Genomic DNA, 69,635 nt, shown 5'->3' with positions numbered 1-69,635 from the left:
GTCCTTGTGCATGTGAGTGTCCTTGTGCATGTGAGTGTCCTTGTGCATGTGAGTGTCCTTGTGCGTGTCAGTGTCCTTGTGCATGTGAGTGTCCTTGTGCATGTGAGTGTCCTTGTGCATGTGAGTGTCCTTGTGCATGTGAGTGTCCTTGTGCATGTGCATGTGAGTGTCCTTGTGCATGAGAGTGTGAGTGTCCTTGTGCGTGTCAGTGTCCTTGTGCATGTGAGTGTCCTTGTGCATGTGAGTGTCCTTGTGCATGTGAGTGTCCTTGTGCATGTGAGTGTCCTTGTGCATGTGAGTGTCCTTGTGCATGTGCATGTGAGTGTCCTTGTGCATGTGAGTGTCCTTGTGCATGTGAGTGTCCTTGTGCATGTGCATGTGAGTGTCCTTGTGCATGTGAGTGTCCTTGTGCGTGTGAGTGTCCTTGTGCATGTGAGTGTCCTTGTGCATGTGAGTGTCCTTGTGCGTGTGAGTGTCCTTGTGCATGTGAGTGTCCTTGTGCGTGTGAGTGTCCTTTTGCATGTCAGTGTCCTTGTGCATGTGAGTGTCCTTGTGCATGTGAGTGTCCTTGTGCATGTGAGTGTCCTTGTGCGTGTCAGTGTCCTTGTGCATGTGAGTGTCCTTGTGCATGTGAGTGTCCTTGTGCATGTGAGTGTCCTTGTGCATGTGCATGTGAGTGTCCTTGTGCATGTGAGTGTCCTTGTGCGTGTGAGTGTCCTTGTGCATGTGAGTGTGAGTGTCCATGTGCATGTGAGTGTCCTTGTGCATGTGAGTGTCCTTGTGCGTGTGAGTGTCCTTGTGCGTGTCAGTGTCCTTGTGCATGTGAGTGTCCTTGTGCATGTGAGTGTCCTTGTGCATGTGAGTGTCCTTGTGCATGTGAGTGTCCTTGTGCGTGTGAGTGTCCTTGTGCGTGTGAGTGTCCTTGTGCGTGTCAGTGTCCTTGTGCATGTGAGTGTCCTTGTGCGTGTGAGTGTCCTTGTGCGTGTCAGTGTCCTTGTGCATGTGAGTGTCCTTGTGCATGTGAGTGTCCTTGTGCATGTGAGTGTCCTTGTGCATGTGAGTGTCCTTGTGCGTGTGAGTGTCCTTGTGCGTGTGAGTGTCCTTGTGCGTGTCAGTGTCCTTGTGCATGTGAGTGTCCTTGTGCGTGTGAGTGTCCTTGTGCGTGTGAGTGTCCTTGTGCGACTGACCCTGCTGGATAAGCGAGCAGTCCGGTCCTCGGGTCACATGACAGAGCTCTGTTTCCTGCTGCTGTGATGCCCAGAACCTTCTCCAGAGTCACCTGGAAAACACAAACATACAGCAGTGACCTCTGACCCCAGCAGTGACCTCTGACCCCAGCAGTGACCTCTGACCACAGCAGTGACCTCTGACCACAGCAGTGACCTCTGACCACAGGAGCGACCTCTGACCCCAGCAGTGACCTCTGACCACAGCAGTGACCTCTGACCACAGGAGCGACCTCTGACCACAGCAGTGACCTCTGACCGCAGCAGTGACCTCTGACCACAGCAGTGACCTCTGACCACAGGAGTGACCTCTGACCACAGGAGCGACCTCTGACCGCAGCAATGACCTCTGACCACAGGAGCGACCTCTGACCGCAGCAGTGACCTCTGACCGCAGCAGTGACCTCTGACCACAGCAGTGACCTCTGACCACAGGAGCGACCTCTGACCACAGCAGTGACCTCTGACCGCAGCAGTGACCTCTGACCACAGGAGTGACCTCTGACCCCAGGAGTGACCTCTGACCACAGGAGCGACCTCTGACCGCAGCAGTGACCTCTGACCACAGGAGCGACCTCTGACCACAGGAGCGACCTCTGACCACAGCAGTGACCTCTGACCACAGCAGTGACCTCTGACCACAGGAGCGACCTCTGACCACAGCAGTGACCTCTGACCACAGGAGCGACCTCTGACCACAGCAGTGACCTCTGACCGCAGCAGTGACCTCTGACCACAGCAGTGACCTCTGACCGCAGGAGCGACCTCTGACCACAGCAGTGACCTCTGACCGCAGCAGTGACCTCTGACCGCAGCAGTGACCTCTGACCCCAGGAGTGACCTCTGACCACAGGAGCGACCTCTGACCGCAGCAATGACCTCTGACCACAGGAGCGACCTCTGACCACAGCAGTGACCTCTGACCGCAGCAGTGACCTCTGACCGCAGCAGTGACCTCTGACCACAGGAGTGACCTCTGACCACAGGAGCGACCTCTGACCACAGGAGCGACCTCTGACCACAGGAGCGACCTCTGACCCCAGGAGCGACCTCTGACCACAGGAGCGACCTCTGACCACAGGAGCGACCTCTGACCCCAGGAGCGACCTCTGACCCCAGGAGCGACCTCTGACCACAGGAGTGACCTCTGACCCGAGGAGCGACCTCTGACCCCAGCAGTGACCTCTGACCACAGCAGTGACCTCTGACCCCAGCAGTGACCTCTGACCCCAGCAGTGACCTCTGACCACAGGAGTGACCTTTATTGCCTGTTAACTTTAATATTTCTATTTATTGAATCATTCTAAATATTGAGAATTATAAATTAAATTAATAATTTAAAAAAAAAATTGGTTCAATATCGATTTACTTTCTCGTCTCGTCTCTCTCGTCTAAACAGACTCTAAACAGACTCTAAAAAGACTCTAAAAGACTCTAAAAAGACTCTAAACAGACTCTAAACAGACTCTAAACAGACTCTAAAAAGACTCTAAACAGACTCTAAACAGACTCTAAAAAGACTCTAAAAAGACTCTAAACAGACTCTAAACAGACTCTAAAAAGACTCTAAAAAGACTCTAAAAAGACTCTAAAAAGACTCTAAACAGACTCTAAAAAGACTCTAAACAGACTCTAAACAGACTCTAAACAGACTCTAAACAGACTCTAAACAGACTCTAAAAAGACTCTAAACAGACTCTAAACAGACTCTAAACAGACTCTAAACAGACTCTAAAAAGACTCTAAACAGACTCTAAAAAGACTCTAAACAGACTCTAAACAGACTCTAAAAAGACTCTAAACAGACTCTAAAAAGACTCTAAACAGACTCTAAACAGACTCTAAACAGACTCTAAAAAGACTCTAAACAGACTCTAAAAAGACTCTAAACAGACTCTAAACAGACTCTAAAAAGACTCTAAACAGACTCTAAACAGACTCTAAAAAGACTCTAAAAAGACTCTAAACAGACTCTAAACAGACTCTAAAAAGACTCTAAACAGACTCTAAAAAGACTAAACAGACTCTAAACAGACTCTAAACAGACTCTAAAAAGACTCTAAAAAGACTCTAAACAGACTCTAAACAGACTCTAAACAGACTCTAAAAAGACTCTAAACAGACTCTAAACAGACTCTAAACAGACTCTAAAAAGACTCTAAAAAGACTCTAAAAAGACTCTAAACAGACTCTAAACAGACTCTAAACAGACTCTAAAAAGACTCTAAAAAGACTCTAAACAGACTCTAAACAGACTCTAAACAGACTCTAAAAAGACTAAACAGACTCTAAAAGACTCTAAAAAGACTCTAAACAAACTCTAAACAGACTCTAAAAAGACTCTAAACAGACTCTAAACAGACTCTAAAAAGACTCTAAACAGACTCTAAACAGACTCTAAAAAGACTCTAAACAGACTCTAAACAGACTCTAAACAGACTCTAAAAAGACTCTAAACAGACTCTAAACAGACTCTAAAAAGACTCTAAACAGACTCTAAACAGACTCTAAACAGACTCTAAAAAGACTCTAAACAGACTCTAAACAGACTCTAAACAGACTCTAAACAGACTCTAAAAAGACTCTAAACAGACTCTAAACAGACTCTAAAAAGACTCTAAACAGACTCTAAACAGACTCTAAACAGACTCTAAACAGACTCTAAAAAGACTCTAAACAGACTCTAAACAGACTCTAAACAGACTCTAAACAGACTCTAAAAAGACTCTAAAAGACTCTAAAAAGACTCTAAACAGACTCTAAACAGACTCTAAACAGACTCTAAAAAGACTCTAAACAGACTCTAAACAGACTCTAAAAAGACTCTAAAAAGACTCTAAACAGACTCTAAACAGACTCTAAAAAGACTCTAAAAAGACTCTAAAAAGACTCTAAAAAGACTCTAAACAGACTCTAAAAAGACTCTAAACAGACTCTAAACAGACTCTAAACAGACTCTAAACAGACTCTAAAAAGACTCTAAACAGACTCTAAACAGACTCTAAACAGACTCGTGTCCCGGAGCCGTTCGACTGGTTTAGTTTATCATCAGTGCAAACTTCAGGACGCTCCAAAACAAACACCAACACAGAGCCACGTACGCTCTACACCAGGGGCCAGGGGCCCGGGGGCCCTGAGCTGGACCAGGATCAGGGGCCAGGGGGGCCAGACCAGGGGCCGGACCTGGGGCCGGACCTGGGGCCAGGGACTGTGATGTCTGACATGTTTGGACTTTTATTGATTCAAATATTCAACCGTTTCAGTCTTTTCATAATGAATCCTGAGTTTGTCACAATTTTATGTCAAATTCTGAGACAGAACCGGGTCTGGACCGGGAGCCTGATCCAGTCCCGGGTCTCGGTCTCCAGGCCACTGACCACAGCGGGTCCGTGCACCGGGCGCGTGCATAAACCGTAAATAACCCGTACCTTGGTTCCGAGCTGCTCCGGGAGCCTCGCGCTGCGTCGCTTCAGTTTGATGGAGTTGGACCTGAGCAGGCTCCGGATCCGGCTGCGGATGGTCCCGTCTGAGGACATGTGTGCGGTGTGTCCCGGTGTGTCCCGGTGTGTCCCGGTGCGAGAGCCCGGGGGACCTGCACCTGAGAGCGGCTTGGGTCTGCAGCTCTGCCCGGGCTCAGCGCGCTGTGCTCGGTCACTCTCCGGGGCTGTGTCGGTGCAGCTTCGGGGCTGAGTCCATGATGCTGTGGCCGGGCCTCGGAGCGCCTGTCCCGGCTCTGTCCCGGCTCTGGTCCGGCTCTAGTCCGGGTCTGGTCCGGCTCTAGTCCGGGTCTGGTCCGGCTCTAGTCCGGGTCTGGTCCGGGTCTGGTCCGGCTCTAGTCCGGGTCTGGTCCGGGTCTGGCCCGGGTCTGGTCCGGGTCTGGCCCTGCCGTTGTCCTGGATTTAGTCTGGACTCGCGCAAATCGGCGTCAACACAGCAACAGCTGACGCACACTTCCGCCCAACCCTTTCAATGTAAAACACCACTGATCCTGCGTGACCAGCTCTGAGGTCCAGCCCTGAGGTCCAGCTCTGAGGTCCAGCTCTGAGGTCCAGCCCTGAGGTCCAGCTCTGAGGTCCAGCTCTGAGGTCCAGCCCTGAGGTCCAGCTCTGAGGTCCAGCTCTGAGGTCCAGCTCTGAGGTCCAGCCCTGAGGTCCAGCTCTGAGGTCCAGCCCTGAGGTCCAGCTCTGAGGTCCAGCTCTGAGGTCCAGCTCTGAGGTCCAGCTCTGAGGTCCAGCCCTGAGGTCCAGCTCTGAGGTTCATGAAATGGAGATGAGAGGGTTAGAAACGATTGTATTTATTCAAAGTTTATAAAGGACGGAACATTCAATAAAGCAGTACAAATACTACTGAAGAGACTGTACTGCAGTACAAATACTACTGGAGAGACTGTACTGCAGTACAAATACTACTGAAGAGACTGTACTGCAGTACAAATACTACTGGAGAGACTGTACTGCAGTACAAATACTACTGGAGAGACTGTTAGAATGACAAACATGATAAATGTGGCTGAGCTGTGCTTTTATTGTGAAAGAGCGTGTCCTCTGTATCCGGTCCCGCTCGTGAACACCGCCCCCTTCAGGCGCGCGCTGCAGCTGCACGAGCCTTTCACACGATCAGCGTTTTTCACACAAAGAGAAGATGTTGTTGTTGTTGTTGTTGTTGTTGTTGTTGTTTTATGGCGGTTGGCATCCAATTGTTGCATTACCGCCAGACTTTATTCCTCAGACTGTCGTAGTCCACACACGTTCCTGAACATGACACGTGACGTAAACATCCACACACATGGTCAAGTGGGCGGGGCGTACCCATGGGCGGGGCGTACCCGGGGGATAAAAGTAGGTCAAGCATTTTTAGAGAGAAATTAAATCTCTGCAGAGAAATAGAAACACAAAGTATTTATAAAAGTGTAGCATGAATCAGTTTACGACACAATAAACATACAAAGGGTTTTATTTGGATTCTCGAGTAAATGAGGAAAATAAAAATATGTTTGCATGTTCTCCCCGTGTTACCGTGGGTTCTCTCCGGGTTCTCCGGCTCCTCCCACCGTCCAAAGACTCTAAATTGTGAATGAATGTGAGAGTGAACTGTCTGTAGTGTCTATGTCTCTGTGTTGGCCACTGTCCAGGGTGTACCCCGCCTAAGGCCCAAAGTCACTGGGATAGGCTCCAGTCACCCGCGACCCCGAAAGGGAACAAGCGGTAGAAAATGGATGGATGGAATTTGATTATTAATTAAAAAACATGTTTTACAATCAACAAACATCATTGTAAGTCGTGTTTCTCTCACACATGAAAGAACGAGACAGAGGAACTCGTCATTCTCCTGACGCTCGGGGTCGAGTTCGGGTCGGGTTCGGGTCGGGTCGAGTTGGGGTTCTTAGACATGAGAATGAGACAAACTTTCAGTCAAAGAAACTTTATTACATCACTTTTACACATTTACAAAGTTTTACCAAAAATACAAAAATCTGTATAAAACTGAAGCAGTGTTTTACTCTGAAATACGAGAGGCTTTTACTCTGAAACAGCCACATTAGAGTTCCTATTCCTGTGTCTCACAGGTCAAAGGTCGTTCATATGCATTTAAATATTATAAACTTTATTTCTCAGTAAACGTTTTGCTGTAGTGTTCCACTTTTTTACATTGAACACTTGTTTTTCGGAGGCAAAATTTAACGGAAGAAAAGTGCAAATCTCAGCGCGGCCTACAGTCCTCAGGCGGCGTCTCTACAGCGCCGCCTACAGTCCTCAGGCGGCGTCTCTACAGCGTCGCCTACAGTCCTCAGGCGGCGTCTCTACAGCGCGGCCTACAGTCCTCAGGCGGCGTCTCTACAGCGCCGCCTACAGTCCTCAGGCGGCGTCTCTACAGCGTCGCCTACAGTCCTCAGGCGGCGTCTCTACAGCGCGGCCTACAGTCCTCAGGCGGTGTCTCTACAGCGCGGCCTACAGTCCTCAGGCGGTGTCTCTACAGCGCCGCCTACAGTCCTCAGGCGGTGTCTCTACAGCGCCGCCTACAGTCCTCAGGCGGCGTCTCTACAGCGCGGCCTACAGTCCTCAGGCGGCGTCTCTACAGCGCGGCCTACAGTCCTCAGGCGGCGTCTCTACAGCGCCGCCTACAGTCCTCAGGCGGCGTCTCTACAGCGCCGCCTACAGTCCTCAGGCGGCGTCTCTACAGCGCGGCCTACAGTCCTCAGGCGACGTCTCTACAGCGCCGCCTACAGTCCTCAGGCGGCGTCTCTACAGCGCGGCCTACAGTCCTCAGGCGACGTCTCTACAGCGCCGCCTACAGTCCTCAGGCGGCGTCTCTACAGCGCCGCCTACAGTCCTCAGGCGGCGTCTCTACAGCGCGGCCTACAGTCCTCAGGCGACGTCTCTACAGCGCCGCCTACAGTCCTCAGGCGGCGTCTCTACAGCGCCGCCTACAGTCCTCAGGCGACGTCTCTACAGCGCCGCCTACAGTCCTCAGGCGGCGTCTCTACAGCGCCTACAGTCCTCAGGCGGTGTCTCTACAGCGCCGCCTACAGTCCTCAGGCGACGTCTCTACAGCGCCTACAGTCCTCAGGCGGTGTCTCTACAGCGCCGCCTACAGTCCTCAGGCGGCGTCTCTACAGCGCGGCCTACAGTCCTCAGGCGGTGTCTCTACAGCGCGGCCTACAGTCCTCAGGCGGTGTCTCTACAGCGCGGCCTACAGTCCTCAGGCGGCGTCTCTACAGCGCCGCCTACAGTCCTCAGGCGGCGTCTCTACAGCGCGGCCTACAGTCCTCAGGCGGCGTCTCTACAGCGCCGCCTACAGTCCTCAGGCGGCGTCTCTACAGCGCGGCCTACAGTCCTCAGGCGACGTCTCTACAGCGCCGCCTACAGTCCTCAGGCGGCGTCTCTACAGCGCCGCCTACAGTCCTCAGGCGACGTCTCTACAGCGCCGCCTACAGTCCTCAGGCGGCGTCTCTACAGCGCCTACAGTCCTCAGGCGGTGTCTCTACAGCGCCGCCTACAGTCCTCAGGCGACGTCTCTACAGCGCCTACAGTCCTCAGGCGGTGTCTCTACAGCGCCGCCTACAGTCCTCAGGCGGTGTCTCTACAGCGCCGCCTACAGTCCTCAGGCGACGTCTCTACAGCGCCGCCTACAGTCCTCAGGCGGCGTCTCTACAGCGCGGCCTACAGTCCTCAGGCGGTGTCTCTACAGCGCGGCCTACAGTCCTCAGGCGGCGTCTCTACAGCGCGGCCTACAGTCCTCAGGCGACGTCTCTACAGCGCCGCCTACAGTCCTCAGGCGGCGTCTCTACAGCGCGGCCTACAGTCCTCAGGCGACGTCTCTACAGTGCCGCCTACAGTCCTCAGGCGGCGTCTCTACAGCGCCGCCTACAGTCCTCAGGCGACGTCTCTACAGCGCCGCCTACAGTCCTCAGGCGGCGTCTCTACAGCGCCTACAGTCCTCAGGCGGTGTCTCTACAGCGCCGCCTACAGTCCTCAGGCGACGTCTCTACAGCGCCTACAGTCCTCAGGCGGTGTCTCTACAGCGCCGCCTACAGTCCTCAGGCGACGTCTCTACAGCGCCGCCTACAGTCCTCAGGCGGCGTCTCTACAGCGCGGCCTACAGTCCTCAGGCGACGTCTCTACAGCGCCGCCTACAGTCCTCAGGCGGCGTCTCTACAGCGCCGCCTACAGTCCTCAGGCGGCGTCTCTACAGCGCGGCCTACAGTCCTCAGGCGGCGTCTCTACAGCGCCGCCTACAGTCCTCAGGCGGCGTCTCTACAGCGCGGCCTACAGTCCTCAGGCGGCGTCTCTACAGCGCGGCCTACAGTCCTCAGGCGGCGTCTCTACAGTCCTCAGGCGGCGTCTCTACAGCGCCGCCCACAGTCCTCAGGCGGCGTCTACAGCGCCGCCTACAGTCCTCAGGCGGCGTCTCTACAGCGCGGCCTACAGTCCTCAGGCGGCGTCTACAGCGCGGCCTACAGTCCTCAGGCGGCGTCTCTACAGCGCGGCCTACAGTCCTCAGGCGACGTCTCTACAGCGCCGCCTACAGTCCTCAGGCGGCGTCTCTACAGCGCCGCCTACAGTCCTCAGGCGGCGTCTCTACAGCGCGGCCTACAGTCCTCAGGCGGCGTCTCCAGCGCGGCCTACAGTCCTCAGGCGGCGTCTCTACAGCGCGGCCTACAGTCCTCAGGCGGCGTCTCCAGCGCGGCCTACAGTCCTCAGGCGGCGTCTCTACAGCGCCGCCTACAGTCCTCAGGCGACGTCTCTACAGCGCCGCCTACAGTCCTCAGGCGACGTCTCTACAGCGCCGCCTACAGTCCTCAGGCGGCGTCTCTACAGCGCCGCCTACAGTCCTCAGGCGGCGTCTCTACAGCGCCGCCTACAGTCCTCAGGCGACGTCTCTACAGCGTCGCCTACAGTCCTCAGGCGGCGTCTCTACAGCGCGGCCTACAGTCCTCAGGCGGCGTCTACAGCGTGGCCTACAGTCCTCAGGCGGCGTCTCTACAGCGCCGCCTACAGTCCTCAGGCGACGTCTCTACAGCGCCGCCTACAGTCCTCAGGCGGCGTATCCAGCGCGGCCTACAGTCCTCAGGCGGCGTCTCCAGCGCGGCCTACAGTCCTCAGGCGGCGTCTCTACAGCGCCGCCTACAGTCCTCAGGCGACGTCTCTACAGCGCCGCCTACAGTCCTCAGGCGGCGTCTCTACAGCGCGGCCTACAGTCCTCAGGCGACGTCTCTACAGCGCCGCCTACAGTCCTCAGGCGGCGTCTACAGCGCCGCCTACAGTCCTCAGGCGACGTCTACAGCGCCGCCTACAGTCCTCAGGCGACGCTGTCGTCGTCTCATATTGTACAAACCAATCAGAGCCGGCGCAGCTTTGGCATTGGCCTCCAGGTCCCGCCCCCTGAGCTCTGGTTGGCCGTCTCTCTGCTCATCACGCTGCTATTGGACAGTTTCACCAGTGGGGGCGGGGCCAATACTATACCTGGGCTCTGATTGGACGAAGCTATTGAGTTCTGGTTCAAAAATGCAATTTCATTGAGCAGCGACGCCAGGGAGGGCTCTGATTGGACGGGAGCGGAGGAGGAGGGCTGTGATTGGTGCGCTGTAGAAGAGGGAGGCGGGATTTGTGCAGCAGCAGAACGAGGAGAAAATGGAGCGTCTGTTTTTATTGGAGCAGGGGCTGATGGGAGATGTAGTTTTTGAGCATGAGAAGTGGGAGGAGCCTGTGGTACTGTGGGCGGGGCAGAGGCAGCAGCAGGGGGTGATGGGAGCTGTAGTTTGGCAGGGGGGAGGGGCGTGGCAGGGGGGCGGGGCATGGAGGCGTTCTGAGGAGAAACCAGGCGCAGCAGGTTCAGGTTTCCACCTGAAAAACACAGAAGCTCAAACGAGGGAAAGTTCTGGTGGTTTTGTCGGAGCAAAATTCTGACCTGTGGAGCCGGGGAGCGAGGCGCTGCAGGTGAACAGGTCACATGGGCTGAGGCGGGGCCCGGAGGACGGCTGCTGATTGGACGACAGGTTCAGGGCCACCGTCGCCACGGCTAGGACAGGAAGTGCAGAGTCAATCAAACTACATGTTGAATGAGCTCAATGTGAATACGTCAAAGAGTCAAAGAACACGCGTTAGATCTATGAAGTCTACGAAGTGTTAGATCTATGACGTCTACGAAGTGTTAGATCTATGACGTCTACGAAGTGTTAGATCTATGAAGTCTACGAAGTGTTAGATCTATGACGTCTACGAAGTGTTAGATCTATGAAGTCTACGAAGTGTTAGATCTATGACGTCTACGAAGTGTTAGATCTATGACGTCTACGAAGTGTTAGATCTATGACGTCTACGAAGTGTTAGATCTATGACGTCTACGAAGTGTTAGATCTATGACGTCTACGAAGTGTTAGATCTATGACGTCTACGAAGTGTTAGATCTATGACGTCTACGAAGTGTTAGATCTATGACGTCTACGAAGTGTTAGATCTATGACGTCTACGAAGTGTTAGATCTATGAAGTCTACGAAGTGTTAGATCTATGAAGTCTACGAAGCGTTAGATCTATGAAGTCTACGAAGCGTTAGATCTATGAAGTCTACGAAGTGTTAGATCTATGACGTCTACGAAGTGTTAGATCTATGACGTCTACGAAGTGTTAGATCTATGACGTCTACGAAGTGTTAGATCTATGACGTCTACGAAGTGTTAGATCTATGAAGTCTACGAAGTGTTAGATCTATGACGTCTACGAAGTGTTAGATCTATGACGTCTACGAAGTGTTAGATCTATGACGTCTACGAAGTGTTAGATCTATGAAGTCTACGAAGTGTTAGATCTATGAAGTCTACGAAGCGTTAGATCTATGAAGTCTACGAAGTGTTAGATCTATGAAGTCTACGAAGCGTTAGATCTATGAAGTCTACGAAGTGTTAGATCTATGACGTCTACGAAGTGTTAGATCTATGACGTCTACGAAGTGTTAGATCTATGACGTCTACGAAGTGTTAGATCTACGAAGTGTTAGATCTATGACGTCTACGAAGTGTTAGATCTATGAAGTCTACGAAGTGTTAGATCTATGACGTCTACGAAGTGTTAGATCTATGAAGTCTACGAAGTGTTAGATCTATGAAGTCTACGAAGTGTTAGATCTATGAAGTCTACGAAGTGTTAGATCTATGAAGTCTACGAAGTGTTAGATCTATGACGTCTACGAAGCGTTAGATCTATGACGTCTACGAAGTGTTAGATCTATGAAGTCTACGAAGTGTTAGATCTATGACGTCTACGAAGTGTTAGATCTATGACGTCTACGAAGCGTTAGATCTATGAAGTCTACGAAGTGTTAGATCTATGACGTCTACGAAGTGTTAGATCTATGAAGTGTTAGATACCATGACTCAAACCTGACGTTACCTGGAGACGGCAGAACCGGTCGCAGCGTCACCACATGAGACGGGCGTGGCTGGAACACTGGAGACGCCGACGAAGACGACGTCATCACAAACCCAGAAGGATAAAGAGTGTGAAGAGGAGGAGCTGCAGGAGGAGCTACAGGAGGAGCTACAGGAGGAGCTACAGGAGGAGCTGCAGGAGCTACAGGAGGAGCTGCAGGAGGAGCTACAGGAGGAGCTGCAGGAGGAGCTACAGGAGGAGCTGCAGGAGGAGCTGCAGGAGGAGCTACAGGAGGAGCTGCAGGAGGAGCTGCAGGAGGAGCAGCAGGAGGAGCTGCAGGAGGAGCTACAGGAGGAGCTGCAGGAGGAGCTGCAGGAGGAGCTACAGGAGGAGCTGCAGGAGGAGCTGCAGGAGGAGCTGCAGGAGGAGCAGCAGGAGGAGCTACAGGAGGAGCTACAGGAGGAGCTGCAGGAGGAGCTGCAGGAGGAGCTGCAGGAGGAGCTGCAGGAGGAGCTGCAGGAGGAGCTACAGGAGGAGCTGCAGGAGGACCTGCAGGAGGAGCTGCAGGAGGAGCAGCAGGAGGAGCTGCAGGAGGAGCTACAGGAGGAGCTGCAGGAGGAGCTGCAGGAGGAGCTACAGGAGGAGCTACAGGAGGAGCTGCAGGAGGAGCTACAGGAGGAGCTGCAGGAGGAGCTACAGGAGGAGCTACAGGAGGAGCTACAGGAGGAGCTGCAGGAGGAGCTACAGGAGGAGCTGCAGGAGGAGCTGCAGGAGGAGCTGCAGGAGGAGCTACAGGAGGAGCTGCAGGAGGAGCTACAGGAGGAGCTGCAGGAGGAGCTACAGGAGGAGCTGCAGGAGGAGCTACAGGAGGAGCTGCAGGAGGAGCTACAGGAGGAGCTACAGGAGGAGCTGCAGGAGGAGCTACAGGAGGAGCTACAGGAGGAGCTGCAGGAGGAGCTACAGGAGGAGCTGCAGGAGGAGCTACAGGAGGAGCTGCAGGAGGAGCTACAGGAGGAGCTGCAGGAGGAGCTACAGGAGGAGCTACAGGAGGAGCTGCAGGAGGAGCTACAGGAGGAGCTGCAGGAGGAGCTACAGGAGGAGCTGCAGGAGGAGCTACAGGAGGAGCTACAGGAGGAGCTACAGGAGGAGCTACAGGAGGAGCTACAGGAGGAGCTGCAGGAGGAGCTGCAGGAGGAGCTACAGGAGGAGCTGCAGGAGGACCTGCAGGAGGAGCTACAGGAGGAGCTACAGGAGGAGCTGCAGGAGGAGCTACAGGAGGAGCTGCAGGAGGAGCTACAGGAGGAGCTACAGGAGGAGCTGCAGGAGGAGCTGCAGGAGGAGCTACAGGAGGAGCTGCAGGAGGAGCTGCAGGAGGAGCTGCAGGAGGAGCTACAGGAGGAGCTGCAGGAGGAGCTGCAGGAGGAGCTACAGGAGGAGCTGCAGGAGGAGCTGCAGGAGGAGCTACAGGAGGAGCTACAGGAGGAGCTGCAGGAGGAGCTGCAGGAGGAGCTACAGGAGGAGCTACAGGAGGAGCTGCAGGAGGAGCTACAGGAGGAGCTGCAGGAGGAGCTGCAGGAGGAGCTACAGGAGGAGCTACAGGAGGAGCTGCAGGAGGAGCTGCAGGAGGAGCTACAGGAGGAGCTACAGGAGGAGCTGCAGGAGGAGCTGCAGGAGGAGCTACAGGAGGAGCTACAGGAGGAGCTGCAGGAGGAGCTGCAGGAGGAGCTACAGGAGGAGCTACAGGAGGAGCTGCAGGAGGAGCTGCAGGAGGAGCTGCAGGAGGAGCTGCAGGAGGAGCAGCAGGAGGAGCTGCAGGAGGAGCTACAGGAGGAGCTGCAGGAGGAGCTGCAGGAGGAGCTACAGGAGGAGCTACAGGAGGAGCTGCAGGAGGAGCTACAGGAGGAGCTGCAGGAGGAGCTGCAGGAGGAGCTGCAGGAGGAGCTGAGGAGAACATCAGGGTCATGTGAGGTCACAGTCACTCACAGGAGGTGAACGTGTTTGTCACATTTAAATGTTTCAGATACAACACAGACCTACACGGCCCTGAGTGAAAAAGGACAGTGGGCAGCGTTTGTGACACTTACACCGTCTGTGGAGGAGCTTTGGCCTCACCTTTGTAGAACTGTTGAACTGGAGGGTTTGAAGGTCACAGCAGGGTTCAAAGGTCAGGACTTTGACTCGCCCCCTCTCTAAAGTCTTCATGTTGTTCTGCATTCAGAGGTGGACCTGCTGCAGGCCTGGGCGTGGCCTGGGCGTGGCAGTATCAGGCCTGGGCGTGGCAGTATCAGGCCTGGGCGTGGCCTGGGCGTGGCAGTATCAGGCCTGGGCGTGGCCTGGGCGTGGCAGTATCAGGCCTGGGCGTGGCCTGGGCGTGGCAGTATCAGGCCTGGGCGTGGCCTGGGCGTGGCAGTATCAGGCCTGGGCGTGGCTGCATGTTGTGTTTCCTTTTGTCTTGGACTATTATTTACATTTGATCTGAAACATTTTCGTGACAAACACTTTCACACTGTAGATCTGACCTTTGAAGAGCTGACCTTTGAAGAGCTGACCTTTGAAGATCTGACCTTTGAAGATCTGACCTTTGAAGAGCTGACCTTTGAAGAGCTGACCTTTGAAGATCTGACCTTTGAAGAGCTGACCTTTTTAGATCTGACCTTTGAAGATCTGACCTGAACTTTGAAGATCCGACCTTTGAAGATCTGACCTTTGAAGAGCTGACCTTTGAAGATCTGACCTGACCTTTGAAGATCTGACCTTTTTAGATCTGACCTTTGAAGATCTGACCTTTGAAGATCTGACCTGAACTTTGAAGATCTGACCTTTGAAGAGCTGACCTTTGAAGATCTGACCTGACCTTTGAAGATCTGACCTTTGAACCAGGTCTAAACCAGGACTTACCCTCTCTCTGGGCGGAGCCTGTGGTCCTGCTCCGTGATAGGATGTTTGGGACGGTCCTCTGCCGCAGTGTGGAATTCTGGGTAAAGACGAGATTGATGGGCGAAGATGAGGCATTCGGGAAGTCAGACTGAGAGGCGGGGCTTTGAGGGGGAGGGGCTTTGGTGGGGGATGATGACACAGCATGAGGAGGCGGGGCTTTGGAGGGCGATGAGGTCGTCGCTGGCGTGGGATTGGTGGATCTGAGTCGCTGTGAGTTTTGTTCTTCAGACGACGAATCTGAGCTGAAAAACAACCAAACTTTATTTATAAAGCTCTTTACAACACTTAGTGTCGGTGTCCTGCAGGCGGGCGTGTCCTGCAGGCGGGCGCGTCCTGCAGGCGGGCGCGTCCTGCAGGCGGGCGCGTCCTGCAGGCGGGCGCGTCCTGCAGGCGGGCGCGTCGTCCTGCAGGCGGGCGCGTCGTCCTGCAGGCGGGCGCGTCGTCCTGCAGGCGGGCGCGTCGTCCTGCAGGCGGGCGCGTCGTCCTGCAGGCGGGCGCGTCCTGCAGGCGGGCGCGTCCTGCAGGACGCGTCCTGCAGGCGGGCGCGTCCTGCAGGCGGGCGCGTCCTGCAGGCGGGCGCGTCCTGCAGGCGGGCGCGTCCTGCAGGTGGGTGCGTCCTGGCGGGCGTGTCCTGCAGGTGGGCGCGTCCTGCAGGCGGGCGCGTCCTGCAGGTGGGTGCGTCCTGGCGGGCGTGTCCTGCAGGTGGGTGTGTCCTGCAGGTGGGTGCGTCCTGCAGGCGGGCGTGTCCTGCAGGTGGGTGCGTCCTGCAGGCGGGCGTGTCCTGCAGGTGGGTGCGTCCTGCAGGCGGGCGTGTCCTGCAGGTGGGCGCGTACTGCAGGCGGGCGCGTACTGCAGGCGGGCGTGTCCTGCAGGCGGGCGCGTCCTGCAGGTGGGTGTGTCCTGCAGGTGGGTGTGTCCTGCAGGTGGGTGTGTCCTGCAGGTGGGTGTGTCCTGCAGGCGGGTGTGTCCTGCAGACGGGCGTGTCCTGCAGGCGGGCGCGTCCTGCACGCGGGTGTGTCCTGCAGGTGGGTGTGTCCTGCAGGTGGGCGCGTCCTGCAGGTGGGCGTGTCCTGCAGGTGGGCGTGTCCTGCAGGCGGGCGTGTCCTGCAGGCGGGTGTGTCCTGCAGACGGGCGTGTCCTGCAGGCGGGCGCGTCCTGCAGGCGGGTGTGTCCTGCAGGTGGGTGTGTCCTGCAGGTGGGCGCGTCCTGCAGGTGGGCGTGTCCTGCAGGTGGGCGTGTCCTGCAGGCGGGCGTGTCCTGCAGGTGGGCGTGTCCTGCAGGCGGGCGTGTCTCACCTCAGGTCGATGTCTGTGATGAGGTTCTTCATTTGATGTTGCAGCTGTTTTACGTTCATTCCTTCTTTGATCTAAAACGACCAATCACAGCAAGTTAAACAGGTCCTGGTCTCCACAGTAACGGTGCAGCACACTCACCTGATTGGCTCTCGTGTGAGGCGGTCCCGCCCCCTGGCTCTGCAGGTCGATGACCTCCATGACATCATCTTCTCGAGGAACCATCTTTTCTTTTCTGCGACGGGATTCTCTGAGCACGGCCTGGACCGACGGGTCGTCTGCAGGACGGAGTTAAACTCTATGTTTAAGAGTTTAACTCTATTTAAGAGTTTAACTCTATGTTTAAGAGTTTAACTCTATTTAAGAGTTTAACTCTATGTTTAAGAGTTTAACTATATTTAAGAGTTTAACTCTATGTTTAAGAGTTTAACTCTATGTTTAAGAGTTTAACTCTGTTTAAGAGTTTAACTCTATGTTTAAGAGTTTAACTCTATTTAAGAGTTTAACTCTATGTTTAAGAGTTTAACTATATTTAAGAGTTTAACTCTATGTTTAAGAGTTTAACTCTATGTTTAAGAGTTTAACTCTATTTAAGAGTTTAACTCTATGTTTAAGAGTTTAACTCTATTTAAGAGTTTAACTCTATGTTTAAGAGTTTAACTATATTTAAGAGTTTAACTCTATGTTTAAGAGTTTAACTCTATGTTTAAGAGTTTAACTCTGTTTAAGAGTTTAACTCTATGTTTAAGAGTTTAACTCTATTTAAGAGTTTAACTCTATGTTTAAGAGTTTAACTATATTTAAGAGTTTAACTCTATGTTTAAGAGTTTAACTCTATGTTTAAGAGTTTAACTCTATTTAAGAGTTTAACTCTATGTTTAAGAGTTTAACTCTATTTAAGAGTTTAACTCTATGTTTAAGAGTTTAACTATATTTAAGAGTTTAACTCTATGTTTAAGAGTTTAACTCTATGTTTAAGAGTTTAACTCTATTTAAGAGTTTAACTCTATGTTTAAGAGTTTAACTCTATTTAAGAGTTTAACTCTATATTTAAGAGTTTAACTCTATGTTTAAGAGTTTAACTATATTTAAGAGTTTAACTCTATGTTTAAGAGTTTAACTCTATTTAAGAGTTTAACTCTATGTTTAAGAGTTTAACTCTATTTAAGAGTTTAACTCTATATTTAAGAGTTTAACTCTATGTTTAAGAGTTTAACTATATTTAAGAGTTTAACTCTATGTTTAAGAGTTTAACTCTATGTTTAAGAGTTTAACTCTATTTAAGAGTTTAACTCTATGTTTAAGAGTTTAACTCTATGTTTAAGGGTTTAACTATATTTAAGAGTTTAACTCTATGTTTAAGAGTTTAACTATATTTAAGAGTTTAACTCTATGTTTAAGAGTTTAACTCTGTTTAAGAGTTTAACTATATTTAAGAGTTTAACTCTATGTTTAAGAGTTTAACTCTATGTTTAAGAGTTTAACTCTATGTTTAAGAGTTTAACTATATTTAAGAGTTTAACTCTATGTTTAAGGGTTTAACTATATTTAAGAGTTAAACTCTATGTTTAAGAGTTTAACTATATTTAAGAGTTTAACTCTATGTTTAAGAGTTTAACTCTATGTTTAAGGGTTTAACTCTATGTTTAAGAGTTTAACTCTATGTTTAAGGGTTTAACTCTAAGTTTAAGAGTTTAACTCTATGTTTAAGGGTTTAACTCTATGTTTAAGGGTTTAACTCTATGTTTAAGGGTTTAACTCTAAGTTTAAGGGTTTAACTCTATGTTTAAGGGTTTAACTCTATGTTTAAGAGTTTAACTCTAAGTTTAAGGGTTTAACTATATTTAAGAGTTTAACTCTAAGTTTAAGGGTTTAACTCTAAGTTTAAGGGTTTAACTCTAAGTTTAAGGGTTTAACTCTATGTTTAAGAGTTTAACTCTAAGTTTAAGGGTTTAACTCTATGTTTAAGGGTTTAACTCTAAGTTTAAGGGTTTAACTCTATGTTTAAGGGTTTAACTCTATGTTTAAGGGTTTAACTCTAAGTTTAAGGGTTTAACTCTATGTTTAAGGGTTTAACTCTATGTTTAAGGGTTTAACTCTATGTTTAAGAGTTTAAGGAAGCAACCAGTGTCTGAACAGTAGGGGGCGTGTCTGACCTGAGTGTGGGAGGAGTCGGTTCAGGAGTTTGTCTCTGGAGCCTTTGAGTCGGAGTTTAACGCTCTGAAGACGCTTTTCAGTCGTCCTCAGCTCCTGGATCAGCACCCGAGCCTGAAAGAGACCAAAGCGGGTCTAAAGCGGGTCTAAAGAGGGACTAAAGAGGGACTAAAGAGGGTCTAAAGAGGGACTAAAGAGGGTCTAAAGAGGGTCTAAAGAGGGACTAAAGAGGGTCTAAAGAGGAACTAAAGAGGGACTAAAGCGGGACTAAAGAGGGACTAAAGAGGGACTAAAGAGGGACTAAAGAGGGTCTAAAGAGGGACTAAAGAGGGTCTAAAGAGGGACTAAAGAGGGACTAAAGAGGGTCTAAAGAGGGACTAAAGAGGGTCTAAAGAGGGTCTAAAGAGGGACTAAAGAGGGTCTAAAGAGGAACTAAAGAGGGACTAAAGCGGGACTAAAGAGGGACTAAAGAGGGACTAAAGAGGGACTAAAGAGGGTCTAAAGAGGGACTAAAGTGGGACTAAAGAGGGACTAAAGCGGGTCTAAAGAGGGACTAAAGAGGGACTAAAGAGGGACTAAAGAGGGTCTAAAGAGGGTCTAAAGAGGGACTAAAGAGGGTCTAAAGAGGGTCTAAAGAGGGACTAAAGAGGGTCTAAAGAGGGACTAAAGAGGGTCTAAAGAGGGTCTAAAGAGGGTCTAAAGAGGAACTAAAGAGGGACTAAAGCGGGACTAAAGAGGGACTAAAGAGGGACTAAAGAGGGACTAAAGAGGGTCTAAAGAGGGACTAAAGTGGGACTAAAGAGGGACTAAAGCGGGACTAAAGCGGGACTAAAGAGGGACTAAAGCGGGACTAAAGCGGGTCTAAAGAGGAACTAAAGAGGAACTAAAGAGGGACTAAAGCGGGTCTAAAGAGGGACTAAAGAGGGACTAAAGCGGGACTAAAGAGGGACTAAAGAGGGACTAAAGAGGGACTAAAGAGGGACTAAAGCGGGACTAAAGAGGGACTAAAGAGGGACTAAAGCGGGAATAAAGAGGGACTAAAGAGGGTCTAAAGAGGGACTAAAGAGGGACTAAAGAGGGACTAAAGCGGGACTAAAGAGGGACTAAAGAGGGACTAAAGAGGGACTAAAGCGGGACTAAAGAGGGACTAAAGAGGGACTAAAGAGGGACTAAAGCGGGACTAAAGCGGGACTAAAGAGGGTCTAAAGAGGGACTAAAGAGGGACTAAAGAGGGACTAAAGCGGGACTAAAGAGGGACTAAAGAGGGACTAAAGCGGGTCTAAAGAGGAACTAAAGAGGAACTAAAGAGGGACTAAAGCGGGTCTAAAGAGGGACTAAAGAGGGACTAAAGCGGGACTAAAGCGGGTCTAAAGAGGAACTAAAGAGGAACTAAAGAGGGACTAAAGCGGGTCTAAAGAGGGACTAAAGAGGGACTAAAGCGGGACTAAAGCGGGACTAAAGAGGGACTAAAGAGGGACTAAAGAGGGTCTAAAGAGGGACTAAAGAGGGACTAAAGCGGGACTAAAGAGGGACTAAAGAGGGACTAAAGAGGGACTAAAGCGGGACTAAAGCGGGTCTAAAGAGGAACTAAAGAGGGACTAAAGAGGGACTAAAGCGGGTCTAAAGAGGGACTAAAGAGGGACTAAAGCGGGACTAAAGAGGGACTAAAGAGGGACTAAAGCGGGACTAAAGAGGGACTAAAGAGGGACTAAAGCGGGACTAAAGAGGGACTAAAGCGGGACTAAAGCGGGTCTAAAGAGGAACTAAAGAGGAACTAAAGAGGGACTAAAGCGGGTCTAAAGAGGGACTAAAGAGGGACTAAAGCGGGACTAAAGAGGGACTAAAGAGGGACTAAAGAGGGACTAAAGAGGGACTAAAGCGGGACTAAAGCGGGTCTAAAGAGGAACTAAAGAGGAACTAAAGAGGGACTAAAGAGGGACTAAAGAGGGACTAAAGCGGGACTAAAGAGGGACTAAAGAGGGACTAAAGCGGGACTAAAGCGGGTCTAAAGAGGAACTAAAGAGGAACTAAAGAGGGACTAAAGAGGGATTAAAGAGGGACTAAAGCGGGACTAAAGCGGGTCTAAAGAGGAACTAAAGAGGAACTAAAGAGGGACTAAAGCGGGACTAAAGCGGGACTAAAGCGGGACTAAAGAGGGACTAAAGAGGGACTAAAGAGGGACTAAAGCGGGTCTAAAGAGGAACTAAAGAGGAACTAAAGAGGGACTAAAGCGGGACTAAAGAGGGACTAAAGCGGGACTAAAGAGGGACTAAAGAGGGACTAAAGCGGGACTAAAGAGGGACTAAAGAGGGACTAAAGAGGAACTAAAGAGGGACTAAAGAGGGATTAAAGAGGGACTAAAGCGGGACTAAAGCGGGACTAAAGCGGGTCTAAAGAGGAACTAAAGAGGAACTAAAGAGGGACTAAAGAGGGATTAAAGAGGGACTAAAGCGGGACTAAAGCGGGTCTAAAGAGGAACTAAAGAGGGACTAAAGCGGGACTAAAGCGGGACTAAAGAGGGACTAAAGCGGGACTAAAGAGGGACTAAAGCGGGACTAAAGCGGGTCTAAAGAGGAACTAAAGAGGAACTAAAGAGGGACTAAAGCGGGACTAAAGAGGGACTAAAGCGGGACTAAAGAGGGACTAAAGAGGGACTAAAGAGGGACTAAAGAGGGACTAAAGAGGAACTAAAGAGGAACTAAAGAGGGACTAAAGAGGGACTAAAGAGGGACTAAAGAGGAACTAAAGAGGGACTAAAGAGGGATTAAAGAGGGACTAAAGAGGGACTAAAGAGGGACTAAAGCGGGACTAAAGAGGAACTAAAGAGGGACTAAAGAGGGACTAAAGAGGGATTAAAGAGGGACTAAAGCGGGACTAAAGAGGGACTAAAGCGGGACTAAAGCGGGACTAAAGAGGGACTAAAGCGGGACTAATGCGGGACTAAAGCGGGACTAAAGAGGGACTAAAGAGGGACTAAAGCGGGTCTAAAGAGGAACTAAAGAGGGACTAAAGCGGGACTAAAGAGGGACTAAAGAGGGACTAAAGCGGGACTAAAGAGGGATTAAAGAGGGACTAAAGCGGGATTAAAGAGGGACTAAAGAGGGACTAAAGAGGGACTAAAGCGGGTCTAAAGAGGGATTAAAGAGGGACTAAAGCGGGACTAAAGAGGGACTAAAGCGGGACTAAAGCGGGTCTAAAGAGGAACTAAAGAGGGACTAAAGCGGGACTAAAGAGGGACTAAAGCGGGTCTAAAGAGGAACTAAAGAGGAACTAAAGAGGGACTAAAGCGGGTCTAAAGAGGAACTAAAGAGGAACTAAAGAGGGACTAAAGCGGGACTAAAGAGGGACTAAAGCGGGACTAAAGAGGGACTAAAGCGGGACTAAAGAGGGACTAAAGAGGGACTAAAGAGGGACTAAAGCGGGACTAAAGCGGGTCTAAAGAGGAACTAAAGAGGGACTAAAGCGGGACTAAAGCGGGACTAAAGAGGGACTAAAGCGGGACTAAAGCGGGTCTAAAGAGGAACTAAAGAGGAACTAAAGAGGGACTAAAGCGGGACTAAAGCGTGACTAAAGAGGGATTAAAGAGGGACTAAAGCGGGTCTAAAGAGGAACTAAAGAGGGACTAAAGCGGGACTAAAGCGGGTCTAAAGAGGAACTAAAGAGGAACTAAAGCGGGACTAAAGCGGGACTAAAGCGGGACTAAAGAGGGACTAAAGCGGGACTAAAGAGGAACTAAAGAGGAACTAAAGAGGGACTAAAGAGGGATTAAAGAGGGATTAAAGAGGGACTAAAGCGGGACTAAAGAGGAACTAAAGAGGGACTAAAGAGGGACTAAAGCGGGACTAAAGCGGGACTAAAGAGGGACTAAAGCGGGACTAAAGCGGGTCTAAAGAGGAACTAAAGAGGAACTAAAGAGGGACTAAAGAGGGACTAAAGAGGGATTAAAGAGGGACTAAAGCGGGACTAAAGCGGGTCTAAAGAGGAACTAAAGAGGGACTAAAGCGGGAATAAAGCGGGACTAAAGAGGGACTAAAGCGGGACTAAAGAGGGACTAAAGAGGGACTAAAGCGGGACTAAAGAGGAACTAAAGAGGAACTAAAGAGGGACTAAAGCGGGACTAAAGAGGGACTAAAGCGGGACTAAAGAGGGACTAAAGCGGGACTAAAGAGGGACTAAAGAGGGACTAAAGCGGGACTAAAGCGGGTCTAAAGAGGAACTAAAGAGGGACTAAAGCGGGACTAAAGCGGGACTAAAGAGGGACTAAAGCGGGACTAAAGAGGGACTAAAGCGGGACTAAAGCGGGTCTAAAGAGGAACTAAAGAGGAACTAAAGAGGGACTTAAAGCGGGACTAAAGCGGGACTAAAGAGGGATTAAAGAGGGACTAAAGCGGGACTAAAGAGGAACTAAAGAGGGACTAAAGCGGGACTAAAGAGGGACTAAAGAGGGACTAAAGCGGGACTAAAGAGGAACTAAAGAGGGATTAAAGAGGGACTAAAGCGGGACTAAAGCGGAACTAAAGAGGGACTAAAGCGGGACTAAAGCGGGACTAAAGCGGGTCTAAAGAGGGACTAAAGAGGGACTAAAGCGGGTCTAAAGAGGAACTAAAGAGGGACTAAAGCGGGACTAAAGAGGGACTAAAGAGGGACTAAAGAGGGACTAAAGCGGGACTAAAGCGGGTCTAAAGAGGAACTAAAGAGGAACTAAAGAGGAACTAAAGAGGGACTAAAGAGGGACTAAAGCGGGACTAAAGCGGGTCTAAAGAGGAACTAAAGAGGGACTAAAGCGGGTCTAAAGAGGAACTAAAGAGGAACTAAAGAGGGACTAAAGCGGGACTAAAGAGGGACTAAAGAGGGACTAAAGCGGGACTAAAGAGGAACTAAAGAGGGATTAAAGAGGGACTAAAGCGGGACTAAAGAGGGACTAAAGCGGGTCTAAAGAGGAACTAAAGAGGAACTAAAGAGGGACTAAAGAGGGACTAAAGAGGGACTAAAGCGGGACTAAAGCGGGTCTAAAGAGGAACTAAAGAGGAACTAAAGAGGGACTAAAGAGGGATTAAAGAGGGACTAAAGCGGGTCTAAAGAGGAACTAAAGAGGAACTAAAGCGGGACTAAAGAGGGACTAAAGCGGGATTAAAGCGGGTCTAAAGAGGAACTAAAGAGGAACTAAAGAGGGACTAAAGAGGAATTAAAGAGGGACTAAAGAGGAACTAAAGAGGGACTAAAGCGGGACTAAAGAGGGACTAAAGCGGGACTAAAGAGGGACTAAAGCGGGACTAAAGAGGGACTAAAGCGGGACTAAAGCGGGTCTAAAGAGGAACTAAAGAGGGACTAAAGAGGGATTAAAGAGGGACTAAAACGGGACTAAAGCGGGTCTAAAGAGGAACTAAAGAGGGACTAAAGAGGAACTAAAGAGGAACTAAAGAGGAACTAAAGAGGGACTAAAGAGGGACTAAAGCGGGACTAAAGAGGGACTAAAGAGGGACTAAAGAGGGACTAAAGCGGGACTAAAGAGGGACTAAAGAGGGACTAAAGAGGGACTAAAGCGGGACTAAAGCGGGTCTAAAGAGGAACTAAAGAGGGACTAAAGCGGGACTAAAGAGGGACTAAAGCGGGACTAAAGCGGGACTAAAGAGGGACTAAAGCGGGACTAAAGCGGGTCTAAAGAGGAACTAAAGAGGAACTAAAGAGGGACTAAAGCGGGACTAAAGCGGGACTAAAGAGGGACTAAAGCGGGACTAAAGAGGGTCTAAAGAGGAACTAAAGAGGAACTAAAGAGGGACTAAAGCGGGACTAAAGAGGGACTAAAGAGGGACTAAAGAGGGACTAAAGCGGGACTAAAGCGGGTCTAAAGAGGAACTAAAGAGGAACTAAAGAGGGACTAAAGCGGGACTAAAGCGGGTCTAAAGAGGAACTAAAGAGGAACTAAAGAGGAACTAAAGAGGGACTAAAGAGGGATTAAAGAGGGACTAAAGCGGGACTAAAGAGGAACTAAAGAGGGACTAAAGAGGGACTAAAGCGGGACTAAAGCGGGTCTAAAGAGGGACTAAAGAGGGACTAAAGAGGGACTAAAGCGGGTCTACAGACCTTGACCAGGGTCAGGTTCCTGGATGCCAGGGGATCTTCTTCCAGTCCGACTTGTTTCCTCAGAGTCTGGAACCGTTTGTCAAGTTTGTGACGCCGAATCTGCTCGTTCAAATTATGGATCTGAAAACACGAGTTTAACAGTGAATCCTCTGATCCAGGACGTCCCTCCTCTTCTTCTCCATCTCTTACCTTTCGTCCAAGCTCCGTCCTCTTCTTCTGCGTCTCGTCCCCGCTGCTGCTGTCAGAGATTTCTGTCTTCCTCTGCGTCTCGTCTCTGCTGGTGTCAGAGGGTTGTGTCCTCCTCTGCGTCTCGTCTCCGCTGGTGTCAGAGGGTTGTGTCCTCCTCTGCGTCTCGTCTCCGCTGGTGTCAGAGGGTTGTGTCCTCCTCTGCGTCTCGTCTCCGCTGGTGTAGTCGGAGGAGTTTTCCGTTTCGTCGCTGGATGAATCCACGACCACCACATCGTCTTTGTCCTCCGGTCTCCTCTTGTCCCTCTTCTGCTCGTCCTCGTCGTCCACACAGATCACGTCCAGGTCGTTCAGGTCCATGGCGAGCTCCTCCTTGTCCTCCTCCTTGACCTTGACCTCCTCCTTGACCTTCTCTGCACACTTTGGCTCCGCCTTCAGCCTGATCTCTGTCCGCAGCACGTTGTCCTCGGCTTTGGGCAGCACCTCGGACGTCCTCACCACCACCTTCTCCATGGTGCTCTTCCCAGGGAGGATCTTGAAGGAAAGGCCAGATTTGTGGCTCATAAACGAGGAGCCGGAGGAAAGTTTGAAGGACTGAAGCCCGGACACACCTGGGTGGGCGGGGCTTACTGCACCAGGTGTGGCTTTGGCGTATGAGACCGGGACCACTGCAGCAGAAGAAGAGAGTTAGCTGTTTGAAGCTGTTTGAGGTGAAGCTGTTTGTGGTGAAGCTATTTGAAGCCGTTTGAGGTGAAGCTGTTTGAGGTGAAACCTTTGTGGTGAAGCTGTTTGAAGCCGTTTGAGGTGAAGCTGTTTGTGGTGAAGCTGTTTGTGGTGAAGCTGTTTGAGGTGAAGCTGTTTGAGGTGAAGCTGTTTGTGGTGAAGCTGTTTGTGGTGAAGCCGTTTGTGGTGAAGCTGTTTGAGGTGAAGCTGTTTGTGGTGAAGCTGTTTGAAGCTGTTTGTGCTGAAGCTGTTTGTGGTGAAGCTGTTTGTGGTGAAGCTGTTTGTGGTGAAGCTGTTTGTGGTGAAGCTGTTTGTGGTGAAGCTGTTTGAGGTGAAGCTGTTTGTGGGGAAGCTGTTTGAAGCTATTTGTGGTGAAGCTGTTTGTGGTGAAGCTGTTTGAAGCCGTTTGTGCTGAAGCTGTTTGTGGTGAATCTGTTTGAAGCCGTTTGTGGTGAAGCTGTTTGTGGTGAAGCTGTTTGTGGTGAAGCTATTTGTGGTGAAGCTGTTTGAGGTGAAGCCGTTTGAGGTGAAGCTGTTTGTGGTGAAGCCGTTTGAGGTGAAGCCGTTTGTGGTGAAGCCGTTTGAGGTGAAGCTGTTTGTGGTGACGCTGTTTGTGGTGACCCTGTTTGTGGTGAAGCTGTTTGTGGTGAAGCTGTTTGTGGTGAAGCTGTTTGAAGCTGTTTGAGGTGAAGCTGTTTGTGGTGAAGCTGTTTGTGGTGAAGCTGTTTGTGGTGAAGCTGTTTGTGGTGAAGCTATTTGAAGCCGTTTGTGGAGCAGGATATTCTATGTTCCATTCACTCAAATGTTACACCACTGACAACATGAGGAGAGACCGAGCACAGCCCTGTCTGACCCCTCTGTCCAGAGCCAATGAGTCATGTGACCATCGTAAAGAGCCTCAATGTGTTTTATTTTAAATCTTCTATTTTAAACGTGTCACTTTAAATAAATAAGTCCAGATTTATTCTTCCATCTTTGTTTTGTTGTGTCTCATTGTGTGTAAATATGGTCTTATGTCCTCTTGTGTGTGTCTCATTGTGTGTAAAGATGGTCTTATGTCCTCTTGTGTGTCTCATTGTGTGTAAAGATGGTCTTATGTCCTCTTGTGTGTGTCTCATTGTGTGTAAAGATGGTCTTATGTCCTCTTGTGTGTGTCTCATTGTGTGTAAAGATGGTCTTATGTCCTCTTGTGTGTGTCTCATTGTGTGTAAAGATGGTCTTATGTCCTCTTGTGTGTGTCTCATTGTGTGTAAAGATGGTCTTATGTCCTCTTGTGTGTGTCTCATTGTGTGTAAAGATGGTCTTGTGTCGTCTTGTGTGTGTCTCATTGTGTGTAAAGATGGTCTTGTGTCCTCTTGTGTGTGTTAAGATGGTCTTATGTCCTCTTGTGTGTGTCTCATTGTGTGTTAAGATGGTCTTATGTCCTCTTGTGTGTGTCTCATTGTGTGTAAAGATGGTCTTATGTCCTCTTGTGTGTGTCTCATTGTGTGTAAAGATGGTCTTATGTCCTCTTGTGTGTGTCTCATTGTGTGTAAAGATGGTCTTATGTCCTCTTGTGTGTGTCTCATTGTGTGTAAAGATGGTCTTATGTCCTCTTGTGTGTGTCTCATTGTGTGTAAAGATGGTCTTATGTCCTCTTGTGTGTCTCATTGTGTGTAAAGATGGTCTTATGTCCTCTTGTGTGTGTCTCATTGTGTGTAAAGATGGTCTTATGTCGTCTTGTGTGTCTCATTGTGTGTAAAGATGGTCTTATGTCCTCTTGTGTGTGTCTCATTGTGTGTAAAGATGGTCTTATGTCGTCTTGTGTGTGTCTCATTGTGTGTAAAGATGGTCTTATGTCCTCTTGTGTGTGTCTCATTGTGTGTAAAGATGGTCTTGTGTCGTCTTGTGTGTCTCATTGTGTGTAAAGATGGTCTTATGTCGTCTTGTGTGTCTCATTGTGTGTAAAGATGGTCTTGTCGTCTTGTGTGTCTCATTGTGTGTAAAGATGGTCTTATGTCCTCTTGTGTGTGTCTCATTGTGTGTAAAGATGGTCTTATGTTGTCTTGTGTGTGTCTCATTGTGTGTAAAGATGGTCTTATGTCGTCTTGTGTGTGTCTCATTGTGTGTAAAGATGGTCTTATGTCCTCTTGTGTGTGTCTCATTGTGTGTAAAGATGGTCTTATGTCCTCTTGTGTGTGTCTCATTGTGTGTAAAGATGGTCTTATGTCGTCTCGTGTGTGTCTCATTGTGTGTAAAGATGGTCTTATGTCCTCTTGTGTGTCTCATTGTGTGTAAAGATGGTCTTATGTCCTCTTGTGTGTGTCTCATTGTGTGTAAAGATGGTCTTATGTCCTCTTGTGTGTGTCTCATTGTGTGTAAAGATGGTCTTATGTCCTCTTGTTTGTGTCTCATTGTGTGTAAAGATGGTCTTATGTCGTCTTGTGTGTGTCTCATTGTGTGTAAAGATGGTCTTATGTCCTCTTGTGTGTGTCTCATTGTGTGTAAAGATGGTCTTATGTCCTCTTGTGTGTGTCTCATTGTGTGTAAAGATGGTCTTATGTCCTCTTGTGTGTCTCATTGTGTGTAAAGATGGTCTTATGTCCTCTTGTGTGTGTCTCATTGTGTGTAAAGATGGTCTTATGTCCTCTTGTGTCTTTGTGGATTTGTTCCATTCTTTTGGACATAATTGAGGTGAATAAACGATAGTCACGTTCAGAATAGAAATAGTCTCTATGAGGCACAGTCGCTCCTTCAGGGACATGAGGGGAGGAGTTTCACACGAGGAGGGGAGGAGTTTCACACGAGGAGGGGAGGAGTTTTATCAAGGGCCTGACTTAGTTACGATGAACTTGTTCTAGCCTCAGTTTGGATATAATTATATTTTAATTATATGTTAAAACATCTTGAGTTATATTCTAACAAATAATATATATGACCAGGACTAAACCAGGACTAAACCTGGTCTAAACCAGGACTAAACCAGGACTAAACCTGGTCTAAACCAGGACTAAACCAGGTCTAAACCAGGTCTAAACCAGGACTAAACCAGGTCTAAACCAGGACTAAACCTGGTCTAAACCAGGACTAAACCAGGTCTAAACCAGGTCTAAACCAGGTCTAAACCAGGTCTAAACCAGGACTAAACCAGGACTAAACCAAGTCTAAACCAGGACTAAACCTGGTCTAAACCAGGTCTAAACCAGGACTAAACCAGGTCTAAACCAGGACTAAACCAGGACTAAACCAGGTCTAAACCAGGACTAAACCAGGTCTAAACCAGGACTAAACAAGGTCTAAACCAGGACTAAACCTGGTCTAAACCAGGTCTAAACCAGGTCTAAACCAGGTCTAAACCAGGTCTAAACCAGGACTATACCATGTCTAAACCAGGACTAAACCAGGTCTAAACCAGGACTAAACCAGGACTAAACCAGGACTAAACCAGGTCTAAACCAGGACTAAACCAGGACTATACCATGTCTAAACCAGGACTAAACCAGGTCTAAACCAGGTCTAAACCAGGACTAAACCAGGTCTAAACCAGGATTAAACCAGGTCTAAACCAGGACTAAACCAGGTCTAAACCAGGTCTAAACCAGGACTAAACCAGGTCTAAACCAGGTCTAAACCAGGACTAAACCAGGTCTAAACCAGGACAAAAAACCAGGACTAAACCAGGACAAAAAACAGGTCTAAACCAGGACTAAACCAGGACTAAACCAGGACTAAAGCAGGACTAAACCAGGATTTGAGTAGATCAGACTCACGTGTGACGTCTCCGTTCTTCTTCACTCTTCTGTAAACAATCATCTGCTTGTTGCTCGTGGCGATGGTGGAAGTGGGCGGGGCATTGTCCCTGGCAACAATGGAAGTGGGCGGGGCATGTTTGGGCTTTGGCTGCACTGGGATCAGCTGCATCAGGCGGCCGTCCATAGTACGAAACAAGCGCACCCCGGTGCCCAGGGCCGGGGCCCCGACCAGGCGAAGGGTATGAGGGGCCAAGAGCGAAGGCGAGACAAGCGGCTGAGGAGGGGCCCCGACGAGCGGCTGAGGAGGGGCCCCGACGAGCGGCTGAGGAGGGGCCCCGACGAGCGGCTGAGGAGGGGCCCCGAGCGGCTGAGGAGGGGCCCCGAGCGGCTGAGGAGGGGCCCCGAGCGGCTGAGGAGATCCGATCTAGAATATAGAAAGATTGTTAGATAAAAGGGTCGACGAAAATGGTCCAAGGAACATTTTACCAAGTGCGTCATAGATGAGGACAGAGGACACTGGGACACGTGTCTGAGGACAGAGGACACTGGGACACGTGTCTGAGGACAGAGGACACTGGGACACGTGTCTGAGGACAGAGGACACTGGGACACGTGTCTGAGGACAGAGGACACTGGGACAAGTGTCTGAGGACAGAGGACTCTGGGACACGTGTTTGAGGACAGAGGACTCTGGGACACGTGTCTGAGGACAGAGGACACTGGGACAAGTGTCTGAGGACAGAGGACACTGGGACACGTGTCTGAGGACAGAGGACACTGGGACACGTGTCTGAGGACAGAGGACACTGGGACACGTGTCTGAGGACAGAGGACACTGGGACACGTGTCTGAGGACAGAGGACTCTGGGACAAGTGTTTGAGGACAGAGGACTCTGGGACACGTGTCTGAGGACAGAGGACACTGGGACAAGTGTCTGAGGACAGAGGACACTGGGACACGTGTCTGAGGACAGAGGACTCTGGGACACGTGTCTGAGGACAGAGGACACTGGGACAAGTGTCTGAGGACAGAGGACACTGGGACACGTGTCTGAGGACAGAGGACTCTGGGACACGTGTCTGAGGACAGAGGACTCTGGGACACGTGTCTGAGGACAGAGGACGCTGGGACACGTGTCTGAGGACAGAGGACGCTGGGACACGTGTCTGAGGACAGAGGACTCTGGGACACGTGTCTGAGGACAGAGGACGCTGGGACACGTGTCTGAGGACAGAGGACTCTGGGACACGTGTCTGAGGACAGAGGACACTGGGACAAGTGTCTGAGGACAGAGGACGCTGGGACACGTGTCTGAGGACAGAGGACGCTGGGACACGTGTCTGAGGACAGAGGACGCTGGGACACGTGTCTGAGGACAGAGGACGCTGGGACACGTGTCTGAGGACAGAGGACTCTGGGACACGTGTCTGAGGACAGAGGACGCTGGGACACGTGTCTGAGGACAGAGGACTCTGGGACACGTGTCTGAGGACAGAGGACGCTGGGACACGTGTCTGAGGACAGAGTGGGACACGTGTCTGAGGACAGAGGACGCTGGGACACGTGTCTGAGGACAGAGGACGCTGGGACACGTGTCTGAGGACAGAGGACGCTGGGACACGTGTCTGAGGAAAGAGTGGGACACGTGTCTGAGGACAGAGGACTCTGGGACACGTGTCTGAGGACAGAGGACGCTGGGACAAGTGTCTGAGGACAGAGGACGCTGGGACACGTGTCTGAGGACAGAGTGGGACACGTGTCTGAGGACAGAGGACGCTGGGACAAGTGTCTGAGGACAGAGGACGCTGGGACACGTGTCTGAGGACAGAGGACGCTGGGACAAGTGTCTGAGGACAGAGGACGCTGGGACACGTGTCTGAGGACAGAGGACGCTGGGACACGTGTCTGAGGACAGAGTGGGACACGTGTCTGAGGACAGAGGACTCTGGGACACGTGTCTGAGGACAGAGGACGCTGGGACACGTGTCTGAGGACAGAGTGGGACACGTGTCTGAGGACAGAGGACTCTGGGACACGTGTCTGAGGACAGAGGACGCTGGGACACGTGTCTGAGGACAGAGTGGGACACGTGTCTGAGGACAGAGGACTGATAGTGATTATCGTGTTTACCTTTGGCATGAGCCCAGTGCGAGCCAGAGCGCTGGAGGAGGCAGGTGCGGCAGGTGCGGCGGGTGCGGCGGGTGCGGCAGGCACGACCGGCGTCAGGGCCGACAGAGGCAGCGAGAAGGACGGCAGCGTCAGGGGCCTCGGGGCCACTGGCACCATCTGCTGCAGAGGAACCGAGTTCGGACCCGGAATCTGGATCATCAGGACTTTAGGACGAACGTTCAGCCGTGAACCTGAAACAGACGTTCAACCGTGAACCTGAAAGCAGAGCAGAGCCCCGTGGGGGAGGGGCGGAGCCCCGTGGGGGAGGGGCGGCCACCCGCAGCATTGTGGGACGTGTAGTTTTAGCCATAAAAAACGGTTACGGATGTAACTACGGTTCTATGAATCGATTAAAAAATAATAATAATATAAATTTGAAATGTTCAGCGGGCCAGATTTAAACGTCTGGCGGGCCCGCGGGCCTTGTATTTGGCAGATCTAGACTGACATTTACCTGGAGGAAGAGGAAGAGGAAGAGGAAGAGGAAGAGGAAGAGGACCAGGACCAGGCGCGGCAGAGTTCTGGTTTGGTCTCATGTTTGAGGCGGTGAAGGTCGCGTTGGCAGCAGAGGTCAAAGGTGAAGTGCAGGTAAGAGGGGAGGTGGCGCTAACGGGTCGGCTAGCCCCGCCCACTCGTCCGGTCAGGTATGCAGCCAATCGGTTTGCAGGATGGAGCGCTCCCATTCGACCCAACTGCACTTTAGCCAGAGGGTACGGCTTTCCATTCACCTGAGGAGGAGACCAGGGTCAGGAGGGGGTCAGGAGACTCACCTTCACACAGTTCTGGGCCTCTCACAGTTCTGGGCCTCTCACAGTTCTGGGCCTCTCACAGTTCTGGGCCTCTCACAGTTCTGGGCCTGACACAGTTCTGGGCCTCTCACAGTTCTGGGCCTGACACAGTTCTGGGCCTCACACAATTCTGGGCCTGACACAATTCTGGGCCTGACACAATTCTGGGCCTGACACAGTTCTGGGCCTCACACAATTCTGGGCCTGACACAGTTCTGGGCCTCTCACAGTTCTGGGCCTCACACAGTTCTGGGCCTGACACAGTTCTGGGCCTCACACAGTTCTGGGCCTCACACAGTTCTGGGCCTCACACAGTTCTGGGCCTCACACAATTCTGGGCCTGACACAGTTCTGGGCCTCACACAATTCTGGGCCTGACACAATTCTGGGCCTGACACAGTTCTGGGCCTGACACAGTTCTGGGCCTCTCACAGTTCTGGGCCTCTCACAGTTCTGGGCCTCTCACAGTTCTGGGCCTCACACAGTTCTGGGCCTCTCACAGTTCTGGGCCTGACACAGTTCTGGGCCTGACACAGTTCTGGGCCTCTCACAGTTCTGGGCCTCTCACAGTTCTGGGCCTCACACAGTTCTGGGCCTCTCACAGTTCTGGGCCTGACACAGTTCTGGGCCTGACACAGTTCTGGGCCTCTCACAGTTCTGGGCCTCTCACAGTTCTGGGCCTCACACAGTTCTGGGCCTCTCACAGTTCTGGGCCTCTCACAGTTCTGGGCCTGACACAGTTCTGGGCCTGACACAGTTCTGGGCCTCACACAGTTCTGGGCCTCACACAGTTCTGGGCCTCTCACAGTTCTGGGCCTGACACAGTTCTGGGCCTGACACAGTTCTGGGCCTCTCACAGTTCTGGGCCTCTCACAGTTCTGGGCCTGACACAGTTCTGGGCCTGACACAGTTCTGGGCCTGACACAGTTCTGGGCCTGACACAGTTCTGGGCCTGACACAGTTCTGGGCCTCACACAGTTCTGGGCCTCACACAGTTCTGGGCCTCACACAGTTCTGGGCCTCACCTTCACACAGTTCTCGTCTCTCCTCCTCAGAGTCGCAGACATGAATCCTGCCGGGCTGATCTTCTGGAGAAACGGCAGCGCCAAATTCTGATCCGACAGGAACTCCACTTCCTGTTTCCGGGCTTTCCTCAGGTCCTCAGGCTCCGCCTCCCTCTCACCAGCTCCTGATCCTTCATCTTTAGACTCCGCCCTTCGGTCTTCAGGCTGAAGAAAAACACAAAGGACGATTAAATAAAAGAGCTCTAACCCTTCCATAAAATGCTGAATGTTTGTGTTTGTGACCTCAGACGTCTCCGGCTCGTCCTCGTCTTGAGGACAGTTCATCCGCTCGTCCTCCGTCTCCATCTCTCTGTCCTTTGCGTCCTGAAAGACACAGAGCAGCAGTCGTTTCACAGGCTGAGGAGGAGGATGTAGGTCAGCTGACATGACCTACATCCGTCTGACTCAGATCATGACGTGTCCTCTGATCAGCCCATAGCACATCTGGCCCCGCCCATCATCACCACGCCCGTTTCCTTCAATAACAGCTGCAGAAACTAACTCGGGGCTCTGGTGTTTCTCACCTGATGAACATCTGACCAAACGTCAGGTCCAGAACACAGAGGCAGAAGCTCTGAACTCACCTGCGCCGCATGGACTTTAGTCTCCTCCTCCTCCGATGGCTCCTCCCTCTTCTTCTCATGCTCATGGCGGCTCATGGAGGCTTTGGGCGTCTCCTTTGGTTTCTCCTCGTCCTGGACCTTCTGCTCGTTCTGCTCGTCCTGGACCTTCTGCTCGTCCTGGACCTTCTGCTCGTCCTGGACCTTCTCCTCGTCCTGGACCTTCTCCTCGTCCTGGACCTTCTGCTCGTTCTGCTCGTCCAGGACCTTCTGCTCGTCCTGGACCTTCTGCTCGTCCTGGACCTTCTCCTCGTCCTGGACCTTCTGCTCGTTCTGCTCGTCCTGGACCTTCTGCTCGTCCTGGACCTTCTGCTTGTCCTGGACCTTCTGCTCGTCCTGGACCTTCTGCTTGTCCTGGACCTTCTGCTCGTCCTGGACCTTCTGCTTGTCCTCGTTGGGGCTGCTGGTGGAGGCTTTGGGCATGGAGATGTGCACTCGGATCTCGGTGCAGGCTTTCCCGTCCCTCTGGATCTCGGTGGGACTGAAAGGAGAGACGAAGTACGGTCCGATCCAGAAGGGCCGCTCCAGAGAGCCGAGGGCCAGAGCTTCACAGAGAACTTTGAGCACGGACACACGGTCGCCTTCGCTCTGCCACTGACAGTTGGCCAAAAGGACGAGACGTTTGGACACGAGTGAAGAGTTTGTTTGAGCAGAACCTGAAGGACAGATTCAAACATGAATTCAAAGCTTTACCCGGTTTGACGAGGCCCTCAGGGGCCTCCACACTAGAGGAACCAGAGGAACATGATCCAAACCCTTTACACTCACCTGAGGCCGAAGCTTTGTCCCACGCCAGACTTTTCTGTAGAAGAACATGAGAAACAGTGGTGTTTATGTCCCACATCCACGTCTGACATGTGTTTAACTCCAGACTCACCTGGTTCTGTTTCCACGGCGTTCGTCTGGAGAACTCTCTGACCCGAGCACAACTGCTACTGCTAATGCTAATGCTAATGCTACTGCTGCTGTGCTCCTCACAGCCCTGAGAACATGAGAACATGAGAACATGAGGAACAACTAAACCAGCTCTAAACCAGCTCTAAACCAGGTCTAAACCAGGACTTAAGCAGGTCTAAACCAGGTCTAAACCAGGACTTAAGCAGGTCTAAACCAGGTCTAAACCAGGACTTAAGCAGGTCTAAACCAGGTCTAAACCAGGACTTAAGCAGGTCTAAACCAGGTCTAAACCAGGTCTAAACCAGGACTTAAGCAGGTCTAAACCAGGTCTAAACCAGGTCTAAACCAGGACTTAAGCAGGTCTAAACCAGGTCTAAACCAGGTCTAAACCAGGTCTAAACCAGGTCTAAACCAGGTCTAAACCAGGACTTAAGCAGGTCTAAACCAGTGCAGCCTTTTTCAGATATAAAATAAAAGTGGAACGTTTTACTCTTGGGTGTTTAAAGGAATAATAGAGGATTTTTGGTGCAAAATCAGAGACATTTCCTGGTGGACAGTAGTTCTCCCACATGTCAATCATTCCCTGCGTGCTCCTGCACACCTGCAGCCTGGTTCCCATAGCAGCACGTTTCCATGGTTACACATGTGTGGTTGTTATGCCTGTGTGTGTTTAGTGAGTTCCTTCAGTTACAAACATGACACAGAGAAAGACTCGAAAGAGACGAGATGATGTCATGGAGCTGATGAACAAACACGTGTGTAGAGGCGGGGCTGTAGTGTGATGGGGGCGGCCTCTAACAGGAGGGCGGGGCTGTGGTGTGATGGGAGGCGGCCTCTAACAGGAGGGCGGGGCTGTGGTGTGATGGGAGGCGGCCTCTAACAGGAGGGCGGGGCTGTGGTGTGATGGGAGGCGGCCTCTAACAGGAGGGCGGGGCTGTGGTGTGATGGGAGGCGGCCTCTAACAGGAGGGCGGGGCTGTGGTGTGATGGGAGGCGGCCTCTAACAGGAGGGCGGGGCTGTGGTGTGATGGGAGGCGGCCTCTAACAGGAGGGCGGGGCTGTGGTGTGATGGGAGGCGGCCTCTAACAGGAGGGCGGGGCTGTGGTGTGATGGGAGGCGGCCTCTAACAGGAGGGCGGGGCTGTGGTGTGATGGGAGGCGGCCTCTAACAGGAGGGCGGGGCTGTGGTGTGATGGGAGGCGGCCTCTAACAGGAGGGCGGGGCTGTGGTGTGATGGGAGGCGGCCTCTAACAGTAGGGCGGGGCTGTGGTGTGATGGGAGGCGGCCTCTAACAGTAGGGCGGGGCTGTGGTGTGATGGGAGGCGGCCTCTAACAGGAGGGCGGGGCTGTGGTGTGATGGGAGGCGGCCTCTAACAGGAGGGCGGGGCTGTGGTGTGATGGGAGGCGGCCTCTAACAGGAGGGCGGGGCTGTGGTGTGATGGGAGGCGGCCTCTAACAGGAGGGCGGGGCTGTGGTGTGATGGGAGGCGGCCTCTAACAGGAGGGCGGGGCTGTGGTGTGATGGGAGGCGGCCTCTAACAGGAGGGCGGGGCTGTAGTGTGATGGGGGCGGCCTCTAACAGGAGGGCGGGGCTGTAGTGTGATGGGAGGCGGCCTCTAACAGGAGGGCGGGGCTGTAGTGTGATGGGAGGCGGCCTCTAACAGGAGGGCGGGGCTGTAGTGTGATGGGAGGCGGCCTCTAACAGGAGGGCGGGGCTGTAGTGTGATGGGAGGCGGCCTCTAACAGGAGGGCGGGGCTGTGGTGTGATGGGAGGCGGCCTCTAACAGGAGGGCGGGGCTGTAGTGTGATGGGAGGCGGCCTCTAACAGGAGGGCGGGGCTGTAGTGTGATGGGAGGCGGCCTCTAACAGGAGGGCGGGGCTGTAGTGTGATGGGAGGCGGGCTCTAACAGGAGGGCGGGGCTGTGGTGTGATGGGAGGCGGCCTCTAACAGGAGGGCGGGGCTGTGGTGTGATGGGAGGCGGTCTCTAACAGGAGGGCGGGGCTGTGGTGTGATGGGAGGCGGCCTCTAACAGGAGGGCGGGGCTGTAGTGTGATGGGAGGCGGTCTCTATCAGGAGGGCGGGGCTGTAGTGTGATGGGAGGCGGCCTCTAACAGGAGGGCGGGGCTGTGGTGTGATGGGAGGCGGCCTCTAACAGGAGGGCGGGGCTGTGGTGTGATGGGAGGCGGCCTCTAACAGGAGGGCGGGGCTGTGGTGTGATGGGGGCGGCCTCTAACAGGAGGGCGGGGCTGTAGTGTGATGGGAGGCGGCCTCTAACAGGAGGGCGGGGCTGTAGTGTGATGGGAGGCGGCCTCTAACAGGAGGGCGGGGCTGTGGTGTGATGGGAGGCGGCCTCTAACAGGAGGGCGGGGCTGTGGTGTGATGGGAGGCGGCCTATAACAGGAGGGCGGGGCTGTAGTGTGATGGGAGGCGGCCTCTAACAGGAGGGCGGGGCTGTAGTGTGATGGGAGGCGGCCTCTAACAGGAGGGCGGGGCTGTAGTGTGATGGGAGGCGGCCTCTAACAGGAGGGCGGGGCTGTAGTGTGATGGGAGGCGGCCTCTAACAGGAGGGCGGGGCTGTGGTGTGATGGGAGGCGGGCTCTAACAGGAGGGCGGGGCTGTGGTGTGATTGGAGGCGGCCTCTAACAGGAGGGCGGGGCTGTGGTGTGATGGGAGGCGGCCTCTAACAGGAGGGCGGGGCTGTAGTGTGATGGGAGGCGGCCTCTAACAGGAGGGCGGGGCTGTAGTGTGATGGGAGGCGGCCTCTAACAGGAGGGCGGGGCTGTAGAGTGATGGGAGGCGGCCTCTAACAGGAGGGCGGGGCTGTGGTGTGATGGGAGGCGGCCTCTAACAGGAGGGCGGGGCTGTGGTGTGATGGGAGGCGGCCTCTAACAGGAGGGCGGGGCTGTAGTGTGATGGGAGGCGGCCTCTAACAGGAGGGCGGGGCTGTAGTGTGATGGGAGGCGGCCTCTAACAGGAGGGCGGGGCTGTAGTGTGATGGGAGGCGGCCTCTAACAGGAGGGCGGGGCTGTAGTGTGATGGGAGGCGGCCTCTAACAGGAGGGCGGGGCTGTAGTGTGATGGGAGGCGGCCTCTAACAGGAGGGCGGGGCTGTAGTGTGATGGGAGGCGGCCTCTAACAGGAGGGCGGGGCTGTAGTGTGATGGGAGGCGGCCTCTAACAGGAGGGCGGGGCTGTAGTGTGATGGGAGGCGGCCTCTAACAGGAGGGCGGGGCTGTAGTGTGATGGGAGGCGGGCTCTAACAGGAGGGCGGGGCTGTGGTGTGATGGGAGGCGGCCTCTAACAGGAGGGCGGGGCTGTGGTGTGATGGGAGGCGGTCTCTAACAGGAGGGCGGGGCTGTAGTGTGATGGGAGGCGGCCTCTAACAGGAGGGCGGGGCTGTAGTGTGATGGGAGGCGGTCTCTATCAGGAGGGCGGGGCTGTAGTGTGATGGGAGGCGGCCTCTAACAGGAGGGCGGGGCTGTGGTGTGATGGGAGGCGGCCTCTAACAGGAGGGCGGGGCTGTGGTGTGATGGGAGGCGGCCTCTAACAGGAGGGCGGGGCTGTGGTGTGATGGGGGCGGCCTCTAACAGGAGGGCGGGGCTGTAGTGTGATGGGAGGCGGCCTCTAACAGGAGGGCGGGGCTGTAGTGTGATGGGAGGCGGCCTCTAACAGGAGGGCGGGGCTGTGGTGTGATGGGAGGCGGCCTCTAACAGGAGGGCGGGGCTGTAGTGTGATGGGAGGCGGCCTATAACAGGAGGGCGGGGCTGTAGTGTGATGGGAGGCGGCCTCTAACAGGAGGGCGGGGCTGTAGTGTGATGGGAGGCGGCCTCTAACAGGAGGGCGGGGCTGTAGTGTGATGGGAGGCGGCCTCTAACAGGAGGGCGGGGCTGTAGTGTGATGGGAGGCGGCCTCTAACAGGAGGGCGGGGCTGTGGTGTGATGGGAGGCGGGCTCTAACAGGAGGGCGGGGCTGTGGTGTGATTGGAGGCGGCCTCTAACAGGAGGGCGGGGCTGTGGTGTGATGGGAGGCGGTCTCTAACAGGAGGGCGGGGCTGTAGTGTGATGGGAGGCGGCCTCTAACAGGAGGGCGGGGCTGTAGTGTGATGGGAGGCGGCCTCTAACAGGAGGGCGGGGCTGTAGAGTGATGGGAGGCGGCCTCTAACAGGAGGGCGGGGCTGTAGTGTGATGGGAGGCGGCCTCTAACAGGAGGGCGGGGCTGTAGTGTGATGGGAGGCGGCCTCTAACAGGAGGGCGGGGCTGTGGTGTGATGGGAGGCGGCCTCTAACAGGAGGGCGGGGCTGTGGTGTGATGGGAGGCGGCCTCTAACAGGAGGGCGGGGCTGTGGTGTGATGGGAGGCGGCCTCTAACAGGAGGGCGGGGCTGTGGTGTGATGGGAGGCGGCCTCTAACAGGAGGGCGGGGCTGTAGTGTGATGGGAGGCGGCCTCTAACAGGAGGGCGGGGCTGTAGTGTGATGGGAGGCGGCCTCTAACAGGAGGGCGGGGCTGTAGTGTGATGGGAGGCGGCCTCTAACAGGAGGGCGGGGCTGTAGTGTGATGGGAGGCGGCCTCTAACAGGAGGGCGGGGCTGTAGTGTGATGGGAGGCGGCCTCTAACAGGAGGGCGGGGCTGTAGTGTGATGGGAGGCGGCCTCTAACAGGAGGGCGGGGCTGTAGTGTGATGGGAGGCGGCCTCTAACAGGAGGGCGGGGCTGTAGTGTGATGGGAGGCGGCCTCTAACAGGAGGGCGGGGCTGTGGTGTGATGGGAGGCGGCCTCTAACAGGAGGGCGGGGCTGTGGTGTGATGGGAGGCGGCCTCTAACAGGAGGGCGGGGCTGAGTCACTTGAGTTCTCAACTCGGTGAAAAATCCTCTATTATTTCCTAAAACAAAATGTTGTTACCGTGGTTACCATGGGGGTGGAGTCAGGGGTGGGGCTGGACTCTATTTTCAGATGTTCTTTGTCTCTGAGAACTGAAACACAACCAGAACCAGAACCAGAACATGTTAGACCTAAAGGGTCAGAGTTTATGTTTGAAATGTAACGAGTCTGACCTGGAGGAGAGTCCAGCTCTGTGGTCAGCTTCAGGAGAGGAGAGTCCAGCTCTGTGGTCAGCTTCAGGAGAGGAGAGTCCAGCTCTGTGGTCAGCTTCAGGAGAGGAGAGTCCAGCTCTGTGGTCAGCTTCAGGAGAGGAGAGTCCAGCTCTGTGGTCAGCTTCAGGAGAGGAGAGTCCAGCTCTGTGGTCAGCTTCAGGAGAGGAGAGTCCAGCTCTGTGGTCAGCTTCAGGAGAGGAGAGTCCAGCTCTGTGGTCAGCTTCAGGAGAGGAGAGTCCAGCTCTGTGGTCAGCTTCAGGAGGGAAACACACAAACAGGTTTATACTTGCTATATATCGCTTTTTTATAGAACCAAATACATTCTAATGTTGTTCTTTGTTATACCACAAACTGCTGATTGTCTCATAACTGCAGGAAATGAAGAGAAAAGGATCAAATGGAGATGATTAAAGGACAGATGATGTTTTATTCTTACTTTTTTGTGATTGGAGAAACGTCGGATTCTGGCGCAGGTCAATTCTCCTCCTGACCTTTGCTCTCTGACCTGTGAATTCAAGAGAGAAGTCATAATATACGTCTAAAACGGCAACATTCTGCTTCATTCAGAGTCATTTCCTCTAAGCTCAAACATAAGCAGCGTCCTGCAGTGTGTTCTGGGACATCAGAAGTGACCCTGACGTGATGACCTCGTGTTGACCTGGTGATGACCTCACCTGTTTAGTTTGGAGGCGTGGCCGCTCCGTCGCAGCAGGAACAGAGACCGGGTCCGAGTCCTGGTCCTGAGTCCTGACCCACAGAGTCCTGACCGGAGAAGTGGGCTGCGACACGGTCTCCGCCTCCTTCAGAACTACACGCACAGGTCACAGGTCACAGGTCAGTGCAGTGAGGAAGAGCGCCCCCTGTGTCTGTGTGAGGGCATCTGACTCACCGTAGGCCATCTTCATCCTCCTCCTCTTCTTCTTCTTGTGCCGCGGGCTGTCGGGGGAGTCCAGGTTGCGCAGCAGCACCACCTTCTGTTTGAGGCAGGTGCAGCGCAGCATGCAGAGGACACGCCCACAATGGGAGCTCCGGGCACAGAGGGTGAGGCTGGCACACATGCACCCCAAACGACAGAAGTCATTCAGACAACGAGGAGCCGGGCGAGGGGCCAGACGGACCGGGAGGCGAGGGTCCTCCGCCACGAAGCCCTGAGGGAGGAGGGGGGGGGGGGGGGGAGGAGGAGGAGGGAGGAGGAGGGAGGAGAGAGGAGGGAGGAGGAGGAGGGAGGAGAGAGGAGGGAGGAGAGAGGAGGGAGGAGGGAGGAGAATTACCATTAGAGAGCTCCTGGATAAATGCTGCAGATCTAAAGTGAGCATTTTATTTATATTTATATATATATATATATATATATATATATATATATATATATATATATATATATATATACACACACACACACACACAAAGACTATATTCAAGTATTTGAATATAATAGTTTTATGTTCTGATGATGTCATTCGTTACCTTGAGCGTGAAGAGCGAGCTCAGGGCGACCGTGGCTCTCTCGTGTGTCACGTATGTTCGCCGTTTCCCTTCCCACAATCCTCTCTGCTCCAGGTCCCTCTGCTTCACCAGCGCCTTCGTCACCAGCGGCAGGCTCTGATTGGCTCTCGCCGGCTCCTCCTTCCGCTGGCTCGTCTCCGCCTCCTCTTCTCTCTGATCGTCCGTGGCGTTGCTCGTCTGGCGTCGCTTCATGTGTTTCTGCTCCGTTTGGCAGAGCTCAGAGTCGGACTCCAGCGGCGCCATCAGCTCCAGCTCCGCCTCCCACGACTTCCGCCGCCGCCGGCGTTTGCCTCGTTTGGGGCCGGACTCGGACGCTTTGCCGGACGGCTCCGATATGGGCTCCGTGTGGTCAAAGTCCAACTGGCTCAGATCCAAGTTAGAACTGTCACACGTGTTGATGCTTTTCCTCCTGGACTTGGGCGAGTGACATATCGGTTCAGTGAAGTCGTAATCGTACGAGTCCAGAGCGTTTTCTACAGACAAATCTTTATCTTCGGTTTCGCCAAACGTCTTTAACCGACTCGCGTCATCGTCGAGCTTGAACAATCGCCTTTTCTTCACTTTCTTGGCGACCGACAGTTCGGCGTTCTTGATCCCGAGCGTCTGTTTCTTCGTCTCGTCCGAACTCGCCGCGAGCGTCGTGGCGTTTTCGTCTTTACGCTCAAGTTTCTTCTTCTGCGTGAACGTCCTCTTGGCGACTCGGTTTGGCGGCGGTTTGGGTCGTTTGGAGGGAGGCACGAAGCCCGAGATGAGCTCACTGGTGCTGCGCTCGGCCGCGTTAGCCACCTTTAGCGTGCTAGCGAGCGGTAGGTCGAAGGTCACGGGGGCGGAGTCAGTGGTCGTGAAGGAGGAGGCGCGTTCGTCGAGGAGTTTCCCCTCCAACTCCAGGTACTCGTCCAACATGTCGCTGCAGAACGCCGACAGATTCTTCTTTGGAGGGTCAGAGGCAGGGGGCGCTGTGGAGACAGAGACCGGGTTCAGACCGGGTTCAGACCAGGTTTAGTCCGGGTTCAGACCGGGTTTAGTCCGGGTTCAGACCGGGTTTAGACACCACATTGTAAAGATGTTTAGTGGTGTGTTCCAAAAGCTCATGTTAGAGGGCGGAGCATGAACACGCCCTCTGAACACGCCCTGTGAACACGCCCTCTGAACACGCCCTGTGAACACGCCCTCTGAACACGCCCTGTGAACACGCCCTCTGAACACGCCCTGTGAACACGCCCTCTGAACACGCCCTGTGAACACGCCCTCTGAACACGCCCTCTGCACACGCCCTGTGAACACGCCCTGTGAACACGCCCTCTGAACACGCCCTGTGAACACGCCCTGTGAACACGCCCTCTGAACACGCCCTCTGAACACGCCCTCTGAACACGCCCTCTGAACACGCCCTGTGAACACGCCCTGTGAACACGCCCTCTGAACACGCCCTCTGAACACGCCCTCTGAACACGCCCTCTGAACACGCCCTCTGAACACGCCCTCTGAACACGCCCTCTGAACACGCCCTCTGAACACGCCCTCTGAACACGCCCTGTGAACACGCCCTCCGAACACGCCCTCCGAACACACCCTCCGAACACACCCTCCGAACACGCCCTCTGAACACGCCCTCTGAACACGCCCTCTGAACACGCCCTGTGAACACGCCCTCTGAACACGCCCTCTGAACACGCCCTCTGAACACGCCCTGTGAACACGCCCTCTGAACACGCCCTGTGAACACGCCCTGTGAACACGCCCTCTGAACACGCCCTGTGAACACGCCCTGTGAACACGCCCTCTGAACACACCCTCTGAACACGCCCTGTGAACACGCCCTGTGAACACGCCCTCTGAACACACCTTCTGAACACGCCCTGTGAACACGCCCTCTGAACACACCTTCTGAACACGCCCTGTGAACACGCCCACAGACTGCTCAGCGCCTGCAGAGGCGTCAGCGGCAGAATGAGGGGGATTTGGATTTATTTTCATGGTACATCAACATGCATTTGGTCTGAGCGTGTCATACTACACTCTCACCTTCAGGGGGCAGCGCTGAGTCGGAGCTGAACTTGTCTCTCCAGCCTTTGATCCGAGTCACGTCCGAGGTTTTTCCCGTTCGCGACACGAAAACGCCACAAATTCCTGCAATTCCACACGACAAAGTTAGAAACTGATGTAGAACAGGGGGCGGGGACAGGTGAGAGGGGAGAGTCTGAGGTACAGCACAGGGGGCGGGGACAGGTGAGAGGGGAGAGTCTGAGGTACAGTACAGGGGACGGGGACAGGTGAGAGGGGAGAGTCTGAGGTACAGCACAGGGGGCGGGGACAGGTGAGAGGGGAGAGTCTGAGGTACAGCACAGGGGGCGGGGACAGGTGAGAGGGGAGAGTCTGAGGTACAGCACAGGGGGCGGGGACAGGTGAGAGGGGAGAGTCTGAGGTACAGCACAGGGGGCGGGGACAGGTGAGAGGGGAGAGTCTGAGGTACAGCACAGGGGGCGGGGACAGGTGAGAGGGGAGAGTCTGAGGTACAGCACAGGGGGCGGGGACAGGTGAGAGGGGAGAGTCTGAGGTACAGCACAGGGGGCGGGGACAGGTGAGGCGGGGTCCTCAGGTGAGCGCTGGACAGCACAGGGGGCGGGGACAGGTGAGAGTCTGAGGTACAGCACAGGGGGCGGGGACAGGTGAGAGGGGAGAGTCTGAGGTACAGTACAGGGGGCGGGGATAGGTGAGAGGGGAGAGTCTGAGGTACAGCACAGGGGGCGGGGACAGGTGAGAGGGGAGAGTCTGAGGTACAGTACAGGGGGCGGGGACAGGTGAGAGGGGAGAGTCTGAGGTACAGTACAGGGGGCGGGGACAGGTGAGAGTCTGAGCTCACCTGTGTCGGCTGAACTCGGCTCCTGATTGGCTTGTGGAGGGGGGAGGGGCAAAGGGATGCCCAGGTACTGCAGGTCTACAGGAAGGGCGGGGTCGAGCAGGCTCATCTTCAGACCCACTATAACAGAAATAAACTTTATAAAACGACTTTAAACAGAAATAAACTTTATAAAACGACTTAAGTCAGAGCGTTTCTTGTTTGATTCATATTCTCTCAGTTTAAAATCATATTTATCTCGTCTTATTTAATTAAAATAATGCTTGATGATTTTGAATATTGTGTTTATCATTGATCATTAAAAATACAACAAAAAGAGCTGAATAAAGATCAAAATTTCTGCACTTTTGAAACTCATTTTTCACATTTTTAAACCTCAACTAATGCGTTTGATCTCTGTTCATAATATCGACATCATATTGCTATCGGAAAACTCCAAAACGATAAAGCCGAGCGCGTCGGATCCACCACTTCCTGCTGGCGCCGCAGCAGGAAGTGGTGAAAGTGCAGTACCTTCTTGTAACAGCGGGTGGATGACCTGCTTGTGCTTCATGAGCTTCACGTCTCTCAGAAGAACCAGCTCAAACTCACAGATCTGCTCCTCCAGAGACGAGGCTGAAACACCAAGAGTCACTTGAACCTCACGAAACATTCTAGAGCGCCAACACGTCCAGAAGACTCACCATGTTCCTCTGAGCGCTGGACAGCACAGGGGGCGGGGACAGGTGAGGCGGGGTCCTCAGGTGAGCGCTGGACAGCACAGGGGGCGGGGACAGGTGAGGCGGGGTCCTCAGGTGAGCGCTGGACAGCACAGGGGGCGGGGACAGGTGAGGCGGGGTCCTCAGGTGAGCGCTGGACAGCACAGGGGGCGGGGACAGGTGAGGCGGGGTCCTCAGGTGAGCGCTGGACAGCACAGGGGGCGGGGACAGGTGAGGCGGGGTCCTCACGTGAGCAGGTTCTGGACGGCTCCTCGTTCTCTGCATCCTCCAGGAAGCTGCCGTTGGCGTCCTCGTTGTAGAACTTGGTGTCCTTAGTTTGGACAATAGTGTTTTTAGTCATTGGAGCAGCAGCTGTTTCCAGGTCGGGTTGGTCCAGTTCCTCCAGTCGCGTCCTCTCTCCTGGTTCCTCCAGTCGCGTCCTCTCTCCTGCTTCCTCCAGTCGCGTCCTCTCTCCTGCTTCCTCCAGTCGCGTCCTCTCTCCTGCTTCCTCCAGTTGCGTCCTCTCTCCTGCTTCCTCTAGTCGCGTCCTCTCTCCTGCTTCCTCCAGTCGCGTCCTCTCTCCTGCTTCCTCCAGTCGCGTCCTCTCTCCTGCTTCCTCCAGTCGCGTCCTCTCTCCTGCTTCCTCCAGTCGCGTCCTCTCTCCTGCTTCCTCCAGTCGCGTCCTCTCTCCTGCTTCTTCCAGTTGTTTCTTCTTTCCTAGGTCCTCAAGTAGTTTCCTTTGCGTTTCCTCGTCTCCCTCTCTTTCCAGAGTAGCCTCAGGTGTCTCCAGGTCTTGAGCAGATGAGTTGAGGTGGATCTTCAACAAACTCACCGACACTGCACAAGAACAAGGTTAGAAACATGAATAAAGGAGACGGACCAGGACCTGAGACAGGACCAGGACCCGAGACAGGACCAGGACCCGGACCTGACTGGGCCCAGAGCAAGAAGCCACCATGGTCTTTTATGGATGTCACAGATGAAATGTTCTTAAGATTATTCACGGTTACACCCACAAAAAGGACCATAAAGGGGCTTTGGGCAGTGGTCAGAGGTAGTGACCACCTGACTGACTGATGATTAAATCCTTACCGTTCCTGGTGTCTGTGGAGCAAAGAGATGAGGCAGGTTCAGTCTGAGAGTTTTCTGGAGAATCTCCGATGTGCAGCTCCAACGCCTCCTGAAACACCAAGGCAGTGAGAACCAGTGAGAACCAGTAGGAACCAGTGAGAACCAGTGAGAACCAACAGAACAGAAGGTGCATTGTTTGGATGTGTTGCATGGTCTTTAAGTCCCAAAATGTGAACAAAAATACAATAAACTATAAACATCTCCTACAAAGGCTGCGCCAACTGGGTGTTGAGGGCTCTGCACTCGACTGGCTCACATCCTACCTCACCAACAGGCAAGAGTTCCCTCTCCGGTCACTCATCCACCCTCTCCCCAGTAACGCAGGGGGTCCCCCAGGGCTCAGTCCTCGGCCCGCTCCTCTTCATCTGCTACATCTTCCCCCTTGGTCACATCCTCCGCCAACCTGGACTTTCACTGCTACGCTGACGACACCCAGATATACCTCACCACCAAATCCACCCAAAACCCTCCCCTCAGCCACATCCACACCCCCTCACCCACACCCACACCCACACCCACACCCCCTCACCCACACCCTCCCCTCAGCCACATCCAAACCTGCATCTCTACAATAAAATCATGGCTCACTCTCAACTTCCTCAAACTGAACAGTGACAAAACAGAGCTCCTCCTCATTGGCACCAAATCCACTCTCAATAAAACTGGTCCCTTTTCACTCAGCATCGACACCTCGACCATCACCCCCTCTACCCTGGTACGCAATCTCGGTGTCATCATGGACCCCACCCTCTCCTTCACTCCCCATGTCAGCCACATCGTCAAGACCTCATAAGGGACCGTCACCTCACTATTGGAGGGTGACGTCATTTCCGGTGAGTGTGTCGCGTTTTCAGAGCTGTTCGTTCTTAGAGCCTTTTACCGATTAATCCACGAATTATACACACTATTTACGCATCATATACACGAAAGTGAACGTTTGATTTCTCCGCAAACAATCCGGAGCCTCAAGCCGCTCGCTTTTCAGTATTTCGTGGATTAAAAAGCCCTCCTCACTCTCTAGCTCCAGCCTGAACTAGCCTAGCGTAGCCTAGCCGCTAGCGTCATGGCTGAATCTACCTTTACCTGTTTGAGCTGTCATATGTCGAGTCAGAACCCTGGCTCCTTCTCTGATGATAGGTGCGTGAAGTGCAGTGTAGTGGTAGTTTTGGAGGCCAGGGTTACGGAGTTAGAAGCGCGGATCCGCTGTTTAGAGGAGCTTAAGTCCAGTTATAGTTCGGTTTTAGCGCGAGGGCTACCGTACCGCGCTGCAGGGCGTAGCATTAGCAGTAGCAGTAGCAGTAAGACCGAGCTCAGCCCCTCAGCGTCTCCCGTGCAGCCGGGACTAGACCAGAGACAGAATAGGGACCAATTTGTGACAGTTCGGAGGGGACAAGGCGCTAAACGCCGAACCTCAGAGCGCCGTGAGCTTCACGTCTATAATAGGTTTTCTCCCCTCAGCGATCACACGCCCGCTGAACACACGAGAGAAACTCTTGTAATCGGGAGTTCTATTGTTAGAGACGTGAAGCTGCCAGCTGCTAGCGTTAGGTGTTACCCAGGGGCCAGAATGGGTGACATCGAAGGAAACCTTAGGATCTTAAAGCGGAGTAGGACCCGTTTCCGGCGAGTCGTGGTTCACGCAGGCGGTAACGACGCCCGGCGGAGACAATCAGAGGTGCTCAAAGTTCAAGTAGCCGCGGTGTGTGACCTAGCGAAGTCGATGTCAGACACTGTAATATTTTCTGGTCCCCTGCCCAATCGGATCAATGCTGAATTGTACAGCCATCTCTCAGCATCAACAGCTGGTTATCTAGATGGTGCCCTCAAAACAACGTAGTCTTTGTTGATAACTGGAGTGCGTTTTGGGGAAAGCCCGGGCTCATACGCAGGGATGGCATCCATCCGACTTCGGAGGGTACATCCCTATTAGTTCGGAATTTGACCGATAGTCTTAGTCGTGTTAAGTGACCATCTAGGGATGAGCCCCGGGCGCAGAGCAGCAGTGTAAGACGCTCCTCTGTCGCTGAACTCCTGCCCGCTCTGTCACATGTGAAGTGTTCAGATTCAAGACAGATAGAGACTGTGTGTGTCCCTCGTGTCCCTCGTGTCCCTCGTGTCCCTCGTACAAATAATGCCAAAAAGTCACATCTCAGAAAAAATATTTCAGGCTCAGACCAAATAACTTAAGGAAAATAACAATCACAAATGACACAAATACACAAATGAATAAACACGTAAAATGTGGACTGCTAAACATTAGAGCAATTTCCTCCAAATCGCTCTTAGTTAATGAATTAATTAGTGACTATAACATAGATCTTCAGCTCCAACTGAAACGTGGCTTCAACAAGACGACTACGTCAGACTAAATGAGTCCACCCCACCCACCCATGTTAACCCCACCCACCCATGTAAACCCCACCCACCCATGTTAACCCCACCCACCCATGTTAACCCCACCCACCCATGTAAACCCCACCCACCCATGTTAACCCCACCCACCCATGTTAACCCCACCCATGTTACCTGTCACACCTCCAGGAGCACAGGCCGAGGTGGTGGTGTGGCAGTGATCTCACACTCAAGCCTACTCATGAGCCCTAAAACTAACAATGCATTTCACTCATTTGAAAGCCTTATGCTGTCGATCACATGTCCAAATATGAAAAACCAAAAAGGAGTTTTGTTCATAGTTATCTACCGACCTCCTGGTCCCTACTCAGAGTTTTTAACAGAGTTTTCTGACTTTATATCAAACTTAGTGTTAGCCTGGGATAAAATAGTTATAGTTGGAGACTTTAATATCCACGTGAACATGAGTGATGACTCTCTCAGTAATGCCTTCAGCGCCTTGTTAGACAGCATTGGTTTCACTCAGAATGTAAATAAAGCGACTCACACTCACAAGAACACTCTGGATCTTGTCCTAACGTATGGAACAGAGATTAGTGACCTCATTGTCCTCCCTCAAAACCCTATATTGTCAGATCATTTCATAATTACCTTTCAGTTTATTCTTAAAGATCATCCAGTCCCACAAAATAAAATTATAATGAAAAGGACAATATCTGAAAAATCTATCTCAAAATTCAAAGAAATAATAGAGCCAATATTCAGTGACATGTCATGTGATCGTGTCATGTGATCATGTCATGTGATCACGTCATGTGATCACGTCATGTGATCACGTCATGTGATCGTGTCATGTGATCATGTCATGTGATCATGTCATGTGATCACGTCATGTGATCACGTCATGTGATCACGTCATGTGATCACGTCATGTGATCATGTCATGTGATCATGTCATGTGATCACGTCATGTGATCATGTCATGTGATCCTGCTGAGAACAGCTTTAGTCCCAGTTTAAGTGATCAATGTGTCGACTTGACCATGAATTCTCTGAAGTCTGCTCTTGACGTTGTCGCGCCGTTAAAACAGAAGGTCATTAGGCCAAAGCGCGCCTCCCCATGGTACAACCAAGAACTGCGTTCACATAAACAAAGAGTTAGAAAGTTAGAGGGATTATTTCGTCGCTCTCACACAGAAGAATCCCTAAAAGCATGGAAAAGTTGCCTGCTGTCCTATAAGCAGGCTCTGCGTAAGGCCCAAACCAGATATTATTCAAATCTAATAGAAGTCAACTAAAGTAACACTAAATTCCTTTTCAGCACTGTAGCTAGGCTAACAAACTGTCACAGTGCAGTAGAGCCCTCAATCCCAGCTACACTTAGCTCTGATGATTTCCTCCTATTTTTTAATAATAAAATAAAAACAATCAGAGATAAATTAGATGAAATTACCCCCGTTATTAGCCCTGAACTAGCCCAAGCTGTAAATCTAACGTCCCATATAAATCCAGCTGTAAACTTAGAAAGGTTCACTGTTGATCAAGAGAGAGAACTTCAGCCATTATGTCCTCTAAAAGCTCAACTTGTGTCCTAGACCCCATTCCAAGCTCCTCAAAGACATTCTCCCCCTAATTATAGACCCTATTCTTAATATAATAAATACTTCACTCCAAAGTGGCTATGTTCCACAGTCCTTCAAACATGCAGTCATTAAACCTCTTCTGAAAAAGACTCATCTAGATCCCGACCTATTGTTAAACTACAGACCTATTTCAAATCTTCCCTTCGTCTCTAAAATCCTTGAAAAAGTTGTAGTAAAACAGCTTTGTCGCCACCTGCAGGACAATAACTTATTTGAAGTTTTCCAGTCAGGGTTCAGAGCCCACCACAGCACTGAAACTGCACTAGTTAAAGTCACAAATGATTTGTTATTAGCCGCTGACGATGGACTGGTCTCAATCCTGGTTCTGTTGGACCTCAGCGCAGCGTTTGACCATCGACCACAACATTCTACTGCAGAGGTTAGAATGTGATGTAGGTGTTGGAGGAACAGCCCTCAGCTGGTTTAAATCCTATCTATCTGATAGGTTCCAATTTGTTAATGTAAACCAGAGCTCCTCACCAAGCTCTAAAGTAATTTACGGTGTGCCACAGGGTTCGGTACTCGGTCCAATTCTGTTTACTCTTTATATGCTGCCATTAGGCAACATTATCAGGTCACATGGCATTAACTTCCACTGCTCTGCAGACGACACTCAGCTGTATTTATCAATGAAACCTGATCAGAGCGATCAAGTAGACAGACTTAGTACTTGTGTGAAGGAGATAAAAACCTGGATGACACTAAACTACCTGCTTCTTAACCCTGAAAAAACCGAGGTCATTGTGCTGGTCCTAAGCATCTACGAGACGCTCTATCTGAGCAGATAGTCACACTGGACAATGTCAGTGTTGCCTCCAGTTCTACTGTAAGAAACCTTGGAGTCTTATTTGACCAGGAGCTCTCATTTAAAGCTCATATAAATCAAGCTTGTAAAACAGCCTATTTCCATTTGCGCAACAAGAGCCAAAATCAGAAGAATCCTGCCTAAAAGTGATGGGAGGCGGCCTCTAACAGGAGGGCGGGGCTGTGGTGTGATGGGAGGCGGCCACTAACAGGAGGGCGGGGCTGTAGTGTGATGGGAGGCGGCCTCTAACAGGAGGGCAGGGCTGTGTGTGTTGGGAGGCGGCCTCTAACAGGAGGGCAAGGCTGTGGTGTGATTGGAGGCGGCCTCTAACAGGAGGGCGGGGCTGTGGTGTGATGGGAGGCGGCCTCTAACAGGAGGGCAGGGCTGTGTGTGTTGGGAGGCGGCCTCTAACAGGAGGGCAAGGCTGTGGTGTGATTGGAGGCGGCCTCTAACAGGAGGGCGGGGCTGTGGTGTGATGGGAGGCGGCCTCTAACAGGAGGGCGGGGCTGTGGTGTGATGGGAGGCGGCCTCTAACAGGAGGGCGGGGCTGTAGTGTGATGGGAGGCGGCCTCTAACAGGAGGGCGGGGCTGTGGTGTGATTGGAGGCGGCCTCTAACAGGAGGGCGGGGCTGTGGTGTGATGGGAGGCGGCCTCTAACAGGAGGGCGGGGCTGTAGTGTGATGGGAGGCGGCCTCTAACAGGAGGGCGGGGCTGTAGTGTGATGGGAGGCGGCCTCTAACAGGAGGGCGGGGCTGTGGTGTGATGGGAGGCGGCCTCTAACAGGAGGGCGGGGCTGTAGTGTGATGGGAGGCGGCCTCTAACAGGAGGGCGGGGCTGTAGTGTGATGGAGGCGGCCTCTAACAGGAGGGCGGGGCTGTGGTGTGATGGGAGGCGGCCTCTAACAGGAGGGCGGGGCTGTAGTGTGATGGGAGGCGGCCTCTAACAGGAGGGCGGGGCTGTGGTGTGATGGGAGGCGGCCTCTAACAGGAGGGCGGGGCTGTGGTGTGATGGGAGGCGGCCTCTAACAGGAGGGCGGGGCTGTAGTGTGATGGGAGGCGGCGTCTATCAGGAGGGCGGGGCTGTGGTGTGATGGGAGGCGGCCTCTAACAGGAGGGCGGGGCTGTAGTGTGATGGGAGGCGGTCTCTATCAGGAGGGCGGGGCTGTAGTGTGATGGGAGGCGGCCTCTAACAGGAGGGCGGGGCTGTGTGTGATGGGAGGAGGGCGGGGCTGTGTTTGATGGGGGCGGCCTCTAACAGGAGGGCGGGGCTGTAGTGTGATGGGAGGCGGCCTCTAACAGGAGGGCGGGGCTGTAGTGTGATGGGAGGCGGCCTCTAACAGGAGGGCGGGGCTGTAGTGTGATGGGAGGCGGCCTCTAACAGGAGGGCGGGGCTGTAGTGTGATGGGAGGCGGCCTCTAACAGGAGGGCGGGGCTGTAGTGTGCGCATGTGCATTTTAAAGAAAGGGACTAACAGAGGCTTTAGTTCTCAACTCGGCAAAAAAATCCTCCAATTCCTTGAAGGCATCTGCACCAACGCTCACACCACGCCCACATGATGGAGGAGGGAGGAGCTTCAGCACTAGGACCGTGGTCAGTCACGTGACAGACGCTCACCCAAACGTGTCAAGGTAAAAACAAAAAACTCAACCGGGAAAAGTACAGAAGTCGACCTGTTTGAGTGACATGGCCTGGAAGTGACCCTGCTGGACTGACACGTGTACTGCAGCTACATGAAAGCACAAGGACATTATACGTGTGTTCAGTGTTTGTGACGCCCTCCTGAGGCCCACAACCATAGGTTTCCTGTGTGCAACGGTGAACGAGTCCCAACATCTGGTCACCGGGTTCACTCCTGCTGCTGTGGCAAACATGGAGGATGAAGGCCCTCAGGAGCTTCTGGTCCATGAGTCCAGTGAGACTTAAAACTGTGTGCTTTATTTTATGTTATGTAATGACTTAGATATGAAGCAATATACAACACATTTGACGTACGTCCCCTTCAAAAACCCTCCCTGAAGTTTTACCTTTGAGGTGAAGGAGACGAACAGCTGCTCCTCCACTTCCTCCAGACTGGGCCTCATGACGGCGTAGGACGGATCCTGCTCCAGCTCCAGGTCCGAGGTCACTTTTGAAGCACCACGCCTCCTCTTCCTCTGTGGTTTCTTCTGCTCACCGGGCGTCTGATCGGGCCGCGTCTGATCGGGCCTCGTCTGATCGGGCCTCGTCTGATCGGGCCTCGTCTGATCGGGCCTCGTCTGATCGGGCCTCGTCTGATCGGGCCTCGTCTGATCGGGCCGCGTCTGATCGGGCCGCGTCTGATCGGGCCTCGTCTGATCGGGCCTCGTCTGATCGGGCCTCGTCTGATCGGGCCTCGTCTGATCGGGCCTCGTCTGATCGGGCCTCGTCTGATCGGGCCTCGTCTGATCGGGCCTCGTCTGATCGGGCCTCGTCTGATCGGGCCTCGTCTCCTCCGTCCCCTCCGTCCCCTCCGTCCCCTCCGTCCCCTCCGGCTTCAGACTCACCGCTGCACTCGTTGCCAGAATCTGCTCAGTCTGTTCTTCCGCCGCCGGGTTCGAAAACTCGTCCCCGATTCCTAAATCTGAATCAGCTCCCGCGAAGAAATGCACCAGCTCTGTGAGGTCGGTAGGCGAGAGTGTATCACCGTCCAGCGAAGAGAACGTGGGCGAGACGGGGAACTGTAGCGCGAGAGGTGAGAGTTCACCTGGAAACGGCAAAGACTGCTCCTGAAAGGCAGAAGCTTCGGGAGGCAGAGATGACGCGCCGCTTCCCGACTGATGGTCGAGCACAGACGGCTCCATCGAAGCGGAAGTGTCAGGTTGAAAGGTGGAGAAAGGCGAGGATAGACACGGCTCCTGCGGCGGTAACACGGTATGCCACTTGAAAACAGACAGGTCTGATTTACCGAAGTCTTTCTCGGGTTCAGAGTCTATTATAGGAGCGTCAGGCGGCTCTAGATCCAACGCTAACGACTCGGGAAAAGCAGGGAGAGATTCTGGAGAGCCGGTTGGAGAAAGGGGCTCGAACCGGAAAGCCGCGCACTCCGGGTCGGACAAAGAAGCAGTGTCGGGCAACACCGAATCCAGCTGCGAGGAAGGGGACACTGCAAACTGAGGCGAAACGGCAGGAAGGACACAAAATGGCGGCGGTGAGGTTTGTAACACTGTCGAGGTTGAATCTGAAGCTGGATTTTGATCAGTCTCATTTTGTTCTTTTAAATCAGAATCTAAATATGAGTTTTCAACTAAACTGTCCTTTGAGAGGTCCAGTTTCGAAGGGGAACGCTCCGTTTTTGACACTGTTGGAGGACAAGTTGCTTCTTTTGGTTTAGGTTTGTGCCATTTTGACTTCTTGCATGATTTTTGTTTCTTTCGAGGTTTTTTAACATTTTGTACTGCACATTCCTGATTAGAAGAGTCTTTAAAAGTTACTGATTGACTTTCCGTTGACAGGCCAGTGCCCACCTTCAGTATGTCCGTTTGCAATGACTCTTGCTTTGATTGATGTATAGATATTTCTTTAGCAAAATTAAAAGTCTGAATATCTGCATTGTTTTCTGGTTTCTTTGTTGCTCTGGAGAACAGTTCATCTGTCGTGTTCCTTAAGGAGAACTCCTTTCCTTGGCGTTCCGTCGCTGCGAGACACTCTTTGGACTCACTCAAACGCGGTTCACAGTCAGTTTCCAGGTTTGGTTCCACTTTTTGTCCTTTTGCTGAATCGGAGTCTTTAGAATTTCCCGCTTCGACTTTTCCTTTTTTTGATTTGGCCGAATGTTGCTTTAAGAACAAACCGAGCGCAGAAAGAGGCAACGGCGCTGGGCGTTTCTGAACCTTTGCGTCAGACGCAGATTCAGACTTTGAAGTGGTCGAAGCTGAAGGTTTGTTCTCTTTAGAAACCTCTGTCCTCGAGTCGTCTTTGACCGACAAAGTGAAAAAAGATGGTTTAGTTTGAGTGTTTTTGGAGCAGATTTTGTCCGTTTGGCCTCTGGTCTCTTTCTCAGAGTCTTTGCTGCTTTGTGAGGTCTGTGGAGCGGACGCTTCGTAGTGGGATAAGTTACACCTCTGCAGAGCCACGTGCGCCTCTCGAATTCGCTCAGAGAACAACTTCTTGGACGGACGAGAGGCATCGCTGCAGGAGGCAAACATGGAAACAGGTAATACAAGGAATTAGAGACATTTTCTAGTATCATGAGCTCATACTGGTGGAACACTTCTAATTTACTGTTGAAGAGACTTAGAGCAAACAAACTAATGTGGTTCAACTGATCGTTTTCTACATCACGGCCTCATATGGACCGACTCTTGAATAAGGGACAAGAACCTCTCTCCAGGTTTAAAATGGTGACGGCATCAGAACATTTTACTTACAAGGACGAGACTTCTCACTCACAGACACAGAACAGCTTTAATCAAACCTTTTGGAAATTCTTCTTATTGACCTCGGCTCTTACCACGTTTGTTCTGTTGGGGCTTTAGATGCAGTCTTGGCGCGTTCTGAGGACGAGGATCTGGTCTGGTCTGTGGATGAGGATCTGGTCTGGTCTGTGGATGAGGATCTGGTCTGGTCTGTGGATGAGGATCTGGTCTGGTCTGTGGATGAGGATCTGGTCTGGTCTGTGGATGAGGATCTGGTCTGGTCTGTGGATGAGGATCTGGTCTGGTCTGTGGATGAGGATCTGGTCTGGTCTGTGGATGAGGATCTGGTCTGGTCTGTGAAGGTGTTTTTGGGAGAGTCTTGTGTTTCTGCTTTGGGCTCTGTGGGTTTGGAACTCTTGGGTTTATGGTTGGCTAGCAGCGACTTCAGGCTCTTCTTCAGCGGGTTCTGTTCTGGCGCCGGTTCTTTAGAGTTCAGTCTGAGCCCTTTTGCTGCGGCGTCGTCTTTCAGGCCTTTGGAGAACGGGTTGTACTCCACTTTGAGCTGTGTGAATCTGGCGTTCTGATATGCCGACACCGCCATGAACTCCGTCTGAGGGAAGGTAAAGGTGAGGACTCCAGCGCCGCCCAGCTTCACGTCTTTGGCCCGCTCTGTCTGGACCACGTGCAGGCGCGGCAGGTAGCGCTGGTTCAGGTGCAGCACCGCGTTTCCGCCCTGGTCCTCGCCGTCGCTCGTCAGTTTGAGGCGGTAAAATGACACCGGGCTTTGCATCCAGTGCTGGCCTGAGGCGGGCGACTCGGGGTGAGCGAAGCCCGGCGTTTTCACCTGATTCTCGGCTCGACCGCAAACCTGCCAGCCACGCCCGACCCAGCGGTACCTGTGGGAGAGCGGGACAAAAATGAGACACTCGAGTCAGACGATTCAGGCGATTTTAATCCTAAAGCCTCATACATAATTGACTTGGTAAAATTATATGCTGTAAAAGTATCAAATAATAATTTCTATGACCTATTAAACATGTTTTATTAATGAATTGCATCATCTTAAACAATAGTCTACATATAGAAAAGTGTTAAGATTAAGATTCGTCTGCTTTTGGTTTATTGGTGGCATAAAGTAAGTTTAAATATTAACGTTAATCAAGATTTTTTTTGTAGCCATCTATCACACTTATGATTGCAACAGGCGTACGATTCTTTTCAAATCGTCTTTAATCTGCTCATTTTTAACCGTTTTAGTTATAGACGATTTACTCAATATGATCCTGTCTGGACACATCTTGCACCTGCAGCTGTACCTGTGGGCGTCGGCCGGCTGCACGTCCATCAGCAGACAGTACTTCTTGTGTGGACTGAGGCCGGCGAGGCGGAAGCGGCAGGACGGGAACATGCGACTGCCCTGTTTGGTCACAATCATCTCCGTGCGGCAGCGGTAGAACTCGTTCCACATGCTGTTGTTGTCCAGAGTCACCCGGACGCCCCGCTGCACGCAGTCTGGGGGCAGGTTCTCCTCTGGCCGGGGCTCTTCCTGAGGTTGAGGGTCAGTTTTCCCTCTGTCCTCGCCTCGCCTGTGCCCTCCAGCAGAGGGCGCCAGGCCGGACGTTTCTTCCTGAAGCAGCACCATCTCTCTGTGCTGTGTCTGAGCCATGGGCAGGACTTAGACATCTACAGCCCCCGAAGGCCCCAAGGGTCCTGGGTCCGGTGCGACAGACTCCTGCAACACAAGAGGAGCAGGTGAAGGCGGGAGGTCAGCCAGAGTCTGGTTAATGAACATAAATAATGTATATCAGGCTGAGCAAAAGAACATGTCTGTTTGCCGTAACCCGACCGACCCGCTATGAAACTAGCCGACTGAAAGAAAAAAAAAAAAGAAAAAAAAAATCAGCATTTTGTTGAAAATACGTCAAAATCTTTTGTCAATTATTTCGCTGACTCACCGACCGGTCTTTCCTGAACCACCGTGTCGAATATTTATATCACGCTGGTAAACCTGACTTTCATCCCAAAGGACCGATAACGCACCGCGCAGCACATGTGCGTCATCATTTTCAGTCCTCCACATGCGTCTGTTACAAAACAGATCACGCGTAGGAGTCGTCTTCTTGCCTTTTACAAGTTAGTCTGCTTTTGTCGGCGCCACTGACATGTCCATAGTAATGCCAGGCTCTGTCAGGGTGTGAAATTTGACTTACGCAAATGCATTCTGGGATTGAAACACGCCCAGCAGCGTCATCACAACAAACATGGCGGCACCCGGCATGTTCCCCCCGCTTAGCTACCAAAATAATGGATAACGACGTACAAAAGGTCCATTGAAATGTCTTAAAATCATGAGATTTAGGTTCATGATCGGGTTGATAGAGACATTTTCCGTCATTGACTGTTGAAGCCTGACCCCTGGACTGTTGAAGCCTGACCCCTGGACTGTTGAAGCCTGACCCCTGGACTGTTGAAGCCTCTGACCCCTGGACTGTTGAAGCCTGACCCCTGGACTGTTGAAGCCTGACCCCTGGACTGTTGAAGCCTGTGTGTGTGTATGTATGTATGTATGTATGTGTGTGTGTATGTATGTGTGTGTGTGTGTGTGTATGTGTGTGTGTATGTATGTGTGTGTGTGTGTGTGTATGTGTGTGTGTGTGTGTGTGTGTATATATATATATATATATATATATATATATATATATATATACATACACATATATATATATATATGTATATATACACACACACACACACACACATACCCAGACTTCCTTCTCCCCAGACACTTCCTCCAACTCCTCCGGGGGGATCCCGAGGCGTTCCCAGGCCAGCCGAGAGACATAGTCTCTCCAGCGTGTCCTGGATCTTCCCCGGGGCCTCTTCCCAGTGGGACATGCCCGGAACATCTCCTGAGGGAGGGGCCCAGAAGGCTCCGGAACAGATGCCTGAGCCACCTCAGCTGGAGGAGCAGCGGCTCTACTCCGAGCTCCCCCCGTGTGGCCGAGCTCCTCACCTTATCTCTAAGGGAGCGCCCAGCCACCCGGCGAAGGAAACTCATTTCGACCGCTTGTATCTGCGATCTTGTTCTTTCGGTCACTACCCAAAGCTCATGACCATAGGTGAGGTCAGAACGTAGACCGACCGGTAAATTGAGAGCTTTGCCTTTCGGCTCAGCTCCCTCCTTACCACAACGGTCCGATGCAGCGACTGCATCACTGCAGCCGCTGCACCGATCCAACTGTCGATCTCACGCTCCATCCTTCACTCACTCGTGAACAAGATCCTGAGATACTTGAACTCCTCCACTTGGGGCAAAGACCCCCCACCCACCTGAAGAGGGCAAGACACCTTTTTCCAGTTGAGAACCATGACCTCTGATTTGGAGCTGATTCTCATCCCAGACGCTTCACACTCGGCTCAAACCGTCCCAGTGCAGCTGCAGGTCCGGGTTTGATGGAGCCATCAGGACAACATCGTCTGCAAACAGCAGAGATGAGATCCTGTGGTCCCCAAACCGGACACTCTCAGGCCCCTGACCGCACCCTCCGACCCCTGACCGCACCCTCCGACCCCTGACCGCACCCTCCGACCCCTGACTGCGCCTAGAGATTCTGTCCATAAAAACTATGAACAGAACCGGTGACAAAGCGCAGCCCTGAAGAGTCCAACATGCACTGGGAACAGGTCTGACTTACTGCCGGCAGTGAACACAGCTCCTGCTCCGGTCATACAGGGACCAGACAGCCCTGAGCAAAGGGCCCCGGACCCCGTACTCCCGGAACAGCCCCCAAAGGACACCCCGAGGGACACGGTCGAAAGCCTTCTCCAGATCCACAAAGCACATGTGGACTGGTTGGGCAAACTCTCATGAACCCTCGAGCACCCGATGGAGGTGTTCCACGACCGGGACGAAAACCTGCTCCTCCTGAATCTAAGGTTCTATCGGTCGGATTCTCCTCTCCAGTACCTTGGAATAGACCTTATGGGAGGCTGAGGAGTGTGATCCCTCTGTAGTTGGCACACACTCTCCGGTCCTCCTTCTTGAAAAGAGGGACCACCACCCCGGTCTGCCAGTCCAGAGGCACGGTCCCCGACCGCCACGTGATGTTGTAGAGACGTGTCAGCCAAGACAGTCCTACAACATCCAGAGATCTCATCCACCCCCGGAGCCACTGAGGAGTTTGCGAACAACCTCAGTGACTTCAGCTTGGGTGATGGATGAGCCAGCCCCTGAGTCCCCGGTCTCGACTTCCTCTGTTCGGAAGACGTGATTGAGGGATTAAGGAGATCCTCAAAGTATTCCTTCCACCGTCCGACGACATCCCCAGTCCAGGTCAGCAGGCCTCTACCCGCACCGTAAACGGTGTTGGTGAGGCACTGCTTCCCCTTTCTGAGGCGCCGGACGGTTTGCCAGAATTTCGTTGGGGCCGACCGATAGTCCTCCTCCATGGCCTCCCCGAACTCCTCCCAGGCCCAGGTTTTTGCCTCTGCGACAGCACGAGCCGCGGCTTGCCTGGCCTGCCGATACCTGCTGATGACCTACAGGTCAGAGTGGCCTGATAGACCTTCTTCTTCAGTCTGACCCTTACTTCCGGTGTCCACCACCGGGTTCGGGGGTTGCCGCCACGACAGGCACCGGAGACCTTGTGACCACAGCTCTGAGCAGCCGCATCAACAATGGAGGTGGAGAACATGGTCCACTCGGACTCAATGTCCCCAACCTCCCCCGGGACATGGGAGGAGCTCTCCTGAAGGTGTGAGTTGCATACCCTACTGACAGAGGGCTCCACAAGATGTTCCCCACAGACCCCCACAATGCACTTGGGTCTGCTAAGTCTGTCCGGCTTCCTCCTCCACCAGAGGATCCAACTCACCACCAGGTGGTGATCGGTTGACAGCTCCGCCCCTCCCTTCACCCGAGTGTCCAAGACACGCGGCCGGAGGTCAGAGGTCAGATGACACAACAACAAAGTCGATCATTGACCTCTGACCTGTGTCCTGGTGCCATGTGCACTGATGGACCTTGTGCTTGAACATGGTGTTCGTTATGGACAATCCGTGGCACAGAAGTCCAATAACTGAACACCGCTCGGGTTCAGATCGGGGAAGCCGTTCTTCCCGATCACCCCTCTCCAGGTGTCACTGTCATCGTCCACGTGGGCGTTGAAGTCCCCCAGTAGAACAACGGAGTCCCCGGTCGGTGCACTGTCCAGTACTCCTCCCAATCCTCCCAAGGACTCCAAGAAGGGCGGGTACTCTGCACTGCTGTTCGGCCCGTAGGCCGCCACAACAGTGAGAGACCTGTCCCCCACCCGAAGACGGAGGGACGCAACCCTCTCGTTCACTGGGGTGAACTCCAACACGTGGCGGCTGAGCTGAGGGGCTATAAGCCCACCCGCCCACACACACACCCACCCACCCACACTTTTTTTAAAATCCTGGCACAGGTTTTAAAGTTTTCTTTCCTCAGAAGTCAGCGCTTCACATTGAAGTGTCATCACTGGTGCAGACACTGAACTAAACAGTCAAGGTCATCCTGGAGGTCATCCTGGAGGTCATCCTGGAGGTCATCCTGAAGGTCATCCCGCGGTGGAAGTTTTCTAGCGGTTTTCTCACAATTTGACATTCTCAAAACGGCCAGTAAATATGCAATAAAATGCTTTTTATTTTGAAATTCAAGTCGGTCGGGTTACAGGAAACACTTTAACCATTAAAGGCGTAATGGACACTTTTTATTTTCAGCAGAAGGCTTTTAGATAGAGACCCGTCCTCCCGTATTTTGGACGGGGTATTTTAAAATGTGGACGGCCATATTATTAATAAATCTTAGACAAAAAAAAAAGGGAATATCATCATTAAATCGGGCCGGGAAGCATTTGACAAGAGTCAATAGTCATCGCCATTACTGCGCGCTGATTGGTCGACGAAATTTGTGTGCTTGGCTCTGATTGGCTGCCGAGCCGTGGTCCGGAGAATGCCGAAGCTGCTCGCTTTTTCGCCTGGTCGGCCCAGGTCCCCCGTGCTCATGCCACTCCCCCGTGCCCGTGCCACACCCGCGTGCTCATGCCACGTCCCCGTGCACATGCCACTCCCCCGTGCTCATGCCACTCCCCCGTGCACATGCCACTCCCCCGTGCACATGCCACTCCCCCGTGCACATGCCACTCCCCCGTGCACATGCCACTCCCCCGTGCTCATGCCACTCCCCCGTGCACATGCCACTCCCCCGTGCACATGCCACTCCCCCGTGCACATGCCACTCCCCCGTGCACATGCCACTCCCCCGTGCTCATGCCACTCCCCCGTGCTCATGCCACTCCCCCGTGCTCATGCCACTCCCCCGTGCTCATGCCACTCCCCCGTGCTCATGCCACTCCCCCGTGTGGACTGATACAACGTCTCTCGTCTCCCGTAGATTTTCGTCTCTTCTGAGCTCGAACTGTCTTTCTCCGTCTTCATTTTGTCCCGTCACTGAGGGAACTATATTATGATAGATCAATGCGCTTAGACACAGGGAAACATGGGGACGAGCCACACGAGGCTGAACGAGGCTCTGCGGGTGAACCAGGCTCTGCGGGTGAACCAGGCTCTGCAGGTGCAGTAGGTGAGTTTTATGATTGACACGTGGCAGGACTAATCGGCACGAGAAATAAGACTCAGATTTGGGCCAAAAAAATCGTCCATTCCACCTTTAAGTGTAAACGCAGAGCAGCGACAGGTTTAACTGCAGAACACGGCTGAGTAAGTCTCCTGCGAACGCCGTTGTGACGCTCTAATTTAAGAGTCACGCTGTAAAGTCGCTAACGTTAGCCGCTTCTTATTTAGCTTGTGCAGGTAAAAGATCATCCACAACGCTAAGATAAACCATGTAAGATTGAAATGGATTCATAAACACTGCAGTGTCGCTCAGAGACGTCACAGTTTGCACGAGGGCACCATCTGGTGGCTCAACTGTGCGTTACAACATAGAAGCAAGACGATAAATAAAATGCGCTCTGGCGCGACGCCCTCACTCGGTTAAGTGTTCAGAAGCGGTTAATCTGACTGGACAACACGGATGTGGTCAGTGCTTCAGAACTGCCTTAAAGGACACAAACCACGTGGTCATTTCTCCTGAGACTGGTGTTACAAAGGAGGAGGAGTCTGCAGCAAACGCCACATAAGCTCAGTCGTTTATGCAGAAAAGACACGGCGACATGTAAGACGTCGTGGCTTCGCCGTAAATGCTGCGATGCGTAAACAGCGCACTGAAACGCTCGCTCAGTGCGTGACGCACGCTTTAGATCAGGGGTGTCCAATCTTTTTTCACCAAGGGCCGCATTTTGAAACTTAAAACGGGGCAGAGGGCCACGAACAACTTGACGACGTCGAATTTGTTGAATGACAAAGTGAATCATTCAAAATTTTGCATTTCACGTAATTGCGACGAGCCTTTGCTCGTCGCACGGGGGACCTCCTTGCCCCAAGTGGAGGAGTTCAAGTATCTCGGGGTCTTGTTCACGAGTGAGGGAAGGATGGAGCGTGAGATCGACAGGCGGATCGGTGCAGCGGCTGCAGTGATGCAGTCGCTGCATCGGACCGTTGTGGTAAGGAGGGAGCTGAGCCGAAAGGCAAAGCTCTCTATTTACCGGTCGGTCTACGTTCTGACCTCACCTATGGTCATGAGCTTTGGGTAGTGACCGAAAAGAACAAGATCGCGGATACAAGCGGTCGAAATGAGTTTCCTCCGCCGTGTGGCTGGGCGCTCCCTTAGAGATAAGGTGAGGAGCTCGGCCACACGGGGGGAGCTCGGAGTAGAGCCGCTGCTCCTCCACGTCGAGAGGAGCCAGCTGAGGTGGCTCGGGCATCTGTTCCGGATGCCTCCTGGGCGCCTCCCTCAGGAGGTGTTTCGGGCATGTCCCACCGGGAAGAGGCCCCGGGGAAGACCCAGGACACGCTGGAGAGACTATGTCTCTCGGCTGGCCTGGGAACGCCTCGGGATCCCCCCGGAGGAGTTAGAGGAAGTGTCTGGGGAGAGGGAAGTCTGGGAGTCCCTGCTCAGACTGCTGCCCCCGCGACCCGGCCCCGGATAAAGCGGCAGAAGATGGATGGATGGATGCGATGAGCCTCCACACCTTTAATTAGACCTAGAACATTAATATTCGGTTGGTATAACATCAATATGCCTGAATTTCCCCAATTTCACAGTAAAAAGTACTATTTTTGTTGTTTGGGCCGACATAGCAGGAAGCTGGAGGGCCAACAAAAATTGGTCTGAGGGCCGCATTTGGCCCCCGGGCCCTAGTTTGGACATGCCTGCTTTAGATTCTCCATCTTTGTTCTTCTCCATTATTGACCAACCACTGTTTCATTGTTTATCATTTGTGACGTCATGAATTTAAATGGTCCTGGACTCAGTGTCTCTCAATGTTAAGAACCCAAACCGTCCTGAGCGTCCTCGTTTAGCCTCGTTAGAGAGACATGCTTTGGACTGGAGACTTCTCTTTGGTCATTGTATTGGATGTAAATGTGAATGATCTGATCAGCAATTGTGTTTGTGTCCGCAGAGACAATCTGAGACGTGTTTGTGTCCGCAGAGACAATCTGAGACGTGTTTGTGTCCGCAGAGACAATCTGAGACGTGTTTGTGTCCGCAGAGACAATCTGAGACGTGTGTCCGCAGAGACAATCTGAGACGTGTTTGTGTCCGCAGAGACAATCTGAGACGTGTGTCCGCAGAGACAATCTGAGACGTGTTTGTGTCCGCAGAGACAATCTGAGACGTGTTTGTGTCCGCAGAGACAATCTGAGACGTGTTTGTGTCCGCAGAGACAATCTGAGACGTGTTTGTGTCCGCAGAGACAATCGTGATGTTTGTCTTCTTCCTCTGAGAGTCCACACTTCACTGTGATTGGTCTAATGCTGCAGTCACTAGTGGACGCCTGTTCAATAAGCCCCTCCCTCTTAACGTGGACACTTCCTGTTTCCTAAAGACGAGCTTTGAATTCAAAATATCAAACTCCAGGAGCGAAAAACAATGGACAAAGAACAAAGTGTTTTATGATGAGGATAATCAACCTTCCCTTTTAAAACTGCCACTTTAAGACAGTTTGTACAAAGCTAACGTGTCGCTGCAGCGCTAGCATCAAAGCACAGAACAAATATATAAACTGAAGCTAGAATTACACAGATTTAAATGTGAAGCTGATCCTTAAACCGACACAGACAAAACTGAACCTCAAAATGCAAATGTCCCCTTCACCTGAGGCTGTGGCTCAGCTAACTCCGGCTAACTCTAGCTAACCCCGGCTAACTCCACCTGGCCCGGGACAGAACCGGGCTTAATCACGGTGAATATCGCCGCACACACGTGTCCGTGGTTCAGCCCAGACCCACTACGGCCCCGGGCCCCGGTTCAGACCCCGGACTGGACCAGGCCTCAGCCCAGACCCCAAAACACAAACCTCGGGCTCTTTTTACCTTCCTCTGGGTCGAACTAAGCGCGGGTTTCGACGGAGCGACATGAATCCGTGTTCCGAGCTAAATCCGCGCTTAATCCGTGTGGACTTCGTACGCTCGGTGTTTTTGTCGCTCACGGAGAAAAAGACATGCGGCGGCGCCTCGTTACGTGACGTCAACGCCCTGCTTCCCCCGCGGCCTCCCGCCCTCTGCCTCCCGCCCTCTGCGCAGCTTCCTCCCGCCGCCATTTTGACCAGCGCCACCTGGTTCAAACAGAGCTCCAGAACCCGCTCAGAACCGGGTGAAAGTCCTCTGTGTGCGGGGAGAGGAGCTGAAGGAGCCGGGGAGAGGAGCTGAAGGAGCCGGGGAGAGGAGCTGAAGGAGCCGGGGAGAGGAGCTGAAGGAGCCGGGGAGAGGAGCTGAAGGAGCCGGGGAGAGGAGCTGAAGGAGCCGGGGAGAGGAGCTGAAGGAGCCGCGGAGAGGAGCTGAAGGAGCCGCGGAGAGGAGCTGAAGGAGCCGGGGAGAGGAGCTGAAGGAGCCGCGGAGAGGAGCTGAAGGAGCCGGGGAGAGGAGCTGAAGGAGCCGGGGAGAGGAGCTGAAGGAGCCGCGGAGAGGAGCTGAAGGAGCCGCGGGAGAGGAGCTGAAGGAGCCGCGGAGAGGAGCTGAAGGAGCCGCGGGAAGGAGCCGCGGAGAGGAGCTGAAGGAGCCGGGGAGAGGAGCTGAAGGAGCCGCGGAGAGGAGCTGAAGGAGCCGGGGAGAGGAGCTGAAGGAGCCGCGGAGAGGAGCTGAAGGAGCCGGGGAGAGGAGCTGAAGGAGCCGCGGAGAGGAGCTGAAGGAGCCGCGGGAAGGAGCCGCGGAGAGGAGCTGAAGGAGCCGGGGAGAGGAGCTGAAGGAGCCGCGGAGAGGAGCTGAAGGAGCCGGGGAGAGGAGCTGAAGGAGCCGCGGAGAGGAGCTGAAGGAGCCGCGGGAAGGAGCCGCGGAGAGGAGCTGAAGGAGCCGGGGAGAGGAGCTGAAGGAGCCGCGGAGAGGAGCTGAAGGAGCCGGGGAGAGGAGCTGAAGGAGCCGCGGAGAGGAGCTGAAGGAGCCGCGGGAAGGAGCCGCGGAGAGGAGCTGAAGGAGCCGCGGAGAGGAGCTGAAGGAGCCGGGGAGAGGAGCTGAAGGAGCCGGGGAGAGGAGCTGAAGGAGCCGCGGAGAGGAGCTGAAGGAGCCGGGGAGAGGAGCTGAAGGAGCCGGGGAGAGGAGCTGAAGGAGCCGCGGAGAGGAGCTGAAGGAGCCGCGGAGAGGAGCTGAAGGAGCCGGGAACTGGAGGAGCAGCGGCGGGGAAGACGCACAGGAGGAGCGGGGAGAGAAGCGGAAGAAGCCAGGGCCTAGAGCAGCTCTGAGACCCGGGGAACAGGCTGCTCTGAGCGGGGAGAGCAGAGTGTCTCTCCCGGGGCTGTGCGGTGTCTTCTCCCGGGGCTGTGCGGTGTCTTCTCCCGGGGCTGTGCGGTGTCTTCTCCCGGGGCTGTGCGGTGTCTTCTCCCGGGGCTGTGCGGTGTCTTCTCCCGGGGCTGTGCGGTGTCTTCTCCCGGGGCTGTGCGGTGTCTTCTCCCGGGGCTGTGCGGTGTCTTCTCCCGGGGCTGTGCGGTGTCTTCTCCCGGGGCTGTGCGGTGTCTTCTCCCGGGGCTGTGCGGTGTCTTCTCCCGGGGCTGTGCGGTGTCTTCTCCCGGGGCTGTGCGGTGTCTTCTCCCGGGGCTGTGCGGTGTCTTCTCCCGGGGCTGTGCGGTGTCTTCTCCCGGGGCTGTGCGGTGTCTTCTCCCGGGGCTGTGCGGTGTCTTCTCCCGGGGCTGTGTGGTGTCTTCTCCCGGGGCTGTGCGGTGTCTTCTCCCGGGGCTGTGCGGTGTCTTCTCCCGGGGCTGTGCGGTGTCTTCTCCCGGGGCTGTGCGGTGTCTTCTCCCGGGGCTGTGCGGTGTCTTCTCCCGGGGCTGTGCGGTGTCTTCTCCCGGGGCTGTGCGGTGTCTTCTCCCGGGGCTGTGCGGTGTCTTCTCCCGGGGCTGTGTGGTGTCTTTGACCCGGTTCCGTTGCCCGTGGTTACACCGGACTGAACACAGTCGGTGCTCGTTGGGTTTGTCTTAATTGGCGCAGATAAACGTGGCTTTGCGGCTGGTGCGTGTTTTGTGCTTTTACCGTGACTCAAGGACAAACCCGGGGCTAAAAGAGCCGCGTGGTGGCGCTATACTCTGATATGAGGTGTAATACTCTGATATGAGGTGTAATACTCTGATATGAGGTGTAATACTCTGATATGAGGTGTAATACTCTGATATGAGGTGTAATACTCTGATATTAGAGACAAAGAGCTGTCATGTGACAATCCCGCAGTTTAAGCTCGTGTCAGATTCAAATTTAACGACGCATTCACTTTGCGGCTCGGTAGTTTTACGCGGTCTCGTTGCACATGCGTGTTATTCTCCCGTTAGCGCAGTGGAGCTGGAATGCGCAGATCGCAGACGAGTCTGTCCCAGATCAGACCGGGTTTAGACCGGGTTTAGACCGGGCCGTGTTCAGGGCCGCGGCATAAACAATCTAAATTATGGCCCAAGGGCCAGACTTGGTCCTCAGAGTCCGTCTGAATTGGCCCAATGAACCTAAAGTATTTTTTTACAGATAAATTTGAACGTTTCTTTGAGAATCTGAATAACAAACGTCATGTGACACAGATCATGTGACACAGATCATGTGACACAGATCATGTGACACAGATCTCCACTTCAGGTTCATGTGGTCTGTGGCCCTCAGGGACAACACTCCAGAGCCAAGCAAAAGTGTAGCCACACGCACTCACATACTGTGGAGGGGGCCTCATACTGTGGAGGGGGCCTCATACTGTGGAGGGGGCCTCATACTGTGGAGGGGGCCTCATACTGTGGAGGGGGCCTCATACTGTGGAGGGGGCCTCATACTGTGGAGGGGGCCTCATACTCTGGGGGGCCTCATACTCTGGGGGGCCTCATACTCTGGGGGGGCCTCATACTCTGGGGGGCCTCATACTCTGGGGGGCCTCATACTCTGGGGGCCTCATACTCTGGGGGGGCCTCATACTCTGGGGGGCCTCATACTCTGGGGGGCCTCATACTCTGGGGGGCCTCATACTCTGGGGGGGCCTCATACTCTGGGGGGCCTCATACTCTGGGGGGCCTCATACTCTGGGGGCCTCATACTCTGGGGGGCCTCATACTCTGGGGGGGCCTCATACTCTGGGGGGCCTCATACTCTGGGGGGGCCTCATACTCTGGGGGGGCCTCATACTCTGGGGGGCCTCATACTCTGGGGGGCCTCATACTCTGGGGGGCATGTCCAGATCAAAGACCATAAACACTAGTTTAAATATAAACTTTACAGCATAAATAATATTGAAGTTCATCTTTGGACAAATCAAATTACGACTCGTCTAAATTAGAGCTGAACGATTGATTGCAGTTGCAATTCAATCACGATGTGATCAAATGCAATTTGCTAATCGCAGCATACACGATTAGCATGTGGTCATGTGCGTGCGGAGCCAGGCGCTAGCGCGTGGCTAGCACCGGCAAAAGGTGGCGCTAGCCGGAAGAAAGCCCTAAACAAATTCACAATTCATTATGTTTTCTTAGGAAAAAAAGACGATCCAATTTTTAAAAAAACAAAAAAGCACATTAAATCGCTATTGGATTATTTCTCCAAATCGTTCAGCGACGAAGAAGAAGAAGCTGCACTTCCTCTGGACTTTGTGGAGTTGTTCAGAAGTGACGCAGAAGAAGAATGTGATGGATTTAGTGATTTCGGGTAAACATGTTCTTTATGCCATAGTTCTCTGTCCCTCAGGTGTCTCACGTGTCCCTCAGGTGTCCCTCAGGTGTCTCACGTGTCCCTCAGGTGTCTCACGTGTCCCTCAGGTGTCTCACGTGTCCCTCAGGTGTCTTACGTGTCCCTCAGGTGTCTCACGTGTCCCTCAGGTGTCCCTCAGGTGTCTCACGTGTCCCTCAGGTGTCTCACGTGTCCCTCGGGTGTCTCACGTGTCCCTCGGGTGTCTCACGTGTCCCTCGGGTGTCTCACGTGTCCCTCAGGTGTTTCACGCGTCCCTCAGACGTCTCACGCTTCCCTCAGACGTCTTACGCGTCCCTCAGACGTCTCACGCGTCCCTCAGACGTCTCACGCGTCCCTCAGACGTCTCACGCGTCCCTCAAACGTCTCACGCTTCCCTCAGACGTCTTACGCGTCCCTCAAACGTCTCACGCGTCCCTCAGGTGTCTCACGTGTCCCTCAGGTGTCTTACGTGTCCCTCAGGTGTCTCACGTGTCCCTCAGGTGTCTCACGTGTCCCTCAGGTGTTTCACGTGTCCCTCGGGTGTCTCACGTGTCCCTCGGGTGTCTCACGTGTCCCTCGGGTGTCTCACGTGTCCCTCAGGTGTTTCACGCGTCCCTCAGACGTCTCACGCTTCCCTCAGACGTCTTACGCGTCCCTCAGACGTCTCACGCTTCCCTCAGACGTCTCACGCGTCCCTCAGACGTCTCACGCTTCCCTCAGACGTCTCACGCGTCCCTCAGACGTCTCACGCTTCCCTCAGACGTCTCACGCATCCCTCAAACATCTCACGCGTCCCTCAGGTGTCTCACGTGTCCCTCAGGTGTTTCACGCGTCCCTCAGACGTCTCACGCTTCCCTCAGACGTCTTACGCGTCCCTCAGACGTCTCACGCTTCCCTCAGACGTCTCACGCATCCCTCAAACATCTCACGCGTCCCTCAGGTGTTTCACGCGTCCCTCAGGTGTTTCACGTGTCCCTCGGGTGTCTCACGTGTCCCTCGGGTGTCTCACGTGTCCCTCAGGTGTTTCACACGTCCCTCAGACGTCTCACGCTTCCCTCAGACGTCTTACGCGTCCCTCAGACGTCTCACGCTTCCCTCAGACGTCTCACGCATCCCTCAAACGTCTCACGCGTCCCTCAGGTGTTTCACGCGTCCCTCAGGTGTTTCACTCGTCCCTCAGGTGTT

At 53.0% G+C, this 69,635-nt stretch overlaps 2 protein-coding genes across 2 annotated transcripts in view; both read right to left on the bottom strand.

Annotated features, from left to right (window-relative positions):
* mapkbp1 (mitogen-activated protein kinase binding protein 1) overlaps window positions 1–4,976 on the bottom strand; it is a 79,550-nt gene extending 74,574 nt beyond the window's left edge. Inside the window, exons 1-2 of the mRNA XM_072464247.1 lie at window positions 4,655–4,976; window positions 1,188–1,279 (exon numbers count right to left, since the gene is read on the bottom strand). Of these exons, the coding sequence (XP_072320348.1) occupies window positions 1,188–1,279; window positions 4,655–4,762 (200 nt within the window). The 5' untranslated portion in view covers window positions 4,763–4,976. The remainder of the gene's footprint in view (window positions 1–1,187; window positions 1,280–4,654) is intronic.
* A 4,806-nt stretch (window positions 4,977–9,782) lies between these two features.
* On the bottom strand, window positions 9,783–64,807 carry mgaa (MAX dimerization protein MGA a). Its single transcript, XM_072464241.1, has 33 exons — window positions 64,647–64,807; window positions 56,504–56,919; window positions 55,283–56,083; window positions 52,839–54,960; window positions 45,977–46,064; window positions 44,870–45,721; window positions 44,700–44,801; window positions 44,190–44,306; window positions 43,352–43,456; window positions 41,288–42,282; window positions 40,713–40,971; window positions 40,498–40,631; window positions 40,260–40,328; window positions 39,785–40,076; window positions 39,633–39,703; window positions 34,720–34,824; window positions 34,611–34,644; window positions 33,807–34,498; window positions 33,466–33,546; window positions 33,184–33,387; window positions 31,825–32,098; window positions 31,332–31,561; window positions 29,219–29,624; window positions 25,155–25,414; window positions 24,750–25,124; window positions 24,561–24,680; window positions 18,479–18,590; window positions 16,464–16,600; window positions 16,326–16,396; window positions 14,992–15,272; window positions 12,115–12,171; window positions 10,635–10,745; window positions 9,783–10,570 (listed from the first exon to the last, which is right to left on the bottom strand). The coding sequence occupies exons 2-33, from the start codon at window positions 56,851–56,853 to the stop codon at window positions 10,065–10,067; spliced, it is 10,413 nt and encodes a 3,470-aa protein (XP_072320342.1). The 5' UTR covers window positions 56,854–56,919; window positions 64,647–64,807; the 3' UTR covers window positions 9,783–10,064.
* Window positions 64,808–69,635: the final 4,828 nt, after the last annotated feature.

Source organism: Eucyclogobius newberryi, unplaced genomic scaffold, assembly GCF_026437365.1.
Source record: "Eucyclogobius newberryi isolate DKJ021-1_F unplaced genomic scaffold, fEucNew1.0.hap1 SCAF_42, whole genome shotgun sequence".
NCBI classification, from domain to species: domain Eukaryota; kingdom Metazoa; phylum Chordata; class Actinopteri; order Gobiiformes; family Gobiidae; genus Eucyclogobius; species Eucyclogobius newberryi.
Note: the sequence above shows the minus strand (reverse complement) of the source record. Positions and strands in the feature narration are given on the sequence as shown.

Bases quoted from the DNA above. Each gene is read 5' to 3' on its own strand.
- mgaa (XM_072464241.1), bottom strand. From the start codon at position 56,853: ATGGCTCAGACACAGCACAGAGAGATGGTGCTGCTTCAGGAAGAAACG. The intron at 25,415-29,218 runs GTGAGTCTGATC...CTTCTGCTGCAG, and splicing joins GAAGAACGGAGACGTCACAC to TGGTCCCGGTCTCATACGCC. The intron at 16,601-18,478 runs GTCAGACACGCC...TCCGTCCTGCAG, and splicing joins CCGACTCCTCCCACACTCAG to ACGACCCGTCGGTCCAGGCC.